The sequence below is a fragment of the Natrix helvetica genome, assembly GCF_964273705.1.
Source record: "Natrix helvetica genome assembly, chromosome: 7".
NCBI classification, from domain to species: domain Eukaryota; kingdom Metazoa; phylum Chordata; class Lepidosauria; order Squamata; family Natricidae; genus Natrix; species Natrix helvetica.
Window position 1 is genome coordinate 14029540 of NC_138558.1, and position 71713 is coordinate 14101252.

General features: G+C 41.5%; 3 protein-coding genes across 5 annotated transcripts; 1 reads left to right on the forward strand and 2 right to left on the reverse strand.

Annotated features, from left to right (window-relative positions):
- Positions 1-3878: 3878 nt before the first annotated feature.
- On the reverse strand, positions 3879-19101 carry HSD17B11 (hydroxysteroid 17-beta dehydrogenase 11). Its single transcript, XM_081960194.1, has 7 exons — positions 18794-19101; positions 12649-12756; positions 11023-11154; positions 8117-8223; positions 5732-5869; positions 4297-4413; positions 3879-4129 (listed from the first exon to the last, which is right to left on the reverse strand). Exons 1-7 carry the CDS (start codon positions 19001-19003, stop codon positions 4054-4056), a joined length of 888 nt encoding a protein of 295 aa, XP_081816320.1. The 5' UTR covers positions 19004-19101; the 3' UTR covers positions 3879-4053.
- A 2777-nt stretch (positions 19102-21878) lies between these two features.
- NUDT9 (nudix hydrolase 9) lies at positions 21879-38099 on the forward strand. 3 transcript variants are annotated; one of them, XR_014175867.1, is made up of 10 exons: positions 21879-22059; positions 24775-25028; positions 26058-26294; positions 29294-29389; positions 29798-29884; positions 31999-32110; positions 33808-33954; positions 36027-36111; positions 36315-36492; positions 37541-37680. XR_014175867.1 is itself a non-coding variant. In XM_081959176.1 (9 exons), exons 2-9 carry the CDS (start codon positions 24883-24885, stop codon positions 37693-37695), a joined length of 1065 nt encoding a protein of 354 aa, XP_081815302.1. In that variant the 5' UTR covers positions 21887-22059; positions 24775-24882; the 3' UTR covers positions 37696-38099. The 3 variants fall into 3 exon arrangements, 2 of the variants coding, with proteins under 2 accessions (XP_081815302.1, XP_081815303.1); XM_081959176.1 differs by lacking the exon at positions 36315-36492 and having other exon boundaries at positions 21887-22059; positions 37541-38099; XM_081959177.1 differs by lacking the exons at positions 21879-22059; positions 36315-36492 and having other exon boundaries at positions 24791-24898; positions 37541-38099.
- A 198-nt stretch (positions 38100-38297) lies between these two features.
- Positions 38298-57297, reverse strand: LOC309395589 (uncharacterized protein). The gene is made up of 12 exons (XM_081959982.1): positions 57230-57297; positions 53362-53430; positions 51684-51752; positions 50974-51000; positions 50235-50315; positions 49052-49084; positions 48681-48716; positions 44983-45000; positions 42649-42702; positions 41961-41981; positions 39574-39599; positions 38298-38693 (listed from the first exon to the last, which is right to left on the reverse strand). Exons 1-11 carry the CDS (start codon positions 57287-57289, stop codon positions 39594-39596), a joined length of 474 nt encoding a protein of 157 aa, XP_081816108.1. The 5' UTR covers positions 57290-57297; the 3' UTR covers positions 38298-38693; positions 39574-39593.
- Positions 57298-71713: the final 14416 nt, after the last annotated feature.

Sequence of the window (71713 nt, forward strand, 5' to 3'; positions counted from 1 at the left end):
AGAGGGATAGTATCAAGATCACGTGAAATGTTAATACCGTTTTATAATGCCTTGGTAAGGCCACACATGGAATACTGCATTCAGTTTTGCTTGCCACGATGTAGGAAAGATGTGGAGGCTTTAGGAAAGGTGCAGAGAAGAGCAACAAAGAGGATTAGGGGACTGGAGGCTAAAACATATGAAGAACGGTTGCAGGAAATGGGTATGTCTAGTTTAATGAAAAGAAGGACTAGGGGAGACAAGATAGCAATGTTCTAATATCTCAGGGGTTGCCCCAAAGAAGAGGGAGTCAAGCTATTCTCCAAAGCACCTGAAGGCAGGACAAGAAGCAATGGGTGGAAACTAATCAAGGAGAGGAGCAACTTAGAACTGAGGAGAAATTTCCTGACAGTTAGAACAATTAATCAGTGGAACAACTTGCCTCAAGAAGTTGTGAATGCCCCAACACTGGAGGTTTTTAAGAAGATATTGGAATTTGTCAGAAATGGTTTCCTGCCTAAGCAGGGGATTGGACTAGAAGACCTCCAACATAGCTTCCAACTCTGTATTGTTCTGTTACTGCTGCCCAAGTTTTTTTCAAGATTCCTTCTGTCCTCTTCACCCACCAAGTTCCCTGTGGGGCAGCTTGAATTGAAAAAGAAGTGAATGATCCAATGTCACTCCCTGAACTTTCATAGATAAAGGGGAACTTGAGCCAAATCTCTCTGGTCCTCTTCCAACTCTTAATCACGGGACTCTAGCGACTTTCCAACTCCTGCCAATTCTGAAAGGTTCAAAATTAGGCTATAAATATTTATTTAATGCGTTTAAAATGTTTTTTTGAGACATCCACTTTCTATCCAGCTCTGGGCGGCTCCCAATCAAGAGTTAAAATAACATATGAAACCATATTAGAATGATGAAACTAAACAGATTAAAGCATTAAAAGAACTAAGCCCTGGAGCCAAGCCTACTTTTAATGCACAATTATTCAACTGTATCCAGATTGATGGCAGAATGGTTAGAATGCAGTGTTACAGGATAACTCTGTCCATAACCTGGAGTTCGGGGTGAAATCGAGCAGGTTCTGAAAGGTTTTGGAGAACAGGTAGCGCAAATTTTGAGTAGTTCACAGAATCGACAAATGCCACCTCTGGCTGGCTCCAGAGTGGAGATTTTGCAGTATCCTTCCCCTGCCATTCCCCCCAAACCATGCCCACCATATCACGCCTACCAATTCACCAAATTGAATTTCATCATTGCTGGAGTTCAATCCTGACTGGTGGTCAGGGTTCCAAGTAACACCCCCAACGAAATAAGAGTCTGAGGCTTGAAGTTCCTCAAAGTTCCATTTTATTGGAGATGTCATATTGGCACATCTGGGAAAACCCGAATCTGAAAGTTTCCAGGTTTTCCCCACCCAAGTGAAAGTCTCAGACTCTGCCCAGCACCTACCTGTCCCATTACATGGCCCAATCAGGTACCATCCCGACTGGAGATGCCTCCCAGTCTCACCCCTCCAGATGCAAGGCAAGATGTCCTTGGCTCTTTGAGAAAGGAACGTTATTATGACTATATATATCTCCCATATTCCATATAATCATCCGCCCCCTCCCATTTTCCCACAGCATTGAATGTGGCAGGTCTGAAGGCCCAAAGCAAAATATGGCTTCCAGGCCTTACTCACTCTTCCATTCTTTCAAGGATGAGGATCCAGATTGTTGGGGGCAATATACTGACATTTTTAAATGGGTCAGAGAGAGTGCCAAAAATCACTATGGAGTAGTATATAAGTCTAAGTGCAATTACCGTATTTTGCAGAGTATAAGACACACCCTTTTCCCTCAAAAAAGTGGGTGAAAATCTGGGTGCGTCTTATATACTGAATACAGCATTTTGGCCTCCCGACACCCCGCCCCCTTCACCAAAATGGCTGTGCATAGCCTTTGGGAGGCTTTCAGATTGCTCCTGGAGGCTGGGGAAGGTAAAAATGAACGAAAAACGGCCACTTTTTTGCTTGTTTCCCCCGTCCCCCCGTCTTCTAGGAGCACTCTATAAGCCCCCTAAAGGCTATGCATGCATGTCCTTTTTTTGACCAAAAAAATGGGCCTGTTTTCATGAAAAACAGGCCATTTTGGGGAGGTCTGCAAGTGCAAAACCCTTTTTTTTTAAAAAAAAATTGCCTCTTCAAAATCTTGGTGAGTCTTATACTCCGAAAAATACGGTACAATTGCTATTGCTAGCCCAGTAGCTGTGGAGACTGCCAAGTCTTTAAATCTTTAATAAAAGTTAGGAAGGTGACCTTGGACCCTAGGAAAGAGCCAATGGCAAGTAACTTCTATGCTGGGTATGCGGATATCAGTGCTTTGTTTGCAAATGTCGCTAATCTGTTCAGGGAAAGATTGCTAAGATAAAATCAGATGGAAGCTTGTTAAAGATGTGATCATGGTCTGATCATTTCCTCATCAGGCTTGACTTCCATACTGTTACCCTTCGCCGCAGGGAGGCGGAACCGACTAGATGGTTCCGCCCCAGGCGCCTGATGGACCCCGAAAGGTTCCTGATGGAGCTTGGGACTTTTCCTGAATCCCTTGCTCACAACTCGACCGAAGCCCTAGTGGAAGCCTGGGATAGGGCGGCCGCTGGGGCCTTGGATCGCGTTGTGCCTTTGCGGCCTCTGACCCCGTATCGATCCCGGGTGGCTCCCTGGTTTACCGAGGAGCTCCGGGAGATGAAACGCCGGAAAAGACGCCTAGAGAGTGGCTGGAGGGCCAGCCGGTCCGAATCTGATTGAACACTAGTAAGAATTCATATTAAATCCTACTTAGTGGCGATAGAAGCAGCAAAACGGCAACATTTTTCATGTCACCTCCCGGGAAGCCGAAACTAACCAAGAGGGACACGGGTCCAGCACACAAGTGGCAGCACTGAGTCTCCCCATAATCCTGTCCATTCCTTCATCCTGGAATGATCTATCTGGTGATTAGTAGAGGTTTCTGGATGAACATTTGTAAAGACATTACAAGGACGTATTTGCACCATGATAGCACAGCTATCTGGTGTTCAGGCCAATATTTGTATGTCTTGCTTCCATATCTTTTTCTGCCTGCCATTCCAATTTAGTTTTTCTTCAGAGGATGGTTTCTATTCTTAACAATTTCAACATGTTGCTCCCAACTTCTTGTTCTGACCGAGGCTTCCCAAGAGCATGAAGCAAACTTCTTGTCCCGACAAAAAACCCTTTTATTAATTTACTGGGAATTCTGTTCATTCACATCCAGCAACGTCTTTCGAGGGAGGATTTACAGTCACTGACCTTATCTCGTTTGGAGAGCTGACAGGCCGATATCTGCAAAACTTGGCAAGGATTCTCAGAGAGTCATAAACCAATTAAGCGAACTAATTATCTCTTGCAAACTTCACTCCCCTTTAGCTCCTCTTTTATTTCCTCTGGGAGGGCCCATTCATCGTCCACCTGTGGCCGTACTCCCAAGTCAACCCCTGTTCTTTAGCTGTTCCCTTCGTCTGGCAACTCTGCACATGCGCACACTGGGAACAGGCTCCAGCTGTTTGTCTGCCTCACTGCTGTCTGACTCTGAAGACAGCTGATAACTGGCATACGGCTCTGGCCCTCTCTCTGCCTCCGACACAGAGCCCTCATCAGAGCCTTCCCCAGACTCCACAACTGGCCCATGTTCCTCCCCAACCTCCTCACTGTCCGAATCTGCTGCCAGCTCCCCTGGCCACTGGCGGGCCACAACACTACTTCTGAGATATTGTGCCAATTAATTTCCTTAAAACACACATGAGATCAAATAAGTAAAGCAAACAGGAAACAAGATCACACAGAATTTAGAGCTCTTCAGTTTTCTTTCAGAAAATACTTTTAAAAAATCCAATTACATTTATGTGTTCTTTATTGTGAGGAAGAAATAAACTCACACCAGTATTTGATATGTTAATATAGATTTGTGAAGAGTAGAGCTTTTGCAGTTTGCATAAGGAATATAAAACCAAGATATTAGAAATGTGGTTGCACATGATTTAACATTTGAAAAGCTTTGATACTTTGAGTCATTCTTGTTTCTTCACATCAAATCTGATCTTTAGAAACTTTTCAAGAGCCACCATAGCCCGCTCAGGAAGAATTCTGGGGGGGGAAAAAAACCAAGAAAATTAAATAAAGATCTCAACATCTACTTCAATGCAAGACCTTGATGTCATTGCTTGGTTTTTTTTTTCTGATATGCTGCAACATGTATTTTAAATCTAATTGTCAGTGCAGAAATTCAGACTTTAAACACTCTGCATACGTACGTTTCCATCACAGGGAATATTGCAACAGAGGATGGGATAACGATCTTCTTTTGATTGCAGAGTATCCCATCCATGATCCTCTTTGCAACTGCCTCAGGTTTCAAAACAGGTATTATGCTGGAATTTATAATTGTTGATGTTATTAATGGTGAGCTATTAATTCATTATATTTTCAAAGAAGTGACTGGGCTGCCGGGGGTTCGCAATGGGTTCGGGAGACCCTCTAACTATGATTCTGTGCAATTCGGAGAACCCCCCCAAATCCCATTCCTGGCTGGCCCCGCCCCGCCATCCCTCCCCTCCCAGGAGTCTCCATGCGGCCCGTTTTGGATGCAGATAGAGTAAGTGCAGGGCATGCGCGGAGACTCGGGGACGGCGAAAAACAGGCCTACCAGAAGTTCGGGAAGGCCAGAAACGGCCTGTTTTCGGCCTTCTGGAAGCTCGAGAAAAGTCTTGGCAGTCTCGGGAGGGCAAAAACTCCCATCACCGTGGTGCAGGAGGCCAACTGGGCCACGCCTACCAAGGCCACGCCCACCCAGCAACCGGGCAGAGAAACCCTTGCGAAAATGTTTGAAGCCCACCCCTGACAACAGTTATCAGCGATACTGATTCTATCTGCTCAAATACGGTGGTGACAAACCCATGACCCCAAAGGTGCAAGAACACCAGTTCCTTTTTTTGCAGCCGCCACAATAACTTATCTTTTTTTTTATAGGAATACTTTTGGCCCTGAAAGCATTTATGAAAGAGGGGGGGGGGAAGGGGGAAGGGAGAGAGAATGGCAGTCCAGCATCTGGTTCAGAGGTCTGCATACATTGTCCAGAAAAATAAAGTTGCAAGATGGAGGGAAGAAGCTTCTGGCCAGGGTTAGGGAAAAGTTCATCAACTTTCCTGTGGTCACTGAGGTTTTGACCTAGCTACTCTTTCCCATGGAAGCCATTTTGGGAGAAACGCCCAAAATATGCTCTCCAGATTCTGTTGGGTTTCAAATGATTAGCAATGTGCATCTAAACCAGTTCTTGGCAACTGGACAGCTGGACTTCAACTCCCAGAATTCCGCAGCCAGCATGTTGAAGTTGACCTCCATATGTCTTAATGCCTCTCAACAGTTCCAAGAAGGTGCCACACCCATTTGCACCACTCAGGTGACCCTGAGGACACAGATAAACCTCCAGAGGATTCTCTAAAAGGAATGCAAATGACCAGCTGTCTGCAAGGAGTATAAATCCTTCCGTTCCCCACCATCCAATCAGAGCTGAGGAAGCTTCTTGGATGAGAAGCGAAATGTCTTCAGAGAAAAACCAGGAAGCCCAACTACCTCTTGAAAAAGCACCTTTGGGACAACCATGACTTGGAGGATCGAGAATCTCCACAGACACATGTCACCAAGATTGGGGAACTGTTCTATGCTAACTAGACCCATCTTGTCTCTTACCTTGACCGTGGGTTTTCTACAAGCCCCGTGTTTACAAAAAATGGACACACGCACGTAGTCTTGATCCCATCTTTTCCCAAAACAGATAGTTCTTTGGTAAAGCCATTGTGAAACCCTATGACAGCAAACTTGCTGGAGCTAAACAGGAGAGGAGAATGAGGGGAGAAAAGAACCTTAATCCTTCTATTAAAGCAGTTAAAACCAATTCAAAACTGTAACAACAAAAAGACAGGAAAGAATGCAATTAAACCCATACAGGCCCTTCGTGGGCTGCCCAGGCCCCGTATTCTGAGGGTTTTCCAGAAAGCTGGCAGAATTGGGGCCAACCTCACCTCGGGGGAAATGATATTCCAAAGTAGGGGTGTCAAACTCAATTTCCTTGAGGGTCACATCAGGGTTGTGTTTGACCTTGAGTTGGGGTAGTTGGGGGGCATGGCCAGCTCGACGTCACTCGTGTCGGGGATGCGTATGGTGGCCTGAACACTTGGCCAGTGAAAATGGACTCCCGAGCTCTGTTTTCTGCTGCGATTGCTTCCTGCAACCTCTGCCAGCGAAAACAGAGCTTGGGGGAGAGGGGGCTCATAACCCTCTCGCGGTCCATTTTCGCTGGCAGAGGCCGGTCCTTTGCTGTTTCCAGGGCGGCCCTATGGGCCAGATCGAAGAACCCCATGGGCCGGATCCTTGAGTTTGACACCCCTGCTCCAAGGGGTGGGTTCCCCACCAAATGAAACTCTGTGGCTTATGGGACCAGAAACATGTTGTCCTTCCTGCTGGACCTGATGGGATGGGTGGATATAATTGGGGTAAGGCAGTCCCTCAAATAATTTGCTCCCATGCAATGTAGAACTTTATGTTCTGGAAGTCTGGCTTGATCTGTGTCTGATATGCAGAGTGGGAACGTATAACCACCATCACGGACTTAGACAAATGCAATAAGCCCTTCAAGAGGCTTATAAACAATCTTATAAAGTGAAGCAACATAATATTGACAGAGTTTTATGCAACTCTGATCTCATGGCTTTCTTTTCTCATGAACGTCAGCAGTAAAAGAAAATATATGTAGTTCTGGGTTGAACCGTGGAGTCCTCGGTGCTCCCTGAGCTTGGCTGTTTTCTTGAAGATAGCAATAGCACGTAGACTTATATACCGCTTCACAGTGCTTTTACAGCCCTCTCTAAGCGGTTTTATAGAGTCAGCCTATTGCCCGCAACAATCTGCCTCCTCATTTTACCGACCTCAGAAAAATGGAAGGCTGAGTCAACCTTGAGCCGGGAAGAATTGAAGTGTCGAACTGCTGGCAGCGGGCAGTCAGCAGAAGTAGCCTGCAGTACTGCATTCTGACTGCTGCCCCACCACGGCTCTTAATAAGATGTTTCATTACCCAGCTAGGTCATTTCTTCAGTGCCAGAAGGGTGTGGGGTTTAATCTCTGTTTATAATCTACAGGTAGTCCTCAATGTATGATCGCAATGTCGCCCAGAATAATTTATGCTGCTAACTGAGACGTTTGTCAAGTGAGTTTTGCCCCATTTTACAACTTTTCTTGACACGTTTGTTAAGTGAATCGCTGCAGTTGTTAAATGAGTAACACGGTTGCTGAATGAATCTGGTTTCCCCATTGACTTGGCTTGTCAGATGTTCGCAAAGGGGATCGCCTGACCCCAGGACACCGCAACTGTCATAAATGTGACCCCATATAAATACCCCCATTACAGAATCCTGTTTTATTAGTCTGCTATTATGCCAGCATTTCCTGCACGTCAGAGGGAGGTCAGTACAATTTGCTCCCAATTCTATTCTCTGAACTAGCATTGACCCAAAAATGGCGCAAATGAGCCATATGAATATTGACACTGTTCCTAAAAAAACTTATCTGCCTTTCTCTTAAGGGCATTTTGCTTCCAAAGCAAACTACCGTATTTTTCAGGGTATCAGATGCACCTTTTCCCCTCAAAAAAGAGGCTGAAAATCTGGGTGTATCTTATACACTGAATACAGCTTTTTTTGCTTCCTGAAACCCCGCCCCCTTCACCAAAATGGCCGTGCAGAGCCTGTAGGAGGCTTTCAGAGAGCTCCTGGGGGTTGGGGAGGGCAGAATTGAGCAAAAGCCGGGCTGTTTTTTGTTCAATTTTGCCCCCCCCCAGCCCCCAGGAGCACTCTGTAAGCCTCCTAAAGGCTATTCATGCCTTTTATGTTTTTAAAATATGGGCCCATTTTCACGAAAAACGGGCCATTTTTGGGAGTTCTGCAGAGTGCAAAAACTTTTTTAAAAAATTTGCCTCTTCAAAACCTTGGTGCGTCTTATACTCTGGTGCGTCTTATACGCCGAAAAATATGGTCCTTTTAGATTTCAATAGAAAAAAAAACACACGACTCTTATACTTACCAATAAGTGAACAGAAAAGGAACTGACACAAATCCACCAACGGATGCAATGCTGATAATATGACCGTGGTTATTTTTCATCATAGCTGGCAGGAAAGCTTTTATTGTCTGTAATGAAGATTTCATATGCGACCAAAAAAAATACCTTAAGGTTACATTTCTGTATTTTTTCATTCAAAAGCACACATATTCTTAAACTGAATAATTCACGTGCATGCTATTTATAATTAGATGATTTCTCCCCCTCCAATAATCATTGGAAGCAGTGTGAACATAATAGTAATGTGATACAGGAGCATTGATGAATGCATATGAATTAACTTTCTTAAATATATTATTTTTTTTCATATTTGGTAATTGGACTGACTAGCACTGATGATGTTACCTACCGTATTTTTCGGAGTATAAAACGCACCGGTGTATAAGACGCACCAAGATTTTGAAGAGGTAAGTAAGAAAAAAAAATTTTTTTGTCCTCCCAGCCCCCAGGAGCACTCTGCAGGCTTCAGCAGGGCTGGGGGAAGGCAAAAATGTACCAGTTTTTGCAAAAAAAAAAAGAGGTGGAAAATGGGCCCTTTTTTCACAGAAATGGCCCATTTTTTGCAAAAAAAAGGGTGGAAAATGGGCCTTTTTTTCACAGAAATGGCCCAGTTTTTGCAAAAAAAAAAAAAAAAGGTGGAAAATGGGCCTTTTTTTCACAGAAATGGCCCATTTTTTGCAAAAATGGGACGCAGGGATGGGGCTTCAGGAGGCCAAAAATGGTTGTATTTGGTCTATAAGATGCACCAACATTTCCACACTCTTTTAGGGGGGGGAAGGTGTGTCTTATACTCCGAAAAATACGGTCGTTTGGGTAATGAAACATCTGCAAGAAAATAACCTCAAAGAGCATCAAGGACCCCGCATTTCAACCCTGTGCTACAAATATTCTCGTTTATTAGCAATAGGAAATATTTAACCTTAGCCATAGGCTATTTCTTTGAGAATAATCGATCTGGAATGATCTGGATTTGAGTTTTAGTTATATTAGGACTTCTCGCTCGGTTTTTGTACAATGAGGCCACCATAATAATCTCAAGGTTAGAATAGTACAGGGAGATCTTTGAGACAGTCCTCAAAAAGAGACTGGATACAGCCATTGGCCTAAAGCACAGGTGTCAAACACGCCGCGTCATGTTGCCACCACGTGACTTTTGCGACATTTACCCCCTTCATGGATCTGGGGTGGACGTGAACATCCGGTCCATGGGCTACCAGTTTGACATCCCTGGCTTAACGGGTGGTAATACAGACGATGGATGGGCCTTCAAGTCTAAGTGCTATTGCTATTAGATTTCTAATTTCCGATTGACCGCACACTGGCTGGTCAGGGACAGCCGAAGGGTTGGATGTGGTCCAGGGTCTGCATTAGGGTATATAAAGCTTTATGTGACTTGAGCCCAAATTACTTGCTGGATTTTTTATGCCTATACATGCTCCCTCATATGCTTAGATCTTTAAGGAGTCTATTTGTTAATCCCATTATGGACATGTATAACTCAATGGGACTTTCATTGTGGAAATTACTGTTAAAAAGGTCTGCTTCTTGCAGAAGCCACTCAAAACAGTTTTTTTTTTACTGAGACTTTTTAGAGAGTTAAAAAAAAACTTTACCTGAGTTTTGGAGCAAAGATCTAATAACTTTTTTTTATTACGCTTGCAAAATATATGTGCAGGACCACTAATGGGAATGAACAGTATACAGTTTTAAAATAAAAAAAATGGTCTCTACTTGGTTAGGTTCCATCCATTGCTTCTTATCCTGCCTTCTGGTACTTTGGAAAATAGGTTGACACCTCCCCCTCCCCGATCTTTGCGGCAGCCCCTAAAATACTGGAACACTGCTATCATGTCTCCCCTAATCAGAGGTGGGTTGCTACCAGTTCGGCTTGGATCAGGCGAACCGGTAGTGGCAGTGGCGGGAGGCTCCGCCCACCCACCCGGATTCTTTGCACAGAAGCTTCTACACATGCAGGGAAGTGTTGCGCGCTCACACATGAGTAAACCAGTAGTAAAACAAATAGCAACCCACCACTGCCACTCACCACTGCCCTTAGTCCTTCTCTTCATCGGACTAGACATATCCAATTCCTGCAAGCCTTCTTCATATGTTTTAGCTTCCAGCCCGCTAATCACCTTGACCAAAAACTGGATGCAGTATTCCAAGTGTGGTCATATCAAGACTTTATAAAGTGATAGTAATACTTCATGTGAAATATTTTTAAGCAGGTAGCAGAAACTGGTTTTGCTGGCAGATGAATCTCATTCTAACCTTCCCCAATATATATTTTAGTTATGATCACACTTTAAGGTACTCTGAGGTCAGAGACGTGCAGTCAAGGGAGGCAGGGGAGGCACAGCCTCACCGCTCTCATCATGAAAAGAAAAAAAATGTAAAAGGAAAAAGCTGAGCTAGTTGCTGCCTCACCGTGGATGACTCTGCTTAACTGTTTAAAAAAAGCCTCTAAAAAAGCGCCCTCTACTGTGAGGCAGGAGAACTGCATGCCTCATCTAGTCTGACTTTAGGCGTTTTATGATCACTCGAGCAGCATTAAGCAAGGGTTAAAAGCCTAAAAATTCCTGACGTAGGTGAGGCACGCAGTTCTCCTGCATCATAGTAGAGGGCGCAAAGGAGAAAAACAAATGCTGTCGCTTTAAATCGGAACTGAGCATGCCCGGCTGTGGAATTCTGGGAGTTGAAGTCCACAAGTCTAAAAAAATTTGAAACCCACCACTGTGTCAGTGCCTCACCAGCCATAAACCTCACCGCACGTCACTGTTTGAGGTACTGTAAGCTCAATTAAGCTTGAGCACTGTATTCCTAATATTAACTGAATAGTTAAATTTTAAGTTCTCAGTGATACTTACCCAGTAATGAGCTAGAACATTGACATCATATACTTTTTGTACTTGCTTGTCCTGGATGGAAAGCAGATCTCCTGTTACTGCCACACCAGCATTATTCACTAAAAGAGTAACATCTCCAACATCTTTTTTTACCTTTAAAGTTAAGAAACAGAAATGATTAAACTCTGCACTGGTTAAATTTGGTTTTCTTCCTTTTTTTTTCGTGCTGCCAAATAGACCGTGGAGAGACTGAATATTTTAAAAGGAAAAAAAAAAGCACATTTACAAGATCAGGCTTGGCATTCTACAGATGTGCTGTAATTTAGTATGTCAACACTAGAGTTTTGGGAGCTGAAGTCTCGACACATCTGGATAGGCTGATTTAGGGGGCAAGTGACGCAATCAGCCTATATACATACAACAATTACATGAAGAAACTTTGTTTTTGTTTTAAAATTTTGTTGGCTCCTGGCCAGAGTTGAACTAAAGTACACTTGCAAATCCCTTGGACTGCAAGGCGATCAAACCGGTCAGTCCTAGAGGAGATCAACCCTGACTGCTCTTTAGAAGGCCAGATCCTGAAGAGGAAACTCAAATACTTTGGCCACCTAATGAGAAGAAAGGACTCCCTGCAGAAGAGTCTAATGCTGGGAAGGATTGAGGGCAAAAGAAGAAGGGGACGACAGAGAATGAGGTGGCTGGATGGAGTCACTGAAGCAGTCGGCGTGAGCTTAAATGGACTCCAGAGGATGGTAGAGGACAGGAAGGCCTGGAGGAACCTTGTCCTTGGGGTCGCGATGGGTCAGACACGACTTCGCAATTAACAACACTTCAAATTAACAAGCAAGCATATGACATGGAAAGCAAACACAGGAGCATTTCTAGGTGAGATGGGCTTAAATAAATAAATCTATACAGATAGTCCTCAACGTATGACCACAATCGAGCCCCAAATTTCTGTTGTCAATTGAGACATTTGTTGTTAATTTTGCCCCATTTTACGACCTTTCTTGCCATAGTTGTTAAGTGAATCGCTGCAGTTGATGAGTTAGTGATGCAGTTGTTAAGTGAATCTGGCTTCCCCATTGATTTTGCTTGTCAAAAGGTGACTCCCATGACCTTGGGACACGGCAACGGTCATAAGTATGGATCAGTTGCCAAGCATTTGAATTTGGATCATATGAGCATGGGGGATGCTACCCATGTTGTCAGTGTGAAAAATGGACATATAAGCAGCGTTGGAATTCAAATAATTTAACAACCGGTTCTCTGCCCTAATGATTTCCTCCAACAACCAGTTCACCAAACTGCTCAGAAAGTTCGTACAACTTTCTCCCGAAGGGGTACAAACTGGCTGAATCCCACCACTGGTCATAAGTCATATTTTTCAACGCTGTTGTAAATATGAATGATCTGTTGTAAGTCAAGTACCGATATAGCTATATATCAAGAAATGAAAAAAATACCAACACCCAATTTGGAAAACTATTATATGTAACATAAGAACTATATCATACTGAATAGGAAGGGAAAAAAAGCAGTCACTAAGCTCATTAGAATGTGATAATCTTGCTCTTAAAGCTTGTTTTTCAAAACTTTATAAAAACCAGGGAAAGAAGACACACATTCACTGTACAGAATCCTTACTTTCTCAGCCGCACTGTAGATTTCCTCTCTCGAACTACAGTCCACCACATAAGGATATACTTCGACTTCCAGCTTTCTGCAGTCTTCAGCGATTTCCTCTAGGCCACTCTACAAACAGAAGAAAGAATAAATATCATTCATTTTTCTGTGTTCTGCCAACAAAATATTACTGAATCAAAGAAGGTGGTAAAGGTTACTACAGTGTCAGCAAGATTATAGTTCGAGAATTTAAAGTTCATGTATGATCAAACCAAGACAGATATTCTGAAGAGTCACGGATTGGCTTCTGTGAAAGGATGCTTCCTTCTACATGGACTAGACCAGAGATGTCAAACTTGATTTCATTGAGGGTCACATCAAGGTTGTGTTTGACCTCAGAGGGCCGAGTGGACGTGGCTGGGGTGGGCGTGGCCAGCTCAATGTCCTGCAGCCCACACACAGTTCTCCCGAGCTCCATTTTCAGAGGCATTATGGGCCAGTTCTTCACTGTTTCCAGGGCGGCTCCGCGAGCCAGATCTAAGCACCCCAGGGGCTGGATCCAGCCCGCAGGCCTTGAGTTTGACACAAGACTGTTAATTGAATCAATGGGAGAGCCATGTCCACTTTACCCTGTCCAAGGAGTAGTCGGAACTAGATGTCCACATGTCTAGGACCATTAGGTTCCCACCATTTTAAGAGCTGAGGTGGCACAGTGGTTAGAGTGCAGTATTGTAAGCTGCTTCAGCTGCAGTTCAAATCTCACCAGGCTCAAGGTTGACTCAGCCTTCCATCCTTCCGAGGTGGGTAAAATGAGGACCCAGATTGTTGGGGGCAATAGGCTGACTCTGTAAACCGCTTAGAGAGGGCTGTAAAAGCACTATGAAGCGGAATATAAGTCTAAGTGCTATTGCTATTTTGCCTCCAGCCACCTGCCTTAGCCCATTCAGAACCAGCTTTCCTCCTCTGCTGGCCTTCCCCCGGCGATTCTCCCTGTCCAATGTTCCGCCCCAGCAGCACTACAAGCTATGCACAGGCAGCGTTTGCCTGCCCCCACACCCCAGATCTTGTTCCCCTCTGTAACCTGTCACCAATAACATCATCCTCCCAGCCCCCTCGGACACCCCTCGCAGCACTATCATTGCCGCTTGCTACCCAATTGGCTGGCGGCTTCTTTTCTCACGGAGCGAACCACCCGGAACAAACGGTGTCTTGGTGAATGGGCTGAGTGGAGGGCCAGAGGCCCATTGTCCAGGGAGAATCGCCAGGGGAGGGCCAGCAGAGGAGGAAAGCTGACTGTGAATGGGCTGAGGCGGGTGGCTGAAGGAGAACTGGGCGCGGCCAATGGTAGGAGCCTAAAGGTCCCATTCTGTTGGCCACTATGTATGTCCCGTTTTCACCAAGGGATGCATTGTGTCTTGGAAATAGAGAATGTAAGATAGAAGGATGATTTAGAGCAATGGTGCCCCAACCTTTTGGCCATCAGGGAACGGTTCCGTAGAGGGTTTTTTTCCGCGGACCGGAAGGGGTGTGGTTTTGTGGATTTAGGATCACGAAGTCTTAGCACGAACCCCTATAAAATCCTATACAAATGTATGGAGCATCGAGACTCATCTCAAGTTTCCACAGATGTGCCTGGCCTCTATTGGAATGAACTGGGTCATCCCTTGAGATCAGTAATAAAAAGTACCATCAATAAAATCATTTGTTTCCTGTTTCAGTGTGATTGTAATCTTGGAATGCCTCAAACTAGTTGATAAACTTGAACAACACAAGGCATTCTAAGTGTTCTTTGCTAAGGATGTAGCAGGAAGCAAGGGACTCATGTATGTAATTAATCTATTTAATTAACACCTCTTGCTCGTTGAATGCTACATTATCTAAATGATTTCTTTTCTCAGGCTTTTTACAGCCCACTAATCAGTAGTTCTAGAAGGTAATATTTGACTTCGAGGTGGAGACACCTTTCAGGTTAGAACATAGAATAATAGAGTTGAAAGGGATCTCAGACCTCCAATCCCTCTGCTCAAACTGAAGACTCTAGATCGGTGATGACTGACCTTTTTCTGCTCGCGTGCTCACCTTCATAGTGCAATGTGCCCCAGCCCCCTGCGCAAGCATACATGCCGCTGCGATTCCCCCGCAAACGCGCACGACCCTCTGCACTCTCCCCACACCCAGATTTGGGCCTAGCAGGTATCCCTGAAGCCTTCTGAGACCAAAAATGGGCTGCATCAGTTGTATTAGACCTTGGGGGCCCATGGCCAGTGAAAATGGAACTGGGGGGACGACGACATGCACCTCCTGGGCCCCATTTCCAGCCATGATGGCCTCCTGCAGCCCACTGTCAGCAAAAACGGAGCTGCGTGCAGCCCTCTCAAGCTCTGTTTCACTTGCAGAGTCACCACGGGTGGTCCTTCAGTGTTTCCAGGGCAGCCCCATGGCCAGATCTTGAGTTTGACACCCCTGACCTATCTGAAACCCCATCTCCAAAAGGCCAGGGCTTTGATTGCACAGTTGTAGAAATGATCTTGACTCCCTTTGCTCCCAGGGGTGGGATCGAAAATTTTTAGCAGCTGGTTCTCTGCCCAGTTGCTGGGTGTGGCCATGGGTGGTGTGGCCTACTCGGCCTCCTCATGGCTGGAGGGTGGTGTCGTTATCACCCTCCCCAGACTCCAGAGCCTTTCATCGAGCATCCGGGAGGGCAAAAATGGCCTCCCCCGGGCTAATTTATTCGCCCTCCCAGAGCCTATGCGCAGGCCCTGTATTTATCTGGCATGATTAACGGGCCACGTGGAGACTCCAGGGAGGGGTGGGCGGGGCCAGCTGGTCCTCTCAACAACCAGTTCGGCAAACCAGATGCAAAATTAGCATCTGTTTCGCCCAAACTGGTCTGAACTGGCTGAATCCCACCCCCATTTACTCCTCAGCAAACCACCCGCATATCAACTATCTTTTCCGCCCTGTATTTCATGTTTTATACAACATTCCCAGTGCTACCACGAAAGAACAACCGACCACAAAATTTGCCTTCAAACGATTTATACAAATACATGTATTCTTGTGCGCATAAACATATACGTATGCACAAACATTCTGTAGCTGTACGAAAAGCTTCCTTCGTTCCTTTATTTGGAATTTATTTGCTGAAGAAAAAGATGATGTTAAAACAATAAAGTTAGCGCCTGCAAGTAGCCAATCATCTTCAAAAAGCTAAGCTGTGTGTGTGTGTGTGTGTGTTGCATCATTCCTGTGGTTAGATTTAAGAATGTATAGGGGGAGGATGCTGTAGCACCTCCCCACTCCTCTCCCCTTCCTAACTTTTAAATAGGGTCGTATGCAGTGGTGGGTTCCGGCTGGTACGCCCCGGTATGGGCGTACTGGTGCCTGCTGGGAGCAGCAGGCACCGTTCCGGTACGGTGCGTCGGAGGGCCCACCCGACCAATTGCCCTCCTTACCTGTGTTTGACCCCACCGGGTCATTTGCGCACACGCATGGAGCATATGGCATCTGCGCGACCCTCCACTGAGCAGCTGGAGCATCACGGGCGGTGGGTGCGCATGAACACGCAGCACACATGCACATGGTGGACGCCCGGCCCTGTCGCAGCGTACTGGTTGCGACGGGATCCAGAACCCACCCATGGTGGGTTGCTACCAGTTTTACTACCGGTTTGCTTCATGCGGTACCAGATGCACACTGTGCACACATGCGCAGTTCAATGTACATTGTTCATCGTGCATGCGCATAACATTTTACAGTGCACTGCGCACACACACGGACTACTATACGGCATGCCGGCAACCGGAGCATTGCCATTAGGACTTAGGACCATTTTTCACACTTATGACTGTAGCTGTGTCCCCAAGTCATGTGATTTACATTTGTGTCGGCTGGACAACTGACTCAGGCTTATGACGGTTTCAGTGTCCTGGGTCCTGTGATCCCCTTTTGTAGCCTCCTGCAAGCACAGTCAAGGGGGAAACTAGATTCACTAAACTACCGTGACTAATTTAACAGCTGGAGTCATTCATTTAACAAATGTGGCAAGAAAAGTCTTCATGTGGGACAAAGCTCACTTAACCCATGTCTCACTTAGCAACGTAAATGTTGGACTTAATTGTGGTTGTTAAGTGGAGGACTATCTGTACTTCCACAGCCTTGTGAAATATCTGAAAGGAGGAGCTTGGGTGCACTTTATGTTTGAACGTAAATTCATTGTTTTGCTTTAGAAAAAAAGATTGCGTACAAACAAATGCAACAACACAAACACACTGATTCATGTAAAGCAGGGGTGTCAAACTCGTGGCCTGCGAGCTGGATGCGTCACGCGTTGGCCACGCCCAACCCCGGTTTAGCAAAGGGGAGAAAAGTCACGATATGTCACGTGACGACAACATGTTTGACACTCCTGATGGAAAGAATTAAAATCAGAAATCTGAGACTACCACAGAAATGTTTTGTTGAATATGGACAAAGGTTACATTAGCACTGGATGAGCTGATTCAAAGTCTTCATTGCATGTAATAACAGAATAACAGAATTGGAAGAGACCTTTAGAGCTCAGATACAATTTCTGACAAGTGACTGTCCAGTCTCTTCTTTTTTTTAAAAAAAAGTTTTTTTTATTTAGTTTTCCAAATTTTAAATATAAACATTCCATCTTTTCTTAAGCAGTGTGTTGTCTTGAGTACAAATATTTCTGTGCAACATCCTTCCACAAATTATACTGTGTTTTCCCAAAGATAAGACAGGGTCTTATTTTCTTTTGAACCCCCCCCCCACTCCAAAAAAAGCACGGCCTTATTTTCGGGGAGGTCTTATTATTATTTAGGTGCAGGAGGCAGCGAGTGTGGTCACCTCATGGTTGCTGCTGTGTTGCAATATTTTCAGGGAGGGCTTATTTTCAGGGGAGGGCTTATTTTAGCGCATGCATTCAAAAGCCCGGTTGGGCTTATTATCCGGGGCGGGGTATCTTATTTTCAGAGAAACAGGGTAATATATTGAACAATTAAACATTGCAATGCTCTTCCTTTCCTCCGTTAACATATTTTCCAATAAAAAAACCATAGTAACATTAAACATAGTTATTCTCATCATACTAATACTAACAATTACCATTTTATTCTCATTTCTATCTTAATATATTTTCTTCTTTTCACTTTCTTTTTTTCTTTGCCTCTTATTTCCAATTTCCTTTTTTATTCTCTAACCATTGGTAAAACACTTCCCATATCATATAATAATCAGTTTGTTCTTTTTCCTTAATTGCTAATGTTAATCTATTCATTTCTGCACATTCCAGTATTTTCCTAATCACCTTCTCGTCGGTAGGAATCTCTTTGCTTTCCCAATGTTGTGCAAATACAATTCTAGCTGCAGTTAATACATGAATAATTAAATATAGATTCTCCTTATTGTAAGTTTCAGTCTCCAGACTCTTCTTAAAGGCCTCCAGTGATGGAGCATCAATTAAAGTTTTTTGGGCCCTTTTTGTAGGGTCTCTCCATTATTTTTACAATTCCCATCCTCCCTTCCAGGCTTTTTTATTTTATTTATTTTCAATATTTCTAGACCGCCCCCTCTCCCCGAAGGGACTCGGGGCGGTGTACAGGTGTGTCATTAAAACGAATACAAAAGACGAATATCCCATACCCTTAAAAACGAATTAAACCTCATACAACTGTACAAAAAGTAAAAATTAAAAATTAAATTAAAAAACAACTAAAAGTATACCCCTAGAAAATTTTAAAAAATGCAGGCTTGAGGAGCTAAAATTGGGAATTAGGAATTAGGCCAGGCCGGCTAGATTGAACAGATGGGTTTTATAAAACACAAAGCAACCTGACACTTTCCCTAGTGCTGATTAATGTGAGGATGGTCACTTGATGTACACTTTTTACTAACCTGTGCTGAATACATGTTTTATGCTGTTTATTTCAAGTTTGAAATAAAACAAGTATTACACACCATTTATTTCTACAAGCTGCTTTCTTATTTTCCAAAGCGTACTGTATTTCCATTGGAACTTGTCCCACAGATATCTTTAGATTGATTTCCAGGAACGTCTGTGAGCCTTTTGCTTATTATTCTTTCTCTCCCTCCCTCCCACCCCCCTTTTTTCTTATCTTGTTAATTCACTAATTCTAAAGTAGAAGAATTGCCTTACCTTGTTTATGTCCCAGAGAACCAGTCGGCTTCTCTGTTTGGCAAATTCAAGGGCTGTGAATTTTCCAATGCCGCATGCCGCTCCAGTGATAAGGACAATTTCACCAGCTATAGATTTTCTCTTCACAGGAATAAAACATTTGACTAAAGCTTCAATATAGCAAAAGGTTGCAAAGACTACAAACCAGAGGAATTGGAGTATAGGATGCATTCTTGCTTTCGTCTGCAAATGTGATTTGACAGACTGTTGGAAGGACTTTGGAAAAATGTGCAGGTGGCTGTTCAACTGCTAACTACAGTTCTGCAAAACTCCACCCTATGCAAATCCATTTAGAAAATGAAACAGGAGAGTAAATAGACTGGCTCTTTAAGGTTTGATAACCAGCATGTTGGCAGAGAGGTGTCATTTTTTTTTCCAGCAGTTCTGACCCAGAGAATTTTTATAGGATACATAATACCCTGTTTCCCCGAAAATAAGACCTCCCTGGATAATAAGCCCAATTGCGCTTTTGAGTGCATGCAGAAAAATAAGCCCTTTCCAAAAATATTGCAAAACAGCAGCAGTCATGAGCTGACCACACTGTCTGCCACCTGCACCTCAAAAATAATAAGACCTCCCCAAAAATAAGGCCAAGTGCTTATTTCGGGGGGGTGGGTGTCAAAAGAAAATAAGACCCTGTCTTATTTTTTTGGGGGGGAAGTATTATTCGATTTTTCCATTCTTTCTTCCATTAAAAATATCCAGAATAGCTGCACCATAGTTTTTGCATTAGAAGGAGTAGCAACTGTTGAGTAAAACTGAATAGTAGTATATTTAGGATTTTTTAAATAAAGGAGATGCTTTTTTTTAATGCAGGGCATTGCAATAGAAGGAGGAAGGAGTTCTATATGTTTGCCGCCTCGAGCTATTTTTTAAAATAATAAAAGGCAGGATATAAACAAATGAATAAATAAATAAACCCAACAGAATGTATTTGCGTAAAATGGAGAGATGGCAGCTGTCTGTAAAACAGGATTAATCAAACGGATAAAAGAAAAGGTTAATAATGACAGCTAGTCATAACGGTAATATAGAATCACCACAGAATTTTTGCCCTTTAAATGTTCTTAGAGGCCATCAGGATCTGGATGGAGCAGCAATGACGACGAAAAATCATTCCAAAATTGCTGTGCTTTAGCAAATATCCACAATTTGGAACTGAAAACTGATTCAGAAGGAAGCACTTTGTCTACTAGCAGATCAGCCCTGCCCCTGCAGAATAATGATTCTGAATAATAAATAATAATAATAAATTTTATTTCTAGACCGCACCCTTTCCTTGGCAGGACTCGGGGCGGTGTACAGTCATGTTAAAACCATATACAAATACATAGACAGAAACGTAGACGTAGACATAAACGTAGACGGAGGAGGTAAAAAATATACTGTACAATTAAAAACCCCCTGAGTCTTCGCTTCCTCCACCTCTCGGGGTTAACAAACCCGTCATTAAGGTGGGCCCTTGAGAGGGCGAAGGGCCATATCTGCGAGAGGGGGGACTCCCGCAGCTGGAGCAAATCCGATCTCAAATATATGCTGGAAGCGATGCAACCAGGGCCAGGGTGCCATGGATGTTAAAAGGAGTCAGCAGGCCAGGTTCCACATCCTCCAGCCTGGAGCTCCGATCATCTCTGCCGATCTCGGCTCCAGCTGGGACAAGGTGGAACAAACTTCTTCTCCTCCTGGCAATTTGACCACCCTGGAAAGCCAAATTAGGCTGTATGGAAAGCCAGGGTGGTCGCTGCTCTTAATCCTCGGCTCTCCAGATGGAAAGAGGGCCGGGGGCACCCCCCCCCCGTCGCACGGAGCTCAGAGACCGGCAGCCATTTCCCTGGAAGCTCCTCTTCCTCCCTCTCCTCACTGCCTTGGTTACCATTAGATTTCTGGGTCAGATTCAAAGCTACAAAGCTCCAATTCCCTCCCTTCTGGTATGACACAATCATGATTTCACCCTGCCCTAACTCATTTTTGTACGCCTTCCTCTTCAAGTAGTTTGATCTGATTTGGAATGCACTTTGATTTTACAGCCCAGTAGCTCACGATTCTAGGAAAGCCTCCTATAGAAATTTTTGGGGAAACCCAAAGAGACAATAACAGCAACAGGCCAACCATTCCTTCAGTAGCCAGCTGAGGAATGCAAATTCAAAGTTACTAAAGTTTCCAGGCGGGGTGTGTGTGTGTGTGTGTGTGTTCAAAGGGCTACACTGGTTTTGATGGCCAGGCATCCCTCTATACTGGCAAAGCACAAGTTGGTACATGTTGATTTGACAGCCGAATTGCTTCAAATTGCAATCTTTCACATCGCTCAGGAAATCCACACCTCTTAGCAAGTTTGAAAACACATCGCCAAGTCTGAAAAACAATTGATAGCTTTATTATTATTTAGAATAGAATTTAGAATAGAATAGAGCTGGATAGGACCTTGGAGGTCTTCTAGTCCAGGAAAAAAAAAATATTTTAAATAAAAATAAATAAAGATTATAGTGGGAGTCTTCTAGTATAATAAAGATTGAGGAGCAGTTGTTGTTTTTAAATTGAAATAAATGAATCAACGGAGTCCGATTTGAATCCAATTAGAAGAAACACGAATAGCTTCGGTGGATTCTTTTAAAAAAATGGATTTTTGCGATCAGAAATGATGGCTTCAGAAATAAAGTCTGAATTTATAAGACCAGGAAAAGTGAGAACGCTTCTATCTCCGCCGGTTGCATAGATGTCTCCTTCTCTTCCCTGCATATTTTTGCATGGAAAATAATTTTAGGCAAAATTAATTTTAGGCAAAATATAATTCTCCTAAATAACGTCGTTAGGCGCGGCTCTGTTTCTTTTCTATCTCTATGGGTGAGGAAGAAAATTGGGAAAAGCGGCATGAGAAGATCGGCTCGCAAACAGGCAATCACGTGCTCATCCCATATCCAATCAAAAATATAATCCGCGTGACGTAATCCTTTGCGACGAGGTGAGACGAACCTCTGCGCGTTTTTAATTACGACTGCAAGTGGGACGGAATTAAAGAGGGTCGCGGGGGGGGGGAATGATATCTTTCGTTTTATTGGCGAGACTTGCTGTCTTTTATTGTTCCGCCTCATCAAGGCGGAAGTGTAGAGAAGTCCAAGCCACTGGGTAAGTCGAGAAGGGAAACTGGCCCTCGAGCATTAACCAATCGCCAGACAGAGATTTGTTTGAAGGCGGGATCACGTGTCAAGGAAGAGGAAGGAAATTTGACGGTGAGTTTGGAAGAAGAAAAGAGTGGGCTGGAAAATATATTCGTTTTCCCCCGCCTAAGATTATAATTACTTTGCTTATGGAGTAAATTCACATATGTATATATTATTTATTTCACATATAAGCACACCTATATATGTGTGTCTGCTTGTCGAATCACTAATAGTTAGGTTTGCACAATGCATTCACCCACAAAAACAAACCACATTAATGTTTTATTTTTTTTTATTTTTATTTATTTATTTTATTTCGTCAAGAATGAATTAGATAACAGATATAATAGTATAGTCTTTATTGTCATTGTACAAAATAAATAAAACTCACTGGTGCAAAATTATAGCGGAAACTAAAAAAGAAAGAAAAAGAAAAAAATAGTCATACGTTTCCGCGTGTGCGTGGAGTGATGGTGGTTGTATTTAAAAGTCTGACAGCCCAAGGATAGAAACTATCTTTAAACCTATTTGTTCTGCTGGCTATACTTTGATGTCTTCTGCCCAATGGTGGAAGTGCAAAGAGACACTGACCAGGGTGTGAATCATCTCTGAGTATCTTCCTTACTCTGCTAAAGCAGTGAGATCTGGCGATGTCATCCAGTGGTGTCAGAGGGCAACCAATGGTTTCTTGTGCCGAATTGATCACACTCTGTAGTGCCTTCCTGTCCACAGCTGTTGAACCAGCATACCATACTATAATGCAATATGTGAGGACACTTTGACAATCTCAATCTTACAAGGGAATATTACGACAGGGACGGTAGGCACGCTGGTGTGCTTATGCACGCCCCTTGTAGACCTCTTAGGAATGGGATGAGGTTGCCAGTAGACAGTCTAAGGATAAAGTTGTGGAGGTTTGGGGAAGAAACCACAGAGTCAGGTAGTGCACTCCAGGCATTGACCACTCTGTTGCTGAAGTCATATTTTCTGCAATCGAATTTAGTACGGTTTACCTTAAGTATGTATCCATTGTGTGCTCCTGTGTTGTTATGGCTGAAGCTGAAGTTGTCATTGACAGGTAGGATATTGTACTTTGCTTAGGTCGGATTGAAGACAGCAAAGTTCTAAGTTGTCTGAGCCCCAAATTTCAAGTCTGGTGGCATAGTTGGGAGCAGAGGAGTGGCGGACTTTCCTTGTGAAATATCTCTGGACTCGTTCGATTGTATTATTTTGCTTGAATTCGGCTTTCGTGATATCCTGCCTTTTCTAAGTCATTTAAGATGATGGCTATCTGGTTCCTTTTTCTGTCTCTGGTTTTTACTTCACAACAACCCTGTCAGGTAGATTATACTGGAGGTAATAGCTGCCTTAGGTTATCCAGCAATGCTTCCTAGCCGGGTGATTTAAACCAGCATAGCTGAGTATTCTTATTCCACATAAGTAAAATATAAATAATAGTCTGCTTACTTATAGAGGTGATGGGTGAGGGTATAGAATAAAATGATGGTCTTGTTTATTTAGGGACATTCAATAGAGGGATGGCAAATATAGGAAATGTAAGGAAAGCAAATATAAGTAAATGCAATGAAATAATATGTTTGTTGAAAAGAAAGGCTATAATGGGCTGGAGGTGTAACCATTTAATTTTCAGGATTATAATAGGAATGGACATCTATAAAACTGACCATAATTTCACATATCTTGTTAATTTATTTTAAGTATACTGTATCAATATTATTTTAATTAGATTCTCCTTAATATAGTAGTGTTTCTTATCTATGCTTGATATTACCAGGTAAAAGGAGAAGTTGAATGTAAAGAAATATTGTATTGGACCATAGAGAAATACACCATTGAACTATGAAGCAAAAGAATAATATTCCTAATATATTGTCACTAGAAAATTTTGGAACATATTATTACATTCTCTAGTATCACTATAGTTATCTGCTTTCTTAATTCATACATTTTATTGGGGTATATTAAATGTTGAGGAATCGGGTTTGTTTCGATTTGGTAAATACTTTCAAAAAGCAGCTGTTTCTTAACGCAGTTGACAGTACAGCAGTGGTGGGTTTCAAAATTTTGTAGAACCTCTTCTGTAGGTGTGGCCTGCTTTGTGGAAGTGGCTTGCCGGCCATGTAACCGGGTAGGAGTGGCTTGCCAGCCATGTGACCGGGTGGGAGTGGCTTGCCAGCCATGTCACTGGGTGGGCGTGGCCAACTTGTAAAATGTGGTGAAACTCACTTAACAACGTTCTTGCTTAGCAACCAAAATGTTGGCTCAGAAACTCTGGCATTAAAGCACGCAAGTCTTAAAGCTGTCAAGTTACAAGACCCTTTCATCCCTAACCCTTTAGAGGAAAAAAAAAACTCCAGGGGTGTTCAAACTTGACAGCTTTAAGATTTGTGGACTTCAACTCCCAGAATTCCTCCTCTCACTCTTCATCTTGATGATGTGCGGACAGGTGGGGGGAGGGAGCTGTAACCGGTTCTAAACGGCACTGTAGATTTGTGGAACCTCTTCTATAGAAGAGGTTAGAACTGGCAGGAACCCACCCCTGCAGTACAGTATTAAAATATAAAAAAGAAGCACAGAGTTGTCATTAATTCATATGTATTGCAACATTTTCAGATATATAAAACTATGAATTTGGGAAGCAATTTGACAAATGATCAGCAAAGGGGAGAAACTTTGAATTAGGGTCTGCAGGTGAGCAGAATAGACAGCTTGCATCCAGACTTATAATATATACATTATAGTGATAATCATTTTATCTCGTAGGCGATGCAGAAGTGAAGACAGCATATATCACATCCAATTTCCCCCCGGTTTGGTATCCATGTTTTTCTATGCGTACTTAGTGTTTCTTTCTGAAGAAGACAGCTTCTTATGAACTCACTTCATGGTATGGCAAGAAGTTTCCTAGCCCAAACCATTACTGTAGTTTCTCTTTCTGTAACTCTTTCGGTTGTTGCTAAAAAGTCCTGCCACAATATATCTCCGGTATTCCAGACAACAAGGAATCTTGCTTACAGGTATTTATTCCATGGTCTAATTTACTTTCTATACAAATCTCCGTGTCAGAGAACCATTGCAGTTAAGGTGTTTGACTAGCACTGGGAGCACCCATGTTTTTGAGCAAGTCATTCTTTCAAGTCAAATAACATAAACATATGGGGGGGGGGATGTGAGAAAAGTGCCTACATAAGCCACTCTTTGCTTCTAGCTAGAAGGTGAAATGCAAACCTAATATCAGCAAATAAACAGATGGTTGCTAAAGTTCAGAATATTGCCAAAGCACAATAACTGATGCTTAAGAGTTTATGAATGGTTAGTGTTCTGATCTAGGCTTCCCCAAAAGGCACGAAGCAGATTCCTGGTCCCGACAAAACCCCTTTTATTAAACGAATGTGAATTCCTCTCATTGACATTCAGCAAAGGCCTGGCAAACAGTCTTTCAAAGGTGAATTTATAACCACAGACCTTATCTAGCTTGGAAAGCTGCCATGTGAATATTTTCCAAATGCAGCGCAAGGAAAGGCTTTGCACAGAGTCTCTGAGATTCATGGACAGATCTTCACATTACTGAAACAAATGAACGAACGAACGAATGAATGGTTTCCTACAAAAGCCCGCTGCCCTTTCGCTCCTCTTTTATTTCCTAGGGGAGGGGCCATTCACTGGCCACTTGTGGCTTTACTCTCAAATCGACCCTGATTTCTTAGCTGTTCTTTTCTTCTTCAGTTATCAGCTGCCTTCGGAGTCGGAAATCAGTGGGGAAGAAGAACAGCTGGAGTCTGTTCCCGAAGTGTGCATGTGCAGAGCTGCCAGGAGAAGGAAACTGTTAAGGAGCAAGGGCCAACTCACGAGTAAAGGCACAGGTGGACTGTGAATGGCCTCTCCCATAGGGAATAAAGAGGAGCGAAAGGGAAGGGGAGTTTGCAGGAGACAATTTGTTTAATTAGTGTGAAGATTTGTTCGTAGAACATCAGACTCTGTAAAGAAGAAAAGCATCATAGATTTACTTTTTCCCTCTCTGTCTAAGTGTACTTATATTTCTGCAGTCCATCTTCACACCACTGGTTCCACCGAGACTCAACGAAAATGTCAGACTGTAAGGGGCCAAAAGAAAATCTGCATTGGAAAGCCAGGGCGTCCCCATATCCAGGATCAAAAGTTGAACGCACACAAGTACCTGATGATAAAGTGGACTGGTTGATCAACTGGAAGAACTACAGTCCTGTGGACTATACGGCACCGAGTGTTTTGTCGGGACCTAAGTGGGCAGACCCAGAGATTGGGTGAGTCATTCAATAGGATGAAAACAAACAGACTGGCTTAATTTAAAAAAAAATCCCATTGTATTTATTTAAATAAAAATAGCTAGAGTACTTATGAAAAAGACATAAAGGTAAAGGTTCCCTTTGCACATATGTGGTAGTTGTTCTCGACTCTAGGGGGCAGGGCTCATCTCCATTTCAAAGCCGAAGAGCAAGCGCTGTCCGAAGACGTCTCCGTGGTCATGTGCCCGGCATGACTAAACGCCGAAGGCGCATGGAATGCTGTTACCTTCCTACCAAAGGTGGTCCCTATTTTTTCTACTTGCATTTTTACATGATGTCAAACTGCTAGGTTGGCAGAAGCTGAGACAAGTAACGGGAGCTCACTCCATTTACAGGGCGCTAGGGATTCGAACTGCTGAACTGCCAACCATTCTGATCGACAAGCTCTGCATCTTAGCCACTGAGCCACCCTATGAAAAATACATAGTGGGTAAATTATTCATGCTTCAGATCTCTGCACCAAATTGTAGGATATCTTCTATAGCCGTGATGGCGAACCTATGGCACACGTGCCACAGGTGGCGTGCGGAGCCATATCAGCGGGCACACGAGCCGTGGTCCTAGCTCGGCTCTAGCATGCATGCGCACGCTGGCCAGCTAATTTTCGGCTGGCCCACCCACGCTGCCCTTCCCTTCCCAGGAGTCTCCACGCAATGCCAGGTAAATACAGGGATCGTGCGGAGGCTCTGGGAGGGCATTTTCAGCCTCCGGGGGGGCAGGCAGGGGAGGCTGTTTTCACCCTCCCCAGGCTCCAAAAAAAGCCATGCGTGCATGCACAGGGCAGCAGGGGGGTCATGTGTGCATGTGCAGGGGTCACGGTGCAGGGCGGCTTTAAATTATGGGTGTGGGCACGCGTCCTTGTGCTTTTGGCACCGGAGGGGAAAAAGGTTTGCCATCACTGTTCTATCGTCTTCCCAACTCTTTCTGGATTGCTGAAACTACTGCAGGGTATTTTATGTAACCAAGTGTCTTCTAGGCTTTACATGGTATTATGAATTTAATTCATGAAATTTATGCCCCAGTTCTGTTTTACTTAAGGCTGCTGATGGATTGATAAAGCAAATTTTGCCTCTAGGTCTTATAAGACTGGAAATTGTTTCTGATTAGCATATAAAGAAAATGAGGCTTCTGACATCAGTCAACATCATATCTATCTTCCATTATTGAATTACTGACACAGTGTAGGATTGAGAAAGAGAGAAAAGCATTATTCAGGTATGCCCTGCTAAGAGAAATACCGATATCAAGATAGTTTATATCTTCAGCTGTGGTAATAGGTATTTTGGTAATGCAGAACCAAGTGCTGTGATCTGTACTTTAATGAAGAAGAGTAACACACGTCTAGACTTGTTCTCTCACCGAAAGAGAAGAAGCACTAAGTGTAGAAACTAAGTCCACGTCTCAAATTCTGTCGATAGTTTGCCATGTTTGAAAAAGTTGAAGAATTTTCTTGATGTATTGATGACGGTCCCTGATTTGCAAAAGTGCTTTTTGAACAAAATTTAATACCCTTTTTAAAGTCATTTTTATTTTATGTAAAACTGGTTAATTTTATTATTATAATTTTATTAAACATTATGGTGAAGAGGGAAAAAGAAAGAAAAAGATGAGGAAAAAAATGCAAAAGCAAACGAAAACACAGAGTGAATAATCAGAATTTGCAAGTATCATAGCAAAGATAGGGCTAAAATAATTTCCACTATTTCATTTATGTTAGTTTTACATGATAATCTTTGAAAACTGCAGGTTGGAAAGAAAATTCAGGTTTTGGAGGTTTCCCCCCCCCCCATTTTATTATAAATAATTTGTCTAAATTATCACTGTTTGCAACATATTGCAAATAATACATATTGCCCCTCAACATGGGAAAAAAGTGATCTAATCAGATTGTTACGTTTCCAACAATTTTTAGAAAAAGAATTGTTGTTTTTACCAATCAACACTGGGAGTTATATACCAGTGGTAAAATATTTCTACCAGTTTTCTCTAAGTGTTTTGTTATCAGATTTTGGCTGCCAAATTGTTTGGAGAAAATGTCTTGATACAGTCACCTTGGTGTGTAAGATTGAGTAAGACCAAACTTGATCCTGCTTCCAGTTGCATCCAAAATTGCAAAATTAGAAGTGCATGCAAAACAGCATGCATTGATCAACCCACATACTGTCAACTACAGAAATATTCCCAAAGAGGCAGCACATGGTTATCAAATTATGGAAGTAGGTTTCATAAATATATGGCAGTAAAAAGGTGTCATTGAAGAACTGCATAGACCAGTGATGGCGAACCTTTTTTGGCTCACATGCCAAAAGGGGGGGGGGATAGCGCAGGGGGATCGTGCACGGGCATGCCACACCCATAATGCAATGTGCGACCCTCCCAGCGCGCATGACCAGCATGACCCATTTTTTGCATGCTTTTTACCAGATAGGACCAGTTTGGGCGAATCGGTAGTGGCGACCTGCAGGTGGGCCGGCCCACGAGTCCCAGCTCTATGCCGTCCTATTTAGCCACGTTTTCTAAGCAGTGCTCATGCGTGCAAGCTGCAGGTGCGAGCAGAGCACATGCATGTAAGGTGTTCTTGCTCACGAAGCAAGCGTGTACGCGCTCACAGTTTCGGTGCCCGGCGAACCGGTAGTAAAATTATGTGAAATCCATCTCCGGCCCGAACCCCCCAAATGCAATTGTGCATGCCCCCCACACGCATGTGCCCTGCCCCCCCACATGTGTGCATCTCCCCCGTGTACCCCACCCTTCGCGCATGCGCAGCAGAGATCCGAAGACCAGCTGGCTGGTGGGAGGCGCGGCACAGCTGAACTGTGACAACGGCTCGTGTGCCGTTGGGATTTGATGTTTTTCAATAAATTCAACATTGTGTTTTGAATTAACAGTGTTCATAACTTTCATGTAATATTTTGTCTAATCTTTTCATTGTTTTTGTTTCTTTCTCTTCTGAAAAGAGCCAAAACCTTTTTCCCAAAGTTCAACGAGAAGGATGGGCAAGTGGAAAGGAGAAGCCACGATGGCTTGTATAACGTAGAAAATGGGAGGCCCAGGTACGCGACAGTCTTTAGCTAAGTAGACACTTCAAACTAAGCAGTGGCTTAATAAGTAGAAGTTATTGAATAAACTATAGCTCACTGGCTTCACAAACCACATATAAATCAAAATACCATTAAGGTATTCATCAATATGTAAAGTTACATTCAGTAAATCCACATTTTAATTTAACGTGATATATGAATTTAGCCTTTATGCATGAAGATCTGTGACCCGGCCTGCAATCAGTTTCTTTTTCTGTAGCTTAGAAAAATGGGGCCATCATGATGTGTCAACACTGTTAACTTGTATTTTCGCTGTGCTTTTTTAATTCTGGCTGGAGAATTCTGGGGTGGAAGTCCACACATCTTAAAATTGCCAAGTTTAAAAAACACTGGATTACAGCAGACCTCTGTTATTTTCAGGAATCCTGTAGGCAGGACAGGATTGGTGGGACGAGGTCTGCTGGGGCGTTGGGGACCCAATCATGCTGCTGATCCTCTAATAACAAGGTAAAAAAAATAATACAGGCAATATATGTCCACCATGGATGTTTCATTTCTCACCTTAATATGATTGATTGGGGTCATATGCATCATCAGTCACGAGTCCTTGTGCATCCACCAGAGATCTAAATTCAGTCCACCTTGAATGCCTTCTTAATTCCATCTCATTTCCCTTGACCGTTAGTAGGTCAGATTTTTGTAGAGAACTTAAGCATGCAATAAATCTTTATACTCATTTGAACGACCTGAATCTTCTGATTTCCCTAGTGCTTGATAATTGTTTGCTTCTTGATTGTTCATCTAGTACTAAACTTGGCGTTAATCTGCTCCTCTTGGTCTTGATGGCTGGGGAGAAGGTGTTTTTGTTTCCTTTTGGGATATTTGATTGTCTCTTTTGAATGGTATGTAGATGGCAGATTTTTCTGAGTGCCAGGCTTCCAGAAATTCCCCAGTGTTTTTGGACTTGGCTTGGTCTAGGATGCTTAGTTTCCCAGTTGAAACTATGGTTAAATCTATCCATGTGTGGTGAAATTAAGGAGTTTTCATCATGTCTTCTGACTGCTAATTGGTGTTCATAAATGCGCTCTGCTAATTTTCTGTCTGTCTGTCCTACGTAATGGCTGTTGCAGTCCTTACATTGTATGCTGTAGATGTTTCCTGTTTTTTTCTTCTAGGGCTGTTGATTTACTTAGGATGTTTTTGAAGGTTTTAGTTGGTGTGTGTGCTATGGTGATACCACGGTGTTGTAATAGTCTGTTGGTAATTTCTGAGATATTTTTGGTGTACAGCAGTTATCCTTTTCACAGGTTGTGCTGGTTGTGCTATGTTGGGTTACCGTATTTTTCTGAGTATGACGCACCTTTTCCCCCCCCCAAAAGAGGGAGAAAATCTGGGGGCGTCTTGTACATTGAATACAGCATTTTTGGCCTCCTGAAACTCCACCCACTTCGCAACAATGGACGTGCAGAGGGTTTGGGAGGCCTGCAAAGTGCTCCTGGGGGTTGGGGAGGGCAAAAATGAGCGAAAAATGGGTCAAGTTTTTGCTCATTTCCCCCCCCCCCCAGCCCTCAGGAGCACTCTACACACCTCCCAAAGCTTATGCATACCTTGTTTTGGGCAAAAAATGGGCCCATTTTCACAAAAAAACGTTTGCCAGCCCTGGAATAGTTGCTCCCCTCTATGAGGTGTCGATCTCCTGCAGCCCCCTGCCAGCAAAAAATGGCCCACCTTGGCCACGCACACCTCAGCTCTCTGAGGTCAAACACAACCCTGATGCGGCCCTCAATGGAATCGACTTTGACACTCCAGATCTAGAATTCTTTGCAATCTTAGAAGGAGCATATAAAACTACTGGACACACCCACACTGACAGGACAAGCCACTAGTAAATAAAATGAGAACAAACTCTACTCCCGTACTAGCACTGATGATGTTCTCTCGTTGGGTAATGAAGTGTCTGCAAAATAACAACAACCACGCTCATCTGTTTAATCCTGAGCTACAAATATTCTATCTGTAAAAAAATATATCATGATTCCTTTGCCAACACGGACATTTAGTTCTCCTTTAGAACTCAAATTTCATATGGTTGGTTTAAAGGTTGCACCTTTAATTTTGGGGAGAGACCCTTGAGGTTGGTGGGGCAAAAGTTGCCACTTTCCAGCAACTCTCTGACTCTTTGCCTAACTAATTTTGCTCTGACTGATGAAGTTGCTTGGAGGAGCAACGAAACATCTCAAATTAACAAAGTTTGGTCCATGATTCAATCTTTAGACACCTTTAGCATGATGGTTGAGTCTTCATTGACATCGTAGCTGGTTTAGGTTTCCTGCCAGTTCAAATATAGACTTCTAGATTTGTACACATGCCAATTCCCAGTCATTGTTTAACGTTAAGGGAATGAACTTCGAACCATATATTGACTCTCCTCTGACCCTTTCAACTCTTCCTTTATTTACATGCTGTTTCTGCAACTTTATGCAATGAATTTGACCTTGTGATGGGTCAAAGAGTATGCCTACATGTGCTCCCTGGACCTATGTGCTGTCTCTCTGTTGTAACATGCTGCATTTCTTTTTGAATTTTGAGAATTTTAATGATCTTCTTGATGCAACTTTCAGATGGAAGAGAGAGAGCAGTGGCAATAAAACAGCTCATCCGGTATCTGGTAAAAACATCTTACAGTTTATTGCTATCAAAAGAAAGGACTGTGGAGAATGGGCCATTCCAGGGGTGAGAACAAAAACAATGAGAAAATTTGTTTTCAGGAAAAAAATATCTGCACGTCTGAAATATGTGTGCACAATATATGTTTGCCTGTGTTCCAGTTTATGTATTAGCTAAGCATGTGAAAGGCAATTTGCAAAATTGTTTGCAAAAAGACAATCCTCCTTGCGGTAATAATTTGTGAACAAGGCTGCAGGAGCTACATTGTCCTTCCCGCTGTTTTAATGCTTTTAATGACATTTGCCCTGTGAAATTGCAATTTGGAAGAGAGATGTGCAATTTCTCAAAGCAAATAAACAGCTTTCCCTTTCATTCTGTTCACAGAGTAATAATCAGCCTGTAATTATAAATTTGTTATAAATAACAAATATATAAATCACCACCTTCTAGAAACCAAACAATGGTCCTGCAAGGGAATCAATCTATCTATCTATCTATCTATCTATCTATCTATCTATCTATCTATCTATCTATCTATCTATCTCAGAATATAAGACGCACCGGAGTATAAGACGCACCAAGATTTTGAAGAGGCAAATTTTAAAAAAAGTTTTTGCACTTTGCAGACCTCCCAAAAACGGCCCAGGTTTTTTTTTCAAAAAAAGGGCATGAATAGTCTTTAGGAGGATTGTGAAGTGCTCCTGGGAGGGCCCCCCCAAAAACGAGCAAAAAACGATCCGTTTCTTGTGAAAATGGGCCCATTATTTGTCAAAAAAAGGGCATCCCTATCCTTTAGGAGGCTTATAGAGTGCTCCTGGGGGCGGGGGAGGGGGCAGAATTGAGCAATTGTGCCCTCCCCAGACCCCGGGAGCTATCTGAAAGCCACCATAAGAGTATGCACGGCCATTTTGGTGAAGGGGGCGGGGTTTCAGGAGGCAAAAAGTGCTGTGTATAAGACACACCCAGATTCAGCCTCTTTTTTGAGGGAAAAAGGTGTGTCTTATACTCCGAAAAATACAGTAATCAAAGTATTTCCTGAACATAGACATCCAAGAGGAGCCACACAAAGTCTTCAAAATGACACATCATGTACAGTACCTCACAGAATCGAGGACACCCCCTCACATTTTGTAAATATTGAAGTATAAATCTTTATGTAGAGCAACAATTCATTTTTTTCAGATCCTCAGAGAGTTCATTGCTATGAGATGCCATGTTGAACTTCCAGTGACCAGTATGAGAGAGAGAGAGAGAGCAATGACACCGAATTTAACACACCTGCTCCTCTTTCACACCTGTGACCTTGTAACACTAACGAGTCACATGACACCAGGGACGGACAATGGCTATTTGGGCCCCATTTGGACATTATCACTTAGGGGTGTACTCACTTTTGTTGCCAGGGGTTTGGACATTAATGGCTGTGTGTTGTGTTATTTTGGGGGGACATCACATGTACACTGTTATACAACTGTATACCCACTACTTTACATTGTAGTCAAGTGTCATTTCTTCAGTGTTGTGACATGAAAAGATATTCTTAAATATTTACAAAATGTGAGGGGGTGTATGTCATGTCAACATTGTGCAAGTCATGCTAATTGCCTACCTATCACATTAGCATCCTGTGTTCAGTCTACGAGAGTTCTTATTTTTGTGTTGATCTTACAATACATACAGCATCACCCCCAACCATCCTTTCCCAATAGGTATTATCGATTATGTGCCAGAACATTATATGACAGGTTATAATCTTCCTTTAGGGAATGGTAGACCCAGGAGAGAGATTATCTGCTGCTCTAAAGAGAGAATTCAGTGAAGAGGCCTTGAACTCTTTGCAGAAAACTGTGGCTGAGAAAGAAGAGATGGAGGAACACCTGAATAGGCTCTTCAGTCAGGATCACTTTGTGGTAAGTGATCTTTCTTGTGTTTTTAAGCTCTTTAAATATTACCATATTTTTCGGAGTATAAGACACACTCCCACCCCTCCCCCCTAAAAGAGGGTGAAAATTTGGATGCGACTTATACACCAAAGGTAGCCCCAACCACCCAACCCCTGGCCCCCACCCTTTGGCCTCTGCCTCCCAGCAATTTACTTCCTTGCAGCAAATGGGGACGGTGGCGGCGGCAATAGGCTATGGCAATCCCTGCAGCTTGAAACAGCTGATCATTGGGAGGCCTGTGCTGAAACTGAAATTGAAAGTGAAACGGGCTGTTTGCTGTAAGGAGGCAAATTGCTGGGAGGCAGAGGCAGATTTTTTTTTTTCTTGTGCTAATCAGGCTAAACTGAAACAGGCTGTTTGCTGCAAGGAGGTAAATCAATAACTATAAATGCTTATAGAATGTTCAAATTATTAGACTTATTTTTTCAAGACTGCTTTATTATTGTTCTAGACAGCTTAACAAAATGAAGAAGCTTTTCAAAATAAATGCTGGATCTGAAAAGGCCCAGTGCTATTGTATCTTCTTTTAAAAAGCAGAGAGTAATGTATACTTCCAGAAAGTCACATCAATTTTAACATTATCTGTACAAGTATAGTCTGAAGTGTAACACCACAAACAGTGTATATCATCTGTACTGTTTGCTGTTCGCTGCAAGGAGGCAAATTGCTGGGAGGCAGAGGCAGATTTCCCACAGACCCCCTTGTTTTCCTCCCCAAAACCTAGGTGCGTCTTATACTTCAGAGTGTCTTATACTCCGTAAAATACGGTAAATGGAAAGATTGCTGAGACTCTTCAAGCAAATTGGAACATTATTAATTTCTCCACTTATAAACCCTGAATTGTAGGTAAAATGGCAACATTTAGCTCACTCGGCATGTCAGATTTGGATAGTTAAATTGGCTTGAAATTGGACACTCTGTTTTCCAGTGGTTTTTATTCCCACCCGTGATGTTATGAAGGAAAACCTGGCATTTCCCACTCCCCCCAGTTACTTAACATCTAACGTGAAGTTTTGGGCACAGGATCATCTAAGGGTTTAACGTATAAAGCTATTATGACTAGGCGGCAGGTAATCTGCACTTCGTTGGAATCAGCCCAAGTCTAACTGCTTTGATGTTACCAGAAGAAACTGGCTGTTGTCCATTTGCACATTAGATCAGCAAACCTTGGAAGGCACGTCTTGTTTTAATAGGCCCTGTGTGCCTTTCACAGGGAGTTCTTTGGGCTCCAATATTAACCACCTTCTGGGAAACAGCTGAAAACTGGGCTTTTTCAGAAGGTGTATGGGAGCTGATGCCAGATGCTGTCTATATCGTACTTTTTTTTTTCCAATAGAGATAATCATATTGTTATTCTTATTTGTGCCTAGCTTATGTGGGTGGTGGGATATAAATCTGATTAATAAACAAATACGTCAGTAAATAAAATAAAACACCTTGTCCTAAAGCAGTGTTTCTCAACCTTGGCAACTTGAAGATGTTGTCAGGCCTGTGGTTATGATTCTTTTTAGGATCTTTGGCCTGCCACACTTTTTATTAATTTCCTATGCTGTTTCATTAGTGTAGTAGTTGGGAGGGGGGGGGGATAGAAAGGATTAGGATTGTGGAATGTATTGTTGTGGTTCTTCTTAGAAGCTCAAGGTCGTCTTTTGTCTCTGCACCTCGACACCTGACCGGAAGCAGAGGGGTGTACATGCCAGCGTGGAAGATGAAGATTGGACCATGTGATGAATTATGGGGTGTGGGGATAGATGATGAACTTTCAACTGGGTGAACCCACAGGATGTACATTAGAGTTGAAATTTCACAGCATAATGCCAACATGTCTGTCTTATTAAATTGGAGTTTTAAGGATAACTTTGCCTTGGACAATGATTTAATTCTGCATGATATTTGGAACGCTGACAGATGTCTGGACTTCAATTCCCAGAACCTGGCTGGGGAATTCTGGGAATTGACGTCCGGACATCTTCAAGTGGCCAAGGTTGAAAAACACTGTCCTGAAGGTTCTGTATTTTGCTTTTGTTATTATTTTTTAGGCTTATAAAGGGTATGTGGATGATCCTCGTAATACTGACAACGCTTGGATGGAAACAGAAGTAGTAAACTATCATGATGAATCTGGTGAGAAGCCGGGCCTGTGGAATAAAACCTTTGATTGTAATTCAGCAATGTTCATTATAATAATCACACAATGTCTTTGTACTGGCTTAGTTCTGTTTTTCTATGAATGGTAGACAAACGTTGGATGTCATGTTTTATATTCGATTGGGACACAAGAATTCTCAGTCCAGTTCTGCTTCAAGTTAAGACTTTCTTCCCTCTAGATCTGTATTGGCCATATTGATACAGGTAGTCCTCAATGTACAGACAACATTGAATCCAGAATTTCCATTGCTAAGCGAGACAGTGTCTTTTCTGAGTCTAGGACAACTCACCATGGCCAACTTGAAGAAATGGTGGGAGAGAATCATTAAAGAAAGAGTGCCAAAGGAGGGACAAAATGTAACGTAAATAACAAAAATTAAAATACTTTGATAATTATTTTAAGTCATTAAGTTGAATTGTTGAATTGTCCCATAATGAATTGGCCGTGGCGAGTTGTCCCATTTTGGATTTTTGCTCCATTTTATGACCTGCCTTGCCGCTGTTGTTATTCACTTAACAACTACAGTTTTTAAGTTAGCAATATGGTTGTTAGATGAATCTGGCTTTCCCATTGATTTTGCTTGTCAGAAAATCGGAAAAGGGGATCATATGATTCCAGGACACTGCCAAGACCAACATCAATGTGCTCCACTTGCCAAGCATCTGAATTGTGATCACAGAGCCATGGGGTCGTTGCAACAGTCGTAAATGTGAAAAACAGTCATAAGTCACTTTTGTCCATGCTGCTGTAACTTCAGATGGTCACTAAACAATTAGCTGTAAGTAGCGGCTATCCTGTATTTTAGATAGGACCCTAATCCAGGTTAGGAAGTCAGAGATTGATATGCTCTACTACAGGCCTATGGCTCTTCCCACTGAGTCTGACTTTTAGGGATAATTGACAGGTAACCCATCATTTTAAAAAATCCTACTAGCTCTAAGGCAGAGGTGGGGAACTATGACCCCTTTATGACTTGTGGACTTCAACTCCCAGAATTCCTAAGCCAGCATCCCCACCCCTGCTCTCTTATTATTTCAGTCATAACGGAAAATTCAGCAATAATTATAGCAATAGCACTTAGACTTATATACCGCTTTATAGTGCTTTACAGTCCTCTCTAAGCGGTTTACAGAGTCAGCTTATTGCCCCCAACAATCTGGGTCCTAATTTTACTGATCTCGGAAGGTTGGAAGGCTGAGTCAACCTTGAGCCTGGTGGGATTTGAACTGCCAAATTGCAGGCAGCCTGCAGTCAGCCCTGCGCCACCATGGCTCATGCTTTGGTTCCATGCTTTTTGGTAGAGACTGGTACAGATTGGAAGGAGAAGAAAATGAAATGTGAGCCCATTTTGTAGAATAGAAAGAAATCAAATGAATTCCATAATATCTCTCTTTATATTAATAGGCGAAGCCATGAAGAATTTACACCTGGAAGCAGGAGATGACGCTGGGAAAGTGAAATGGGTGGATATTAGTGAAAAACTTACACTGTATGCCAGCCACTCTAACTTTGTCCGACTTGTAGCAGAGAAAAGAGGAGCTCACTGGAAGGAAGACTGACTTTTGTTGACATGATGGGACTAACATCAAAACATGAATTAAATCCTATCATTTCAGATGATAATGTAGCAGGAGAATGGGAAGAAAATGCTTTTTAGGACATTGTTGGCGCATGAATTAAAGATGCAAGATTTCACACGTTTTCTGACATTCTTGGGTTGAAATCATTGGAACTTAAAAATGTTTAGTGTTGGCTACATTCTGCCTTTTTTAATCACGTAATTCTACTAAGTATTGGATTTATCTGTGGTATACCTGTTTTGTATACAAAATAAATGAGTAATATTGAGGTTCTTGTGGTCCACCAGGAATATTGTTGAAAGATATTTACAGCTGCCAAAATTCTCTGTAGTTCTCAGCTCATTGAACAGCTTAAATGTGTGTCTTTTGAGAATAAAAACCTCCCTCTAAGTTGTTGACTTGACTTTATGTTGCAGTTACGAGCTGCTGTGCAATGATGCAAGGAACAGGAGCAGTAAAAATATGCAAACTAAAAAACGAGAACATTTGTTTTTGCTTCAGAGAGAAGAAATGATGCTCATTTCAGTTCCACAAACAAAAATGTATTACACTGGTTTGTATTATTTACTTAGGCGTTTTTTTTATTAGAAAGGTAATGCGTTTGTGCAATTAACCCAACAAAATATATTAGCTTGGAAGCCGTGAGACATTTCAGTAAAATGAAATCAGCTAAATTGGCAAATCAAAGCTTATGGTTTCTTTTAAAAAAAACTCCATACGTTTAAGATTGAGAAAGAGAATTCAGTACTTTACCAAGGCTATCATTGCCTTATATTAGATGGTTTTACATATCATTCAAAACATAACTTCACAATAGAAACGTACATGGTTATCAATGAAATGAAGATAGTTTCTTAATAACATTTAGAGTAAATACGACATTTAGAATGCATTAAAGCTGTGGTTTGGCAACTGTAGCAAGAAATTAGTAATAGATAAGTCGTCTTGGATGATCTCTCTCACACTTTCCTTATCACCTGTAGGAATAAAAAAAAGATTTTATAGTTGAGCAAGTGTTGAGTTTTGTAATGCCGCAACTAGATAGCAAACGTTTTTGTGCACAGTTCCAAATTATAGGTATAGTTTCCCCCGTGACACATGATATATATATAATATGTACAACAAATAAGCAATTCTGGAATACTTTTACTGGTGTTTTTCAGATGGATTGGACTTTGAATTCCAGAATTGAGTAATGGATTATGAGAACTGAATGCTCAGACATTTAAGTATAACTTCACTGCAGTTGAAAGAAGCAGTGATGGGCAATGGGATGAAGGCGAAGCAGGTTGGGTTACATGCCTAGCCATTATAAGGCTGGAGTACTACTCAATGTGGAGCATGCACAAGGCATCAGGTTCAATTTCTGGCACCTACAATTAGAGCTGGACAAAATTTCTGGGGTTACTCGTAAGGTATCTATGTTGCATATTTTGCAGTGGAGTACTGCATTGAAGCAAATTCTTGAGATTTAATGCTATATGCTTTGATTGCCTTCACAAACAATAGTGATGATAGATAGATAGATAGATAGATAGATAGATGATAGATAGATAGATAGATAGATAGATAGATGATAGATAGATGATAGATAGATAGAATTGGATTAGATTAAGAGAGACAGATGAGAGAGATGATAGATGATAGATAGATAGATAGAGATAGATGATAGATAGATAGATAGATAGATAGATAGATAGATAGATAGATAGATAGATAGATAGATAGATGATAGATAGATTCATAAAAATGACACCTTTCCCAATTATAAGTTTGGTGTCAAATCTTGTGGACCACAAACATTTAATAGAATAACCAAAGAATATAATAGAATACCAAAAAGGACTTGATGCATACCAAGATCATCTATAAGGATTCTATTTCTGTTGGGGAAAAAAAAGTATTTTTAAATTTCTCATAGGAATGGTCAACATATAGATTAGCTTTCACTGTCTTAAATAAATGCTCCTTAGGTAAAACAACATCCTATCTTTATGTTCCACAATCCTTACTAAGAATCTCTCTCTGTTTTGAAAACTGAAACCACAGCTCCCTGTTTGAGATGGTAGGCAGGTGGGGGGGTGGGGGTGGGGTGCTGGGAGAGCTTCACCTGGATGCTATGGTCATAGCTGATGAGGTCCAGGAAGATCTTCCAAGCGATTAGCTTTCCCCAAGCCGGGATGCTCTGTGGCACAGTTAGGGTTTCTCATCCAAGCCATTTGGGAAGACACCTGGTTGGAGAAGGCCGGTTTGCATTTTGCATTTATGGAAAGATGCTATGGAAGTGCTATTAAGCAAATGCTTGGGTTGCATGCCCTAATAGTCTACAGCAGTGATGGCGAACCTATGGCACGCATGCCACAAGTGGCACGCGGAGCCATTTGTCAGGGCACGCGAGGCGCTGCCCTGTCAGCTGGCCAGCGCGCATGCGAGCGCTGGCCAGCTGAGTTCACCTTTTTAAAAGCTATTTTTCGCCTTCCCCAGGCTCCAGAGGCTTTATAGGAGCCTGGGGAGGGCGAAAAGAGCCCCCCCCGCTCCCCCGGAGGCTTCAGGGACCGTTCTTGAAGCCTTCGGAATGCTTAAAACCACCCTCCGAGCAAACCAGAAGTGACTTCCGGTTTGCTCGGAGGGTGGTTTTAAGCGCTCCGAAGGCTTCAGGGACCGTCCGAGGCTTCCCTGATGCCTTCGGAGCGCTTAAAACGACCCTCCGAGCAATCTGGAAGTCACTTCCGGTTTGCTCAGAGGGTGGTTTTAAGCGCTCTGAAGGCTTCAGGGACCGTCCGCTCTTTTCGCCCTCCCCAGGCTCCTATAAAGCCCCTGGAGCCTGTGGTGGGCGAAAAAAAACATGTAAAAATGGGGTGGGTCATGCGTTGTGCACGCATGCGCACTGGGGGGGGTGTCACGCGTTGCATTATGGGTGTGGCACGCCCACACTCGACCCCCCTGCACTCCCTCCACTTGTGGCACGCGAGCCAAAAAAGGTTCGCCATCGCTGGTCTACAGGTTTTAACCCTCTCCTGCCTGAGACTTCAGAAATTAAGCTGTGAGTGGTTTTATTATTACAATATTCAATAAGCGCCATAAGAACTAAAAGGATGCTTGCAAAATTGGGGCATTGCCCCCCATTTTCATTTCCCAGTCCTCCCTCCCTCCTTCCCCCAAAGAATGCCCCTCCTGATCTCAGAGCATTGGTAAGGAAAACCAAGCACCAATCATTGCTCCTAGGTCAAGAGTGTACACATTGCCATTAAGTCAGAACTAATACTAAAGTTCTCTGGCTTCATATTTTCAGAGGAATACGTTGCTAGCTTCTAACCCCACCCTATATTTTTAGTACAAGTTGTTGCACTAGAGTTGTTGCCTTCATTAGTTGTGGGTGCTCCATTACTGGAGGTTTTCAAAAAGACACTGCACAACCAGCGGGGCAACTTCCTCCAGAGGTTGTGAAAGTCTCCGACACTGGGAGTTTTAAAGAAGAGATTGGACGACCATTTGTCTGAAATGGTATAGCGTTTCCTGCCTGAGCAGGGGGCTGGACTAGAAGACCTCCAGGATCCCTTCCAAATCTAGTATTATTCTGTGTCTGGCCATGGTCTAGAAAAGTCTCAGCTGTTGGTACAAGGGCAAAATTACTGGCCTTCCAGACATCACTTTTCCTGCATACAAATGTCCACTGATTATGGTAATGCTGGGAAGATATCATTGTTCTGCTACCAGAACTATTTATTCATTCAGCCAGTGTTCAAGGTTACAACAGCACTGAAAAAGTGATTTATGACTGGTCCTTGCATGACCATCACAACATCCCCACAACCACGTGATTAAAATTTGGCTGCTTGGCAACTAGCATGTGGTTATGACGGCTGAAATATCCGGGTGGCATGTGATCACTATGTGAAGTTGGTTTCCAAGTACAGTCAATGAGCAAAGCTGAATCCAGATAAGAACCACGCAATTCACTTAACAACTGCAATATGTGCTTAACAGCAATGGTGAAAAACAAAAAAGTACTAAAATTGGGCAGAACTCGCTTAGCTTTCTTAGCAACTGACCCAACTGTGGGCATAAGTAGAGGACTACCTCTACCATAAAGCTGCATGGAAAGCACTTGCTTCAGTAGGGGAAGTAGGAGATGGGATGGAATGATTATTATATGGTCAGGAATCTGCATTTCTAGCACTGTTTAAGCTGGATGAGGACAGGAAAGTGAGTTTTATGTACATAAAACAACATAAACTACTTACCCCTAGGAGAGGTGGAAAGCCCTAGGAACAGAATAAATATTAGATTATTACAGCAAGTCTTTAATAGTAAGCTAAGTAATATGGTTGATCTGCATTCCACTCCCTTACAAAACTGACAAATATGCACTACTGGGAGTGTCAGTTCTCAACAGCTGTGCACCCTGCATTTTCCTCTTGTGAAAGTCTCTTCTAATTAAATACTTTCCTCATCATACCACTGACTAGTCCTCCACCTGTTTCATAGTACTACCGTAAATACTAAGGAAGGAATCAGGGTGCTATACCATGTTTGAACCATCTGGAGGTCCTGAGGACACTCAAAATAATTTTTAAAAAGGCCAATTAGCTCTCCCAAAACTGTAGGTATGTTTAGGAGAGAAGGAAATGATGTCAAGGACACTATGTGAAAAATAGCCATGTGGTCTAGAAAGGATTACCATTAATTTGGAACTGAGGCTCTGTAGTGTTTTGGACCAAATGTCTTTTCGGCTGGAGATGGGCCCAAAAACCTATGCGGAAGAATTTGCACTTGAGAAATTTAGTCGTCTCATGTTTTTTTAAAAAAATTCGCCTTCCTTTCTCCATATCTTTGTTGGATATCCTTCATTCCTAACTACAAAGTCGGTCCTACCCATTGGACCATTGGATAATATGACATTGTCTGAGTAGAATCTTGGATTTTAGTAACCTGAATATGCTGGAATGCAGATCTTACCGCCATTCCGGGAAATCCAGGGTAAAACTAAAAAGAGACAGAAGGACAAAGGAAGATAAGAAACACAAAATCAGTATAGTACTTTGAATTCCCATAACAGGGTTTAATTAATCCTCTGAAGCAGGGATGAAATGCTCTGAAGTCTGCTACTGGTCTGATTCAGTGGCCTGCAGGTGCTAGGAAGCTAGAACAGCGGGGGGGGGGGGGGGACGGGACGACAGTTGTGCCACACAATTTAGAAAGCAGGATTTTCTGCTTTCTAGAGAATATAAATCCCACAGCACCGGTGATTATCGCACAGCTAATTGTCGCAACTTTTTTTTTACGTTTTAAGCATTTTTAAACTACTGGTTCAGGTGAACCAACACGAACTGGTAGCATTTTACCCCTGGTCCGAAGCCCCTTTCCTGTGTAAAGGCTGGGCCCTTTGTTCAGTGCTGCTGTAACATTTAGGACGATACAAATGGTGTAAATTGAGGATTAGCTGTAAATTGTTGCCTAACCTCAAGTCTGAGAAACTCCAAGCAAGGGTGTCTGTTAAGTCTTAGAAAAAGTGGTGTAAAGAAATGCCACATTAAAAGGTCGGAGAGTGTCTAGACAGAAGGGCAGTCAACAAAAGTGGCTTCACTCTCCTGTTGAGCTCTCTTGTGCACACATAGGACAAGCTACGCACTCAAAACGGCTTGGTTGAAAAGCTTCCACAAAGCCCAAATTTGGGAGCCTTGATATAGCCCAGCCTACCTAACTACATTGTAGAAGGAAGACACGTCCCATCACTACACATGAAAGTTGCTTTGGCCTGTCAGGGTAGACCAGTGGTGGGTTCCGGATCCTGTTGCAACTGGTACGGTGCAACGGGTCTGGCAGCCACCACATGAATGCGCGCAGTGCACACATGCATCCTCACCTCCTGTGACACTCTGCGACATCTCCGCGATGCTCCAGCTGCTCAACGGAGCGTCGCGTTGGTGCGCGGAAGTGCCAAAGAGCTCAAATACAGGTAAGGACGATGGATGGGCAGGTGGGCCCTCTGGAGCACCGGAATGGTACCCGGTGCTCCCGGCAGGCACCAGTACACCTGTACCGGGGTGTACTGCCTACAACCCACCACTGGGGTAGACAAACTATAAATATAATACAACAATAATAACAGCACAACAGTGGTGAAATTTAATTCCCCCCCCCCGGTTCTGTGGGTGTGGCTTTGGGGGGAGGGTCATGTGACTGGGTGGGCATGGCCAACTTTTTTTTCACTTTTTCAAGCATTTTTTTCCTGCTGGTTCTGGCGAATAGGCAGGAAAAAATTGCTTTAAAAAGTGGGGAAAGAAAACTTCCGACAATTGCGCGGCTCACAGCTGAGTCACACAACCCTTGGAAGCTTTTTTTTTTTTTACTGCCGGTTCACAGAACCAAGGACAATCCTCCCTACTGGTTCAGCCGAACCGGGCCGAACTGGGAGGATTTCACCCCTGCTGTCAGGCCTGCAGCCAGTTCCTTTTAGGATCTTTGGCCTGCCACACTCTCTATTATTGGGCTGTTTCATTAGTGGGGAATTGGGAGGGGGAATAGTAAGGAGTAGAATGTCTTGTCGTCAAAATTAAAAAAAAATCCTTTCTAGAAGCACAAAGTCATCCTTTGTCTTTGCACCTCTGCACCTGACCGGAACTGGATGGGTGGAACTGCCAACTTGGCAATGGAAGATTGGACCATGTGATGGACTTGTGGGTGTGGGGGCAAGATCTTGAACTTTCAACTGGGTGGAAAACTCAGGAAGCTTTCAGATTCAGGATTTCCCAAAGGTGCCAACATGGCTCTCTTAATAAATTGGAACTTTGAGGCATACTTTGCCTTGGGCTCTGATTTAATTTTGGATGATATTTGGAATGCTGACACCTGTAGCACAAACTAGTCACTGCTTTGAATGGCAATGCAAGGGTCTTGAAATATATGAGAGAGTTTCAGACAAGCTTAGATGGTACAGCAAATGCCCCTGGATTCACCCTATATGACTGGATCTCTACCACAAAAGAATCTATGAAGACACTTTGGCATATGGGCCAAGAGATAATATGAGGCTGCTCCCCCCACCTCCCCAAATAGCTGGTCCTCAGCTGCCTGAGCAATCTAGCAACACACACACACACACACACACACACACACACACACACACACAAAGAGTAGTGTTTTGACAATTACAATAGAAGTCACACTGTTCTTAAAAAGACGACCAGACTTCAGGACCCCCAGTAAAATGGCCTTCAGAACTTAACGATTGAAAAATGACTGAATGAAGAGCATCGGTCTTACCTGAGCAGGTGCTGGAACCTAGAGGAGAGCAGGGGAAAAAAAGGGGGGGGGGGAAATTCCATATCACATGAAATAGGACCACGCACAAACATTCACATTCAGAATAACAGAATTGGAAGGGACCTTGGAGGTCTTCTAGTCCAACCCCTGCTCAAGCAGGAGACCTTATATCATTCCAGGCAAATATACCCTTTTACCCTGTTAAAATATACCTTTTCACCCTATACAGTACTATTTCAGACAAATATAATCACCTCCCATATACATATTGCTGAGATGCCGTGTGAATTTTGTGGGGTTTAATTGTCTTTGCAGAAACTTGGCATCTCTAATCTTATGGAAGAAATACTTTTCAATTTATCCTGAGTTGCCTCTTCAAATTTAAATTCTTACTATGTTACTGAACTTATTAAAATGAATGGGTGTTGTTTTTGTTGTCAGGCCAAGTTTCAGCTTGGGAAAGTGTAAATAACAAGGAAACCACCTCTTCACCTGTGCAGGTATACAATCTTGTCAAGACTATGGTCTCATTATATTTGTACTTCACTTAGCCCTGGTAATTTGCTTTAGCTAAGATGGATCTTACCCTCCGCTCTGTGCCCCTTTTTGGAAAATCTGTCTTGTGAGATGATAATTGTTATTTATTTCTTTAAGAAAATGTATATGGACACCCAATTTACTTCTCAGTGACTCCAGGGAACTTACAAGGATAAAAACCCAATGTAAGATTGTTGGAGGCAATATGCCAGGGGTGTCCAAACTTGGCAACTTTAAGACTTGTGGACTTCAACTCCCAGAATTCCCCAGCCAGCTCTGCTGGCTGGGGAATTCTGGGAGTTGAAGTCCACAAGTCTTAAAGTTGCCAAGTTTGGACACCCCTGCAATATGCTGACATTGTAAACTGCTCATAGAGTGTCTGAGTGGTTGTGTCTATGGAGATTCTCAGTCATCCAGGCCATGGTTGTCCTAAAGGTGCTTTTTTCCACATGCAACTGGACTTTCTGGTTTTTCTTTGAAGACATTTCGCTTCTCATCCAAGAAGCTTCTTCATCTCTGGGGAATTGATGGATTTATATTCCTTGCAGACAGCTGGTCATTTGCATCCTTTTAGAGAGTCATTGAGGCCATTGACAGGTTCACCTGCATTCTTAGGGTCAGCTGATTAGTGCAAATGAGTTTGGAGCCTTCTTGGCTGCAGGATGTTTTCTGCCCTATGTCCCTTCACTGCGGAAGACAGGCGCAAGGCTATTGGGGATGAGTCTGTGAGTCTGGGGAGGAGTCAGATTACAGGAACCATTTGCGCTTCAGTTTGAGATGCAGACAACCCAGACTCATCCTTCCATTCCCTACCATCCAATCAGAGCTGAAGAAGCGTCTTAGATGAGCAGTGAAACGTCTTCAAGGAAAAAACAAGAAAATTCAATTGCCTCCTTAAAAACCCCCTTTGCGTCTAAGTGCTATTGCTATGAAAACCAGGGACGTGCGGTCAGGGGAGGCAGGGGAGGCAGAGCCTCACCTCTCTTCATGAAATAATAGTATATAATATTATATACTATATATGTATATGTATATGTATATGTATATGTATATGTATGTATGTATGTGTGTGTGTGTGTATACATACATACATACATACATACATACATACATACATACATACATACATACATACATACATACATATATATATATATATATATATATATATATATATATATTCGTAGATTTTCACGGGTGTAGGTATGCTGGTTTTGTTGTATTCGGGTCTTTTCCCATGTAAGGTTGAGATTGTCTTTGCAACGTTTCGGCAGGATCTCACCTGCCATCTTCAAGCAATGTGGGCTTAAAAATGTGGGCTTTTTTAAGCCCACATTGCTTGAAGATGGCAGGTGAGATCCTGCCGAAACGTTGCAAAGACAATCTCAACCTTACACGGGAAAAGACCCGAATACAACAAAACCAGCATATATATATATATATATATATATATATATATATATATATATATATATATATATATATATATATATATATATATATATATATATATATATATATATATATATATATATATATATATATATATATATATATATATATATATATATATATATGTTTTCTGAGGTTTTCGCGGGTGTTTGTATGTATGTCTTTGGTTGTTCGGGTTTTCCCCCGCGTAGAATTGGAAGTATCTTCACTGGCTTGGTGCTTCCAGCTGAGATCTCACATTGCTCCTGGAAGCACCAAGCCAGAAGCGCCAACAACATTTCTGCCTTCGCAGCTTGCGGGCGCGGACAGACGGAGGTAGCCAGAGCGACGCCGAGGCGGTCCGGGCAGACAAAAGAGCGAGCGAGGGAGTGATGGAGGATCAGGCTGCCTGATCCTCGGTCGCTTGCCCGCTGGACTGCCTCGGCGCCACTCTGGCTACCTCCGTCCGTCCGCACCCGCGAGCTGCGGAGGCAGAAATGTTGTCGGCGCTCCCAGATGATGGGGAATGGGATCATGTGTGCTGGAGGCTGAGGCAGCCTCAGCCTCCAGCACACGTGGTCCCATTCCCCGCCTTCCTGATGACGTCACCAGCCTCACCAGCCACTGATGAAAACAATAAAAAGCAATACCCCACACCCCTCTGGTGATAACAGTCAAATGAGCCATTTGATGGGATCCATCACTCCATCCCACTCCAGGGTTCCCCAGCCCCATTGGCAAACCAGGTCTTCAGAACCTTGAGCAACAGTGTCAAAGTGGGGCCAATCTTATCTCTGCAGGGATGATGTTCCAAGCAGGGAGCCACCACGGAGAAGGCCCTTCTTCTTGGTCCTGCTAGATGAATCTCCTTAGGAGAGGGGGGCCCCGTAGCATTCCCTGCCTCCCCGCTCTGGTGGGTCGGGTAGTTGTTTGACAGGGGAAAAGGCAGTCCTTCAAATAACCTGATCCAAGGCCATGTAGGGCTGTGAAGGTGACAACCAGCACCTTGAGTTGGACCCGGAAGCAAATCTCTATAGAGATAGAGAAGGCTCTGTATGAGTTTAGACATATGCAATACTAAGTGCTTAATTAGAAGGATTAAATCCTTCCCTCTATGGTCATGAGTTATGTGGAATTTTTCCCCCTTTGTATTTTATATTAACTAATTTAATTTTTTTGATATGAGTTATGTGGAAATTATTCCAATGAAAATTCAACCCGAAGAGGGAAGAGTTAACTATTTTCTGCCCATCTTCACCCTGGTTTTGGTGAATTATTTTCTCTATTCAAGGAGCCTGGGAACTTCCATTGTACAATGTGGAAGGGTTTATGGCCCCTGCTTTTTCAGCTTGGTCTCCTCTTGAATTGTTGAGACAGCAGTGTTGTACTTTTGACACACTGGAGAAGATGTAAAACAGGGAAGTAAAACGAATTGTGGAATGGGTGTCCAATCTTGGCATCTTTAAGACCTGTGGACTTCAACTCCCAGAATTCCTCTGCCAGGATGGCTGGTTAGAGTTGAAGTTCACAGGTCTTAAAGTTACCAAGGTTGGAGACCCAGGTCTACAGCATACTCAAGCTTGTTTAAGGAAAAGACTTGACTGTACTGCAAATCTACTCAGGTTTTTGTAGCAGATTGTTATAAGTTTGCAAGGCAGAAATGCTTAACTTTTCTACCCTGCCAGCCTAGACAGAAACAATGCAAAATGAATAATGAGAAATGGTCTTACTAGGTATTGAGCTATCGGCATTCCAGCTGCATTTATCTAAAGAAAACAGATACACCCCAGTCAGTTCAGTATGCCTCCTACTGCTATGCCCCTCTGATTTAAGCCATGCTACCCTTTTGTTCTGAATGCTACATTTTTTTTTTGCATATATGAATTGTGCCACGCGGGGTGGGCAAAGAGATAGGAAATGGCATTGTCTTTCTAGATCCTTTGAGGAGCAATTCCATAAAATTTAACAATAATTATCATGTTTAACCCGTCAATTGTTGAAAGTCGTGTGATTTGGGTGGCACAGTTTTGAACCTGGTGAAAGATTCTCATCTGATCCTTTCTCCCTCCCACCCCCACCCCCACAATGCATTATCTCATACCGCAGTTGGGTCAAGAGGAACTGGTATAGGAACCTGTAAGATCAAATGAATATAGAAATCAGTCATATAAGACACAAGAGCATACAATAGAACTTAGAAGCCATTGACTTACAAATAATTCCTTTACTGACCATTGCAACGGCACTGAAAAAAGCTACTGATGTCCATTTTTCACACTTATGACCGTTGCTGCATCCCCCATCGTCACATTATTTACATTCGGATGCTTGAGAACGGGCTCAAATTTATGACTGTTGCAATGCCCCGAAGTCGTGTGGCCCCCTCTTTTGTAACCTTCTGACAATTAGAAGGTCAATGGGGAACCAGCTTCACTTAACAACCGTGTTGCTAATTTAAGAACTACAGTGATTCACTTAACAAATGTGGTAAAAAAGTGGTAAAACTCACTTAACAAATTTCTCACTTAGCAACAGAAATTTTGGGCTCAATTGTAGTCTTAAGTCAAGGACTAGCTGTATTTTTCTTCATACACAACAACGTTCATTGGTCAACTATTCTATTTAATTGGCCATCAATGCTGTCTCTGCCCACCAGAGTAATGGTAGTTGAATACATGCTGTCAGATAAGATGCTTACAAATTCCCCAAAAAACACTGCTTAGCAAAATGCTGAGCAATTTCTCCATCTCTCTCCTCCATCCTCCTTCGCAGTACAGATGGAATCTGATTTGGAAACATTATCACGAACCTGATCAGCGTCTGTTCCTTGATATTACAATGCCATCTAGCGATAGCAATGAAGTACAAATCTTAGCATACTCATGGAGTGGACCTCAGATCCCAAATTGTGGGCCATTGGTCAGTGGACACCTGCTTTTCTGTAATTAGACCTTCTGAATCATCTGTCCCTGGACAGGAACCTTTCCTTATGAATATGGTCAAAGCGTCTGGATTGGCAGCTCTTAGCTGAAAAGGCCTACAAAAGAAGCAGGCTCTCAAATGCAATGGGGAAGGCTAAATTAGAAAACATGGCAGGCTCTATTTGCATGGTGGTCTGAAGAATCCCGCCCTTGATCTGCTAAGATCATCACAGAACATCCTGCTGTCACTAGTAGCCTTTGTCATCTGTAATGCGTGAAACATCTTTGAGCATGGAAGTAGATTCTTCTGTTTTGTTAAGTACAACTTATGTCATTGCAATGGAAAGATGGTGATGGTGTTACCGGTATTTGTATAGGAGGTATGTTCATCCCTATAGGCACATCTGCTTGCTGCTGTCGAGGGAGTTGGAAGCGAGTCATGCGCTGTGGAAATATAACAGCACCATTTTCATCCTTCTCAATGTGTTAGGGATGCTACAGGATTCTAGAGCAGTCTTCTTAACCTTGGCAACTTGAAGATGTATGAACTTCAACTCCCAGAATTCTCCAGACAGAAAAGAATGGGTGGCTCAGGAATTCTGGGAGTTGAAGTCCACAAGTCATAAAGGGGCCATCGTTCCCCACCTCTGCTCTACATCTTTGCCATCTCTTCTCCTGAAATCTAAGACTGGTCCCTGAGATAATTTCACTGTTCTGTTGGTACTTTTTTTAAAAAAAAGGAAGGAAGGAAGGAAGGAAGGAAGAGAAAGAAAGAAAGAAAGAAAGAAAGAAAGAAAGAAAGAAAGAAAGAAAGAAAGAAAAAGAAAGACTTTTCTCTGTTTGAAAGAGAAAAAGCTGTATGCCCTGTGCTAATGTTCTATTAGATAGGATAAAAATACATTTATGTTATCCTAAAAATCCTTTCAGATTTATTCAGAGAATAAGCTATAAGACATTATCTTCAAATTTGATGGCCACTAGATGGTGTTTTCTCTCTGCATGTCCTATTTCATAGTCCCAACTGAGGAGTCATTACAGGGTATATGTTCATCTAACCCCAATGCATTAGCTGTTAGGAAATTATAGTAAAGAAATAATTTACCAGTTCACTGGATGCACTTGCTGATCTCTGTGAAAAGAGTAAAATAGAGTTAGAACTTAGCTTTTGGGAAACAGTGCTAGATTAGACACTAGAACATGGTGGCGCAGTGGTTAGAATGCAGTACTGCAGGCTACTTCTGCTGACTGCCAGCTGCCTGCAGTTTGGTAGTTCGATTCTCACCAGCTCAAGGTTGATTGAGATTTCCATCCTTTCAAGGTCGATAAAATGAGGACCCAGATTGTTGGGTGCAATATGCTCACTCTGTACATCACTTAGAGAGGGCTATAAAGCACTGTGAAGCAGTATATAAGACTAAGTGCTATTACTATTCCTTTCATATTGCGAGAAAAGGTCTTTGAGAACTATTCTTCAAGAATTTCTCCCTATCAGGTTTCCCAATTTTCTTCATTTCTTTTTCCTTTTTTCAACCCATAATCCAGTTAGAGGTGAACAACACACAACATGGGTGTCCAATCTTTTGGCTTCCCTAAGCTGCATTGAGTGAAGGGGTCACTCTTGGACTATATATAAAATACATAATATGTAACAAACTTCCCTTTTTATTATATTTTTATATGTTCTTGTGGGGCCACAATACCAGCTGTTCAGGGATTGGACATGCCTGATGTAAAAAACCCGGGAGTATTGTGAAACTTATTCTCACACACATTGGTGACAAAATAGGAATTGGTCAGGGAAGGGAAATTTACCTCAACACGTCTTCTGACACCATGATGTTCTGTTTCCGGTTTCTTTGTGACTCTTGTTGGGTGTCTTTCCTTCATGGATTAAAAAAAATGTAAGTAGAGAACCAGAATAATGGAAAATAGAATGGTCTCCCTTCCCTGTTTTCAAGAATATGGATTAAATCCATTCTATGTTCACAAAAGAAAAAAAAAACATCTACCACTACCACTACCTATTGGTATGCTATTTGTAAGATGAAGAAAAGGATAGTTTTTTCCCCTTCTTTTTTCATTTTCCTTTTTGGACCAATGCTTCATCCAATGTACGAAGGGATTCATAAATCTTGTGGAGTTGATCTCATTTTGGGGAGGATAACTAGATCATTCAAGCACAATGTGTCAACTCGATCTCTCATATTTGGAGGGGAAATTAATGCAACGTTGTTCCCTATTCAGGATCTGCCTTTGTCTTTCCAGTGGTTCTCCAAAACTTTCCTTCAATAAGAAGAGCCATTAAAGGCCTACAACTGCAGCTTAGTATCATTCATCAAATGTCACCATCAATGTCCACTAAGGGAAGAGCACCATACGACATCATTATGCTCTTGACATCCAAGTAAGCATGGAGTAGTCATTGATATCCCACACTCTTTGTAGTTTTTTCCATGATTTCTGATTGCAACCTCAAAGACTTTTCAGGCTCTAAGAAATACTGATATATTTTTTTGCAGATGTATCTCATTCTGTACAATGGATATAACATAATTGCGGAGGTGAGGAAGGATAAGATACAATCCTCATACCCAACAATTCATTCCTCTCCTTATTTTAATGCAGTATCCGTTTCTGTTTCCTATTGAGAGCAACTAGCTAGAGATTCTACCAGAATGTAGTCCTAAACTTTTTCATGAGAGACAAATGGGGAATGAGGCATTTGAATATTTATCTCTGCAAAGGCAATTCAGTGTTATTATTGAGAAATAATAATTATTATGGGGGAAAGTGTTTCAAGGAGACTTATCCTAAATTAACTCACCATAACTTGTAGCCTAACTGTCCAAACTAAATCTTCAGAGTAACTCAACATACCATATCCAATCTATTTGTCCAGCCCCCATACCTGATAGGCACTGCAGGCTACTTCTGCTGACTGCCAGCTGCCTGCAGTTTGGTAGTTCGATTCTCACCAGCTCAAGGTTGATGGAGATTTCCATCCTTTCAAGGTTGATAAAATGAGGACCCAGATTGTTGGGTGCAATATGCTCACTCTGTACATTAGTTAGAGAGGGCTATAAAGCACCGTGAAGTAGTATATAAGACTAAGTGCTATTACTGTTGCTTTCATATTGCGAGAAAAGTTCTTTGAGAACTATTCTTCAAGAATTTCTCCCTATCAGGTTTCCCAATTTTCTTCATTTCTTTTTCCTTTTTTCAACCCATAATCCAGTTAGAGGTAAACAACACACAACATGGGTGTCCAATCTTTTGGCTTCCTTAAGCTGCATTGAGTGAAGGGGTCACAATACATAATATATAACAAACTTCCCTTTTTAATATATTTTTTATATTTTCTTCTGGGGGCCACAATACCAGCTGCTCAGGGATTGGACATGCCTGATGTAAAAAACCCGGGAGTATTGTGAAACTTATTCTCGCACACATTGGCGACAAAATAGGAATTGGTCAGGGAAGGGAGATTTACCTCAACACGTCTTCTGACACCATGATGTTCTGTTTCCGGTTTCTTTGTGACTCTCGTTGGGTGTCTTTCCTTCATGGATTAAAAAAAATGTAAGTAGAGAACCAGAATGATGGAAAATAGAATGGTCTCCCTTCCCTGTTTTCAAGAATATGGATTAAATCCATTCTATGTTCACAAAAGAAAAGAAAAAAATCTACCACTACCACTACCACTACCACTACCTATTGGTATGCTATTTGTAAGATGAAGAAAAGGATAGTTTTTTTCCCTTCTTTTTTCATTTTCCTTTTTGGACCAATGCTTCATCCAATGTATGAAGGGATTTGTTAGATACTTGTTCTAACTACAGTGGTTTCCACCAAGGTCCTCTGTTCTGGCGGGAACAGAGGTTTAATCCTATTGGTCGAACGGTCTGACAGCTCCCTATAAAAGGGCTGCTGTCAGACTCAACCTTCGCTGGATTGTTCTCACTTGTTGTAATTAATAAAGAGCTGTTGTTACCGTTAAGACTTTGTGTGCCTATCCATTACCCAATCTAACAGGATTCATAAATCTTGTGGGGTTGATCTCAATTTGGGGAGGATAACTAGATCATTCAAGCACAATGTGTCTACTCAATCTCTCATATTTGGAGGGGAAAGTCATGCAATGTTGTTCCCTATTCAGGATCTGCCTTTGTCTTTCCATTGATTCTCCAAAACTGTCCTTCAATAAGAAAAGCCATTAAAGGCCTACAACTGCAGCTTAGTATCATTCATCAAATGTCACCATCAATGTTCACTAAGGGAAGAGCACCATACGACATCATTATGCTCTTGACATCCAAGTAAGCATGGAGTAGTCATTGATATCCCACACTCTTTGCAGTTTTTTCCATGATTTCTGATTACAATCTCAAAGACTTTTCAGGCTCTAAGAAATACTGATATATATTTTTTGCAGATGTATCTCATTCTGTACAATGGATATAACATAATTGTGGAGGTGAGGAAGGATAAGATGCAATCCTCATACCCAACGATTTCCTTTCTCTCCTTATTTTAATGCAGTATCCGTTTCTGTTTCCCATTGAGAGCAATTAGCTAGAGATCCTACCAGAATGTAGTCCTAAACTTTTTCATGAGAGACAAATGGGGAATGAGGCATTTGAATATTTATCTCTGCAAAGGCAATTCAGTGTTATTATTGAGAAATAATATTTATTATGGGGGAAAGTGTTTCAAGGAGACTTATCCTAAATTAACTCACCATAACTTGTAGCCTAACTGCCCAAATTAAATCTTCAGAGTAACTCAACATGCCATATGCAAACTATTTGTCCAGCCCCCATTCCTGATCCTTCATTAGAAGAGTAGCCTTTAGGATCAGCAGTCAGAGTTCACAGATACTCATACTTTACAAAATAACATGAGTTGGAAGGGATCTTGGATGTCTTCTAGCTCATGCAGGAGACCCACAGAACTTCGGACAAGTGGTTGTCCAATTTCTTCTTTAAAACACACTAACCCACAACTTCTGAAGGCAAGATGTTCCACTGATTAACTGTTCTAAAGTTCAGGAAATTTCCCCTTATTTCTATTTATCTATTTTATTTATTTATTTTATTTATTTATTTATTTATTTATTTATTTATTTTTTATTTATTTTTTTTATTTATTTATTTATTATTTGTCAACAAATACAGGGAAACAAATATGAAAACACATGAAAAAATGGCACAAATAAATGGATAAAAATAAGCAAAACATAGCCATAAACACATAAAATGAGTACATATAAATGGGGACAGCAGGACAGGGATGGTAGGCAAGCAGTTGCGCTTATACATGCCCCCCTTAGGCACCTCTTAAGCAATGTGTAAGGTCCACGGTAGACAGCTTAAGGTAAAAGGTATGGGGGTTAGAGGAACTAACAACAGGATCAGGTAGGGTGTTCAACACATTTACAATACAATACAATAGCAGAGTTGGAAGGGACCTTGGAGGTCTTCTAGTCCAACCCCCTGTCTAGGCAGGAAACCCTATACCGTTTCAGACATATGGCTATCCAACATCTTCTTAAAGACTTCCAGTGTTGGGGCATTCACAACTTCTGGAGGCAAGCTGTTCCCCTGATTAATTGTTCTAACTGACAGGAAGTTTCTCCTCAGTTCTAAGTTGCTTCTCTCCTTGATTAGTTTCCACCCATTGCTTCTTGTCCTACCCTCAGGTGCCTTGAGGGTATTTACTACTCTTGTTCTACCCTCAGGTGTAGAGGGTATTTACTACTCTATTGCTGAAATCGGTTTTCCTGCAATCAAGATTAGAACGGATTACATTTAGCTTGTATCTATTTGATAGCCCCTGTGTTGAAGTAAAAGTAGCCATTAACAGGTAGGACATTATGGCAGATTATCTTGTGCACTAAACTCAGGTGGGAATGATCCTATATTAGTTCTGTCCTTGATTAGTCTCCATCCATTGCTTCTAGTTCTGCCTTCAGGTGTTCTGGAAATTAGGTTGACCTAAGGGAATATCCTGGTTTTCAAGGCTCTATCTTTACCCCAGGTTAAATCCTTGTAATTAGTTGGATTTTGGCTTTTTTGGTCTTGCCATCTATGTCAGGTTTGTCAGTTGTGAGGGGAGCATAATTCTTCCATCTAGCCTCCAGTTTTACGGGATTCCATCCATTTATATAGATGCTGTTTAAAAACATTGATGACTAGATTAGGGCATTCATATATTTTGAACACCAAGTGAGGATACAGAGCGCTCATTATATACAGAATCAGGGAAAACCTACCAATGTTGGTTTACTTCAGGGGTGTCCAAATTTGGGAACTTGTAAGACTTGGTGGACTTCAACTCCCAGAATTCCCCAGCCAGGGAATTCTGGGAGTTGAAGTCCACAAGTCATAAAGTTCCCAAGTTTGGACACCCCTGAGTTACTTTCACATGTACAGTAGATAAAGTGTACATCTAAACATGTTCAGAGTTTTTTTCTCACATGAAGTAATACATAACACAATTATGGTTTTTATTTTTTAACTTGGTGGAAAGTGAACTGGGTCAAGAAGCCCAAATTGCTGTGATAACCTCCGTTGCATTTTCCAGCGGATAAAAATAATAATAACCATAATTTTTTTAATCATACAGAGACAATCACAATATCAAGCTGTTCTTGTGCCACCTTCCTTAACCTGGTTTCTACCAGGCATCTTGGGAATACAATTCCCACCAACAGGACCAAGAGAAATCTTGGCATTGTAGGGTAAGTATAGGTAGTCCTTAACTTACAACCCTTCATTTAGTGATTGTTCAAAGTTACAGCGGCACTGGAAAAAAGTGACATGACCGTTTTTTACACTTTCGATTGTTGTAGCATCCCATGGTCATGTGATCAAACTTCGGACGGTTGGCAACTGACTCATATTTATGACTGTTGCAGGGTCACGGGGTCATCTGATCCCCTTTTGTGACCTTCTGACAAGTAAAGTCAATGGGGAAGCCAGATTCACTTAACAGCCAGGTTGCTAACTTAGCAATTGCATTGATTCATGCCACAGCTGTGGCAAGCAAAGTCGTAAAATGGAGCAAAACTCATTTAACATTCACTTAGCAGCAGGAATTTGGAGCTCAGTTGTGGTCACACATTGAGGACTACCTTATTTTGCAAAGGCGCCATGCTGAAAAAGTCTTCACTAACGAAACAATGCCCATAGGAACAACTTAAATGGGAAATCCCAAAGTTGTAGGTTAGAGCAAGAAGTTGAAGAAACAACCTAAAAGACAATGACAAGCTACTTCAACTTAAAGCTACCCAATTTATTCTTGGAATCGCCAGGAGCTCAGATCAGCTTAAGGTAGTCTTCACTTTAATTCTTACTTACCCGGACAGGGACTGTGAGTACCACATTCAGAAGGCAGGCAACAAGAATCAACAGTTTCATGTTGGTAGGGAAACTGAAATGATATAACAGAACAATTCAAGTTACTCTTTACTTTTGGTTGCTCCCAAAGTTTGCCACTTCTTTTCTTCATTGGTACTAATGTATTAATTGATTTGTTTTCTTTTCCATATCCTCTGAATCAGTTCTTTGTTGTAGTTCTTAGTAGTAGAAATACCATTCATATCTGATTTTTGGGGGTACATTTTATGAAATACCAAACAGTAAAAGTGATTGCTGTAAAACTCAGTTTTAGATATAGCTAATATTAGAAATACTACTATTGCTATCTGATTTTTTTTTTACATTCTATGCATTATCAAACAGTCATAGAAGCATCCTCTGCTACCTCCAACAACGCAGCAGATTCAACTCCACTTTTGAAAGAAATGATCAGGAATCCTAAGAAGGTACAAAAACATGTCTTTTCTTGCAGCATTAGAACACTAAAATTTATGAGATTTTGGTGTCATCTCAATAAAACCTTACAAGATTTGAAACCAAACTGCCAACATCTCATAATAGCTCAAGACGTTGGTTTTCTCACCAAATTTTAGTCATTTTAATACTTTTTAAAAATGTTTTTGAATGTAGCTATCCGTAGTTGAAATTTTTTTTCGGTCCCTCATACAAATCATAGGTAGGCTACGACTAGTCTCTTTTTGGGATTGGTTGAAATTCAGCATAGACAATTCAGGAAACTTCAAAAAGTTTGAACAAAGTGACCAAATGCTATAGATTTCTAATTTTAGCAACCAGATCTCTGACTGAAAGAATCGGAAGTTTCATCTGGAACTGAGGTCAACATATCTTAAACAATCATTAAATCTAACTAAAGAAAATGTAATTCTACAGAGATTAGCTATTAAAATATATCCAATTTATTTGGATGCTTATTCTAAAATATACTAGAATCCTTGTCTTACCTTTGCTTTGTATCAACACCAGCAGAAAAACCAAGAAATCAGCTTGATCTAGGAGGCTTTTCTCAGTAGCTAGTATTTATATGCTGTCCTGATGATCTGGCTTTATTTATTAAAAATATAATCATAGGTTTCATGAATCAGAACTTGGAAAACAGCTGTTGGGTTAAGGATTTGGGGTTTTGTGACTTACTTACAGAAATCCCTGGAGGAATGTTTCATCTCGACACAAAACTTGTTGTGAAAAGAATTTAATTAATTATGTCTTTTTCAATATGGCTAGAAATATCCAGGGTATAATTTGAAGACCCCCTTTTTATATAGAGATTTTTAAGGATTTAAGTTATTTAAGAAGGACTGGTCTATGGTGCTTTGCCAAAAGAAATCAAGGAAAAGAATTGCACCCACAGAAACAGACTGCATTGGTAACTGGACCTTATTATGCCCTTCTATTCTGAACTGATTTTATCTACCATAAAATTGGTACCCAAAGAGTCCTATTAGAGCCGTAAAAAACAGAATAATAGAATTGGAAGGGATCTTGGAGGTCTTCTAGTCCTGCTCGAGCAGGAGACCTTATACCATTTCTGTCAAATGGTTCAGACAACCTCCTGCTTTAAGTGGGAAATTGATAAGACAATGGGATATTTATTTATCAAATGTATAGGCTGCCCATTTTATTATCAAGTGACTCAGGTTGGCTTATAATGTCATAACATAATATAAAATTAGAATGTTCAAAAGATTAAAAATGTGCATGGCTCAACGGATGTATCTAGCTCTTTCTGTGTGTATGTATGTATGTATGTGTATGTATGTATGTATGTATGTATGTATGTATGTATGTATGTATGTATGTATTTGTGTTACAACCCCTGGTATGCCTAAATATGGGAGGAAGCTCACTACTCCCTCTTTCTGTCCTTCGGCTCATCACAGAAGACCATGCAGGCAGAAAACCATATTTTTATTTATCAGTACAAATACAACACACACACACACACACACACACACACACACACACACACACACATATGTTGTATTTGTGCTGATAAATAAATAAAGGCATACCAGGGGTTGTAACACAAACACACACACACACATATATATATATATATATGTATATATATATATCTTGACCTTGTCCTTGACCTCTTGGTTCATTGGTCACTTCTAAACTGTTAACTCAGTTCAACCTAGTCATTCAAGAACAATGGTAAAAGCAATATAAAAAGAATGCTATTAATTTTCATAACAAGAATTCTCTTTCATCCTTGCCCAGAATTACATTTTCAAATCTATAGTTATTTAATCTCCCCAACTACTTTGTGCTATTTTGTAAGGAATGGACTAAAAAATACCCTATAATGTATAGGGTTTTGTATAGGTATATCAGTGGCTAAGACGCTGAGCTTGTCAATAAGAAAGGTCGGCAGTTCAATGGTTCAAATCCCTAGCACGGCATACTGGAGTGAGCTCTCATTACTTGCCCCAGCTTCTGCCAACCTAGCAGTTCGAAAGCACGTAAAAACTGCAAGTAGAAAAATAGGAACTACTTTTGGTGGGAAGGTAACCGTGTTCCATGCGTCTTTTTTGTTTAGTCATACTGGCCACATGACAATGGAGACATCTTTGGACAGCGCTGGCGCTTCGGTTTTGAAACAGAGATGAGCACCGCCCTCTAGAGTCGGGAATGACTAGCACATATGTGTAAGAGAAACCTTTACCTTTACCTTATGGTATAATGACCTTAATTTAATTTGCAAATTAAATGTTAGAATTCCCTTGGTTTCGAGAACAAAGCCAGCAAATGTTGGGTTCACTTATTCTCACCTTTTCTTTCTGCTGTGGGGAGGCCACAAAAGAAGCAAGGTTAAAAAAAAACCTTTCACTAATTATGAATAACAGTGCCATATTAGCCTGTCATTTTGTGATTAAAGATTGCTTAGATATGTCAGCTTCATAACTTATTGTTTTATTTATTGAGTTGATTTTGATGGTCCAGCCAACTCTATGAGGCTTACAAAGAAAGAAGATGATCTAAATATTTTTGATCTTGGTTTGTTTTAAGCAGAGCGTTTTTAAGTTTAATCACAGTCTCTCAAATTCAGATGATGCAATGAATAGTAGTTTGTCAAAATAGGAAGTGCAACTTTCCCATTCCTTCTTTATTGTTTATTTCCTCTGTTGAAGGAGAAACTTAAGTGGGTCTCTGCTAAAATGGTTTGTTATTATTGCTGGATGCAATTAGGAGGTTATCTCAAAATTGCACTGTGTGAAGCATGCTACACTTGCCGTAATTTTACATACATGCATTTAAATGCCTGTACTTCAAATATAAGAGCCACTCAACACTTCACAGGACACTCTGAAGAAGCTATCAAGATCTAGTAAATGCCAACACTTAGCAAATTAGATCTTAACAAGGCATTTCCTGAATACATAATAACAAGGGAACAAAATAAAGATGCTGATTTCTCAAAAGGAGGAAGATGGCATCTCTAAGTTCTATCTTCAGAAATTTGGCTAGCCCCTTACTGTTTCCTGGAGGGTTTAGGACAACTTAACATGGCCAATTTGTTATGGCCAACTCACCACAGTTAACTGGACAACTCGCCATGGCCAGTTCACCGCGAGCAACTTGCCATGGGACAACTTGTTGCGTGACAATTCTGTGCTGTATTAATTGTTTCATTCAGTTATTTTTATAGAGAGATGGTCACCAATAGGTGACCACATTTTCACCAAAAATGTTGTAACTCTTGCATTTTGTATTGACTTTCTTTGTTTCATTATAATTGACCAGACTTCTGTCAAAATTAATTTAACTTTTGTATTTGTTGAATTGTCTTGCGGCGAGTAAATATTGTTTAGCTATAAGTCATTCTTACATAATGCCAAATAGTCAGATAATGTCAAATCATGGCATAATGAAGAATTGAAATGGCATTACCCTACTAGGTTCGTAGGATCAGGCCAGGTTCCTTTCATATATAAATCACTATATTGGTACAAATTATGTTGCACCTGTAATAGCTATAATTGGCAGAACCATATAGTTATCTACCTATTAAATAGCTATAATAAGCTATTTTCAGAAGGAAATCTGGGATGTTCTAAAATTGTGAGAAACTGAACAAGAAATTGGTATGGATTAAGAGAAAGAGAGAGAGATAGAGTGTGTGTGAATAACATTTGTCCTAAGCCTAGTAAATCCAAAATCTTGCTTTGTAAAATATAATGATTATATGGGATGTATTATACTTAGGTGAGATTAACTATTGGGTACAACATATATTTTAAAAACCTTTCCATTCTGAAGTTTCACCATAATTAAAGTGTCAGTTTGAGGAACACCAATCTTCTTCAGCTGGTGGCTTTTGGGTTTTTTTTTTTTTTGACAGAGCTCAGTCATAATCATTATGGTTTTATATGAGATATCTTTATATGTGGTTTTTATTGTGGACTCTCCTTCAAAACACTTAGCTATCCATTCCAGAATTTACAATGGAATCCTGATAGCATAATTGTCTGGAAATGTGTCTCCATATATAAGTCAGTTCAAGATTAGGATATGGGTTGTTGGAATTGGCTTAATTGTTTACAATTATGCATTGTGGAAGAGAAGATATAATCTAATAGGAGTTTCTATCTGCAGCAGAAACCCCAATACTGACCCCATCTATATATACAGCTTTTACATTCCTATGAATTAAAATCTGATAACACAATAAAGTCCCCGATTTTAACAGAATAACAGTGTTGGAAGTATTCTAGTCAACTCTCTATTCAAGTAGGAAGCCCTACACCCTTCAGACAAATATTTATCTAATCTCTTCTTAAAAAGTTCCAGTGTTGGAGCATTTCCCAACCTCTGAAGGCAAGCTGTTCCACTGGTTAATTGTTCTCACTGTCAGGAACCTTCTCCTTAGTTCTTGGTTGCTTCTTTTCTTGATTAGTTTCCATCCATTGTTTTTTGTCCTGCTTTGGAGAATAAGTTGATTCCCTCTTCTTTGTGGCAGCCCCTGAGATATTGGAACACTGCTATCATGTCACCCCTAGTACTTCTTTTCATTAAACTAGACACACCCAGTTCCAATAACAATTCTTTATATGTTTTATTCTCCTGTCCCCTAAACCTATGGACCCCTAGACTTATGGACTTCAATTTAGCCTCCAGTTCCCTAGACTTGTGGACTTCAATTGTGGAATTCTGGGATTTCAAGTCCTCAAGTCTTAAAGTTGCCAGGTTTGGAGACCCCTGTCTTATTGGATTGTATCTTCTCTTCCATAATGCATAGTAGTAAACAATTAAGATAATTCCAAGAACCCATAGCTTAACCATCTTGAACTGACTTTGATTTCATGGAGACACAACTGTTGATAGACCAATAGAAGTAGCTCCAGGCTTGAGAAGGATCCTCAACAAATGCTAGTTTCTGCTATCTCCAGGGGTGGGCGGCTGGGAGTTCGCAGGGGTTCGGGAGAAGTCTAGCGAAGATTCTGCATAGTTTGGAGAACCCCCAAATCCCAATCCTGGCTGGCCTTGCCCACCCCTCCCCTCCCAGGAGTAAATGCAGGTTGTGTGGGGAGGCTCGGAGAGGGTGACAAAACGCGCCTACCGGAAGTTTGGGAAGGTCAGAAACGGGCCCGTTTCCGGCCTCCAGAGGGCCTCCGGAGCCTGGGGAGGCCGCTTTTCGCCCTCCCGGAGGCTCAAGGAAAACATCCGGAGCCCAGGGAGGGCAAAAATCCCCCCCCCCCCGTGATGCAGGATGCCAACATGGCCACATCCACCCAACAACCAGGCAGAGAACCCCTTGCTAAAATTTTTGAAGCCCACCCCTGGCTATCTCCCACACCCACAATGATAGAACAGATAGGGTTTTTTCCATGCATTTCTTTGTGGAGGAATATTTTGTTCCATTCTTGTTCCAGTGCAAACTATTTTTAATTTTCAAGCTATTATATAAGCAGAATCCAATCATTCAAATGTATGCAAGGCTGGCTCAGGTTGTAAATGAATTGCTTTTTCACAATTTTTTTGTGCATTGTATTAATGAAAGTCATTGTAAAGTGGCAATATCGGGCAAATTGCTTACAGAAATGTATCCAAGAGAAATGTACATCGAATTGCATTGGATATTATCTGCTATCTCTCCCGAACTAACTTAAGCTGATATATGAAGTGATGAATCAAATTTAATATTGGAAAAAAACTTGGGGGAACTGAAATTATAAAAAAATATAAGAATAATATATTTACAGTCAATTGAAATTTACTATGTTGTGATTGAAATGTAATCTCTTAAATCTATTTATAACTCTTAACCCTATGTTTATCAAACTTTTATCATCTTTCTCATCCAGTTGACAACAAAATTCCCATTATTATTTCATATTCATTTCTACTCCTCTCCTCACTGAATTTACCTAGAAACCTTGAGTGCTCACTTCCTATTCACTTCCATTTCCCATCCTTCAACACAGATATTCTGCTGCAAGTTATGGTTTTCCTCCCCGTACCCACTCCTCCTCCTTTTTTCTTTTCTTTTTTGTAAAAGGTCACATAAGATTTCCCTTATTGCTCCAGTCACATTATCTATTTCAACCACTAGAGTTAACTTACAAATATTTAATTGCTTTCCTCTGTAAATCCCTTGGAAACCACAAGGAGTGTTTCTATTGACATCACCACCTTCTGGATTAGGTAGTAAGGTTTAGATTTAACAAAAATACTTAATTGCCTTTGTTGTTGTCCCTTTGAGGCAAAAGGGCAAATCAAGAGTAAATATTTTCCACAGGGATGACTGAGCACAATTTCAATTCCACAATAATTTATTCTTTAGGTATTATTAGAATAGTTAAAGACAAGCAAACATATTCCATTTTGTTACTATTTTCATTATTATTACTATTCCCATTTCAAAAAATATTTCTTCTAAAGTATAGGCCTCCCCAGGAGGTTATGAGGAATGCAAAGTAATGAAATATACGTTGCAATGTCATTACGGCATGATGCAGGTTTCATGACTTACATATTTGTGCCCCTCTGTTTTAAAAGATTAGGGACAGTTACCAAGAAGTTGCCTCTTTGAGGTCCCATCAAATAGCCACATATAAGTGAGGCAGCATCAGCGGTGGGTTGTAGGCAGTATGCCCTACCCGGACGTGCCTACCCGGAGTACCGGGTACTGTTCTGGTATGGTGCTCCGGAGGGCCCACCTGCCTGTCCGAGCTCCCTACCTGTAATTGAGCTCTTCGGCACTTCTGCGCATGCACACGGAGCGCACGGCACCTGCCTGATGCTCTGCTAAACAGCTGGAGCATCACGGAGGCTCGCGGAGGCGTCGCAAGAGGTAAGGATGCATGCATGTGATGTGCGCGTACTGGTTGCGATGGGATCCGGAACTCACCATTGGAGTGCATCTTCCTTATGTAATGTAGTAGAACAGGCAGATACTCTCAGGGAGAAGTGGTCCAGCAAGTAACCTAGCCCTGGGTCATACAGGCCCAGGCCTTTAAAGATGGTGACCAACACTTGGATTGCACTCAGAAAGCAACTGGGAGGCAATGTAGCTCATGCAGCAATGAAGTCTGAACTGAGGGACAGTGAAAATTGTGTGTGTCACCGCATTTTGGACCAGTTATGACTTCTGCATAGTCTTCAAGGGCAGCCCCATGTAGAATGTATTGTAATAATCCAAACAGGAGGTGACTAAGGTCTGTGAGAAAGGACTTTTGGTCCAAGAATTGGCAAAATAGGTGCACAAGACAGATTTGTGCAAATGCTCCCCTGTTCCAGTTGCCACATGCTTTCCTAGCATGAGCCATGAATCCAAGAAGGCTCCCAAGTTGTTCACCAAATCTGTGCTACCCTGACCAGAGTCAAGAATGGAAACTTTCCTAATTCCAGGAGCACCAAAGCCCCATAACTGCTCCATCTTGCTAAGGTTGAGTCGGGTTTCTCTCCATCCAGGCCCTTACAGCTTCCAGGACCTGAATCAGCATCTGAACAGTATCACTTTCGTGGCATGGGATAGAAATATATAATCTGGCGTACTAATGATACTGAACCTTATGTTGGCAGATAATCTTTTCCAGTGGTTCCATATAGGAGAGATTATAGGGAAGTGAGCGAGACTTGAGTTCCGAGCACCCCACATAATTTGAATCTAGGATTAGACCTCTACTCCACTCCCCACCAGCACTGACTGGTACTAGCCACAGAGAAAGGAGACCCTCAGCAAAAAAGTGCCCCCCAATTCCCGTCACCAGAGTCAATATGGCAAAATACCATGGTACTTATATGTATCATGGCAGCAGATTCGGACAGTGAGGAGGCCAGTCCTGAAGGCTCTGATGAGGGCTCTGTTGGAGGCAGAGAGGGGGGGCGAGCCTTATGCCAGTTATCAGCTGCCTTCAGAGCCAGACATCAGTGAGGCAGACGAACAGCTGGAGCCTCTTCCCAGTGTGCGCATGTGCAAAGTTGCCAGACGAAGGGAACAGCTAAAGAACAGGGGTCGACTTGGGAATAAAGCCACAGGTGCACGATGAATGGCCCCTCCCAGAGGAAATAAAGGAAGAGCAAAAGGGGAGTGGAGTTTGCAGGAGACAATGAGTTCACTTAATTGGCTTATGACTCTTCGAGACTCCTTGTCAAGTTTTGCAGATATCGGCCTGGCAGCTCTCCGATATTAGATCTGTGACTGTAAATCCTCTCTTGAAAGACTGCTGGATGGAAATGAGCAGAATTTACAGTAAACCAATAAAAGGGTTTTTTGTTGCGACCAGGAGTTTGCTTCATGCTCTTGGGAAGCCTAAGTCGGAACACCATGGTCAATGGCATTAAAACCTACCAAGAGATCCAGAAGGGTCAGGATGGAGATACTATCCCCATCCTGAGCCCTCCAAAATCATCCACAGGCATGACTCAGCTGATCCTCCATTCCTTCATGATTTCATCTTTCATTAACTAATGGAGCTTACACTCATCTTTAGATGTTTCCGAAGAACATCCTCTTCTCTGAACACAGGTTCCACCCAAGATATGATCTGACATGCTTCTTCAACAACTTGCTTGATCATGTGGTCAAGGCCCTGCCCAGCTTCTGTTAGTCACTTCAGGTTGGGCACCCTCCCTCCCTAGTCACTGTCCAAGGTCCTTTGTCTTAGGTTGACACGTAATGTGTGACTGGAAATTTCCTAGGGCTTCTCAGATTTTCTGTGGGCTCCTTTTCAAGGAGTGTTCTTTTAAATCCTGCCTAAAATATCAGTTTAAGCCAGGAAAGTCAGCTAAGTACTGCTAGCAGCATGTTACTGGTTCGATTACAAGTTTTCCACTGCTGCTGCTGAAACAGATTTTTTTTAATTAAAAAAGTTTTTTTATTAAACATAAATTAAAACGTTGGAGACAATGTAAACTGTCCTGGCAGAATCTATGCCATACATGCTAAGATATTCAGTTATATATTGTAGCCACCCTGTATTTTTAACATTTGATCCATTCTGTATTTATAAATAAAAAGTATCCTATTTCCAGCCATGTTGGTTTGTGTTTATACAATACAATAGCGCTCCCGGATGACGAAACCACGAAAGCAACAGTCGCGCGAAAGCGACAGGAGCGCGCAAAATCCAGCAGAGGCAGGAAGGTGCTCGTCGTTCCTCAGTCGCTTTCGTGCCTTCGTCATCCGGGAGCGCCGACAACATTTCTGCCTCCGCAGCTCTCGGGCGCGGCTGGACGGATGTAGCCACAGCGACGCTGAGGCGGTCCGGACGGACGAAAGAGTGAGCGAGGCAGCCTGATCCTCGGTTGCTCACCCGCTGGACTGCCTCGGCGCCATTCTGGCTACCTCCGTCCGGCCGCGCCCGGGAGCTGCAGAGGAAGAAATGTTGTCGGCGCTCCCAGATGACGAAGGCACGAAAGCGACTGGGGAACGACGAGAACCTTCCTGCCTCTGCTGGATTTCGCGCGCTCCTCGCGACTGCAATATGCAGTTGCGAGGAGCGCGCAAAGTCCAGCAGAGGCAGGAAGGTTCTCGTCGTTCCCCAGTCGCTTTCGAGGACTGCAGAGCGCGAGCCGGCGGAGCACGCTCAGGAAGGCGGAGAATGGGATCACGTGTGCTGGAGGCTGAGGCAGCCTGAGCCTCCAGCACACGTGGTCCCATTCCCCACCTTCCTGATGATGTCACCAGCCTCACCAGCCATAAACCTCACCGCACATCACTGCCCCTCATCATCTTGGTTGCTCTTCTCTGCACTTTTTCTAGAGTCTCAACATCTTTTTTATAGTGTAGTGAGCAAAACTGTCAATGAAAAAGCCAGATTCACTTAACAAGCATATTCCTAACTGAACAACTGCAGTGATTCACTTAACGACTGTGGCAAGAAAGACACTCAGCAACAGAAACTTTGGGCTCAATTGTGTTGTAAGTTGAGGACTGCCTGTATTCTCTTTTATTCATATATATATAATATTTTAAAAAGAATATTATTCCCCACTTTCCTGATCCACCAAAGTCTTGAACAATTTTAGATATAATTAAAGTTAATTTTAACAAGCCACTTCAATGTGTTTCTTCTCTGTTGCAAACAGCTATTGCTCTGTTTCTATTCTGTAGAAGAAAATTGCATAGCATTTCAAATAAAAGCAAATATTGATGCATGCATTTGTGTCCTTGTGTAGGTGTTTTTGCGGGTGTGCCTTACATTATTTTTATTTTTCTTCAAAAATTCCCTGCAAAAAAAAAAATTAACCATAGAATATCCTTGTGGGCTGTAATTTGGAAAATTATACTATACTTAAGATTTCTAAAACTAACAAGGATAGGCAACAAAGATAGACATTTTTACCCAATTGGAAATTGGATAAGTATGCAAATTCCCTCAATTAGTTAGTACCAGTATCCCTTTCTTGACCTCTGAAAAATTGAGGTTTTTTTAGAAATAACTAGGATCAGGTTTGCAGTTATTTCTGTCTGTTTCCCCGTAAGTAAAAATGGGTCAGAGGCAAAGGAAAACCCATAATCCATAAATTTTAACAGTCTCATTTAAAGAGAAGGAAGCAAGAGTAAAATGTCAATAATAAATTTCCTAAAATCATTAAAACAACTTTTCTAAAAAATTGAGACACCACCTTTAAAAAAAACTTTTATTGGATTTAAATTATAAATTACAAATCCAAAGTCTCACTTTAAGAATAATAATACGTTTCTCTTATTACATCTCCCCCCAAAAAAACTTCAGATCTAAATGGTCAGAAAATGTAACACTCCCGTCAGTAAGACTTCAGTTGGATTCCATTATCAACTTTATTGATGACTAAATTTAGAGCCAACTTCAACTTTTATTGATTCTTTCTGGTTTCATTCTCCTGCGTCTAATATAAGCTCTACCACCCCCAAAATGAGCCCTAGTTAAATCCCACCCACCGTGTAGTTGTACGAGGTGGGGTGAAGCGCTTGTGTAAAAATCAGTCAAGTAGGTGGATCTGCCCAATGCATCCTGCACTTGCTTATCTTAAGATAGCTGCAGCCAGGCCTCCCACACCCTGGCACCAGTCGCACCCAGCGACTTCTGCAGTTTCTTGCAGAAGTCAGATAACAGCGCAAGAAGTGTCAGGGCATCAGAGGCCTGGCTGTGGTGGTCCTAAGGTAAGCGGGTAAGACATCCCCCCCAAAACCTGATGCTTATTTTGGGGCCTCAAGGAAAATAAGACTGGGTTTTAATTTCGGGGAAACACGGGTATATATATATAAAGTTATTTTTCTCTGTTAACACCAATTGGTTTTATCCAGATATTATGTAGTCTACTACCACCTAGTGGCGAAAATATTTAATGACACTATCCATACCAGATCAATTTGAGACTGCCAAAACTCTTTAACAAAAGGTGAAATAAAACTATCCAAAGTAATCGACAGCTTGCACAAAGTATTAGTCGCATTGTATTCATCAGCTGCCCATATTACTAAACTGAAGATAACAGTTTCCATTATATTGTACCATTTCAATAGACTAAGGTGACCAACCGTCCTCCTTTAGGGAGGACAGTCCTTCTTTTGTAAGTTTTGTCCTCCCTCGAAAAGTGTCCTCCTACATGTCCTCCTTTTCGATATTTGAAGACTAATCTGTTGCGTGTTATGTGACGTATTTGTATTTGACATGACAATTTGTCAAGGCTTGGTATAGTGCGAAATAAGACGCTATTATGAGACGCATGCACTCCGCACAGGAGACCTTGAGAGAGAGTGCTGGGCGCAAGTCGCTTTGTTTACTTCTTACCGAAACACGACACGGTACATACGCACGCAGTAGACTCACGGCACGTCGGCAATTGAATGACTCATGGTAATTATTTCTTTCTCAGTGAATATTCAATTATACAGAGGTAAGTACAATTAATGTTTTATTAATTCATTATCTATTTAATAATTTCCAAATATATATAATTTTATTTACAAGTTTATACAACCCTGTTGTCAACAGAAGTGTAAAACAATTTAAATTTAAATTTTACTGAAGTTTATTCGCTTATGTTATTAAAGTTTCAGTTGTAATAATTTTATTTATTTATAATGTGCTTGCATCGTTCGTATAGCTTTATATTTTATTTTTAATTTTAAATTTCATTTAGAAAAATCAAAAAAGAGGAAATGTCATTTCAACGATCAATTGAAAAAGGAATTTCCATTCCTCATATCAAAGAAAGATGCCATTGTTTTCTGCAAAATTTGCAGAGGAGAATTTTGTATTGTTGTTGGGGGCAGAGCAGCTATAACGAAACACTTGTCCACCAACAAACATACGCAATCATTAGATGCATCAGCTTCCAGTCATAAAGTAAGTTTTTAAAAAAACTTCAAATTATTCTGAAGATGAAAAACAGTTAGCTGCAATGAAGGGAACATTTGCATTTCATACCATAATTCACAATCCAAGTTTTCGTAGTATGGATTGTACAACTAAATTATTGAAAAAGTGCTAAATTTTCATGTGCCAGGACAAAATGCGCGGCTATTATTAAATCAGTATTTAAAAATTACTGTGATAAAATACTTACAGCAGACTTGAAAATTGCAGCATTTGTAACGGTTTTATCTGATGCATCAAATCATAATGAAACCAAATTGTATCCAATACTAGTAAGATATTTTAATGTTACCAAGAGGATTCAAGTAAAATTTTTAAATTTAGAATCCATTGAGGGTGAAACTGCTGAAATTTTGTCAAATACAGAGTAATAAATGAAAACAATTTGAAATCCAAAGTTGTTGCACTAACAGCTGATAATACAAACACAAATTTTGGTGGGCGAAGGCGCAAATGGGTGAATAATGTGTATGTAAAATTACAAGATTTACTCCAAAAGAAAATACTAGGAATAGGTTGTAATGCACATATTTTTTCAAATGCAATCAACACAGTGTCATGTGCCATGCCAATTGATGTAGAAGTAATAATAACTACAATTTATTTGTATTTTAGTCGTTTTACCGTTCGTGTGGCTACTTTAAAACAATTTTGTGAAGAAGCGAACGTTGAATACAAAAAACTTTTAGGATATTCAAAAGTTAGATGGCTTGCTCTAACACCTGCTGTAGAGCATGTTCTACAATTATTTGAGCCTCCCCGTTCATATTTATTAAGTTTAGACAAATGTCCTAAAATCCTGGAATCGTTTTTCAATAATGAAATATCTGAGATATTAATGTATTTTGTACATAATCAAGCATCTATTTTTCACAAAACGATTCAAAAGATTGAAGGTGAACACATTTCAGCTACAGAAATTAGTCTTATTTTGAATAACTTTATCCTTCAATATAAATCTCAATTTGAAGATAAATTTCTTCCTTTAATTATAAAGAGAAAATTGTCAGACTTAGAGGAATCAAATCCGGGCATAACGGAAAGGTTTATCACAGAAGTGCAGAATTTTTACCAAACATGTTTTCAATATATCGAAGAATGTTCTGAAACAAACATCACGGGAAATAACAGTTTTCAATGGTGTTTTTTGACTTCATTGCAAGTATATTGGACAGATATTGAATCTTGTGTTGAGCTTTTATCTAAAGAAATGCCAGACATTAAAGTAGACGACAATTGTCTCTTTGAAGAAATTAGAAGACTGAATGTATATTTAAATTCTGAAAAATTAATACAATGGGAAAATCGTTGAAATTGATAAAAGATGGGTGGTTATTTTCAGCCATTAAAAAAATGAACATTTTTCAGCCATTTAAAAAATGAACATATTCCATGTGAAAATTTATTTATACTTGTTCAATTTACGTTGTGCTGCCCTGGAACTAATGCAGCAGTTGAAAGAGTTTTTTTCAATTGCCAATGATTTTTCGACAAGTGAGAAATTGAATGTTGATACTCTAGCTGCAGCACTTGCCATAAAATTCAGTATGAAGGATATTTCTTGTTCAGATATTTCCAATATATTATTTTGAAGATGATACATTGACAAAAAATATTAATTCAATGGAAAAGT

Coding starts and splice junctions, on each gene's coding strand:
- NUDT9 (XM_081959176.1), top strand. CDS start 24,883: ATGAACTCACTTCATGGTATGGCAAGAAGTTTCCTAGCCCAAACCATT. Junction 29,885..31,998: donor GCTGATCCTCTAATAACAAG/GTAAAAAAAATA, acceptor TGCAACTTTCAG/ATGGAAGAGAGAGAGCAGTG. Junction 32,111..33,807: donor GAGAATGGGCCATTCCAGGG/GTGAGAACAAAA, acceptor ATCTTCCTTTAG/GGAATGGTAGACCCAGGAGA.
- LOC309395589 (XM_081959982.1), bottom strand. CDS start 57,289: ATGAAACTGTTGATTCTTGTTGCCTGCCTTCTGAATGTGGTACTCACA. Junction 50,316..50,973: donor CAAGTGCATCCAGTGAACTG/GTAAATTATTTC, acceptor ATATTTCCACAG/CGCATGACTCGCTTCCAACT. Junction 41,982..42,648: donor CTGCATTCCAGCATATTCAG/GTTACTAAAATC, acceptor TTCTGTTCCTAG/GGCTTTCCACCTCTCCTAGG.
- HSD17B11 (XM_081960194.1), bottom strand. CDS start 19,003: ATGCATCCTATACTCCAATTCCTCTGGTTTGTAGTCTTTGCAACCTTT. Junction 5,870..8,116: donor CCTTTTCTGTTCACTTATTG/GTAAGTATAAGA, acceptor TCTCCTGTTTAG/CTCCAGCAAGTTTGCTGTCA. Junction 4,414..5,731: donor GTAGAAAACCCACGGTCAAG/GTAAGAGACAAG, acceptor TATAAATTCCAG/CATAATACCTGTTTTGAAAC.